This window comes from Phacochoerus africanus, chromosome 3 (assembly GCF_016906955.1).
Source record: "Phacochoerus africanus isolate WHEZ1 chromosome 3, ROS_Pafr_v1, whole genome shotgun sequence".
NCBI lineage: Eukaryota > Metazoa > Chordata > Mammalia > Artiodactyla > Suidae > Phacochoerus > Phacochoerus africanus.
In genome coordinates this window covers 193550883-193622971 of record NC_062546.1, presented here as the reverse complement: position 1 = coordinate 193622971, position 72089 = coordinate 193550883, and positions in this window count along the sequence as shown.

Below are 72089 nucleotides of genomic sequence, written 5' to 3'. Positions count from 1 at the left end.
GTAAATTGTGAGTATGTAGCCGGTGATGAATGTTGGTGGAGTTATCTGAGCTACGTATCAGAAAATCACCAGAGTGGTATTGAAGTGGTATTGTTTATACCTTGGTTGGAAAAGCCAGTATTTATTTCTTTTCTTCGTCTCTGTCTGTCCTGAAACAGTGGCAGAGAACTTCCCACTCACATGCAGCTCTTTCAGAGGTAAAGACGGAAATGGCCTGAATGCACACATCAACAAAACCTGAAGCACGGGTTGGCATCCAGGTCTCATCTTTATTTCTGAAGCACCTTTGCCCTTATTTGCTATTATATCCCTGAATGGAATAGATGTTTATAGCTCTCTGCTAAAGGTCCAATTTATAGCATGTAACTAGAGACAGTATAAAGAGACACTTAGTTCCAACACTGCAGGTGAAATTCCCACAGAATATATGAGAAGCCAAGGGAATGGTCTGGGTAATAGACCATTGAGCTCTAAGTACTTTTTATCAGAATGAGATATAGACAAATCTATACACCCTTTATATAGATCATGCCAGAGTGTTTCACCTTATATCATTAACTGCTCTGCAAGGGTTTGAAGAAAAGCAAGAGGGGATTCAGTTAAAAGTAAAAGAGAAATTGAAGCATCTTTTCTAATCCAGCTCAAAACTAGGAACAGAGAGATAGAAAATAGAAAGAAACATATAAATGCCATGTTTATTTTGACTACGTAGATATTGTGAAAAATTGAAATTTTGGTAAGGAGAGGTATTGTGGAGAATTTGGGGTTCCTGTGCTCTGGAATCCAGTTTTGAATCCTGACATGAATCTCGGTTTGCCATGTACTCCTGTAGCTTCAATAAGTTTCTTCTTCTCTGGGGTTTGCTTTTCTCTTTATCAAGCTGGGGAGAATAATACTACCTACTCCACAGGCCAATTTCAAGGATTAAATGAGAAAACCCATGTGAAACATTTGAAAAGAGCAGCCAGCACACAGTAAGCCCACAGTAAATATTGATTTTTATTTGTTATCTAAAAACATGTGCTTCTCAGTCAACTTCTCAATAGAAGCGTTTCTTGAAATTTACCCATCACATCAATGCATAACATCTTGGCTTCCATCAGGGCCTCTCAAACTGTCTGTTGTGAAGGAACATTTTTTGAAGATTTTAATTTCTAATACACTTGACTGGACTGTTTATTTTGTAAAACACATTGTGCACAATGTGAAATTGCTGTCAGAATTTCTAAATGCTTCATCTTCTTTTGTCTTCTTAGCTCTTCATTGACCAGCATCATCAGTCCGTGTACCAGCACCGGACCATTGGTGACACCCTGAGTAGCCCTGGCCTAGATTTCACCCTTTGCCCTTTGCTGTCCGTTGTTCAGCATCTCTTTATCTTTGCCCCGTAAACAGCATCTCCTTTCCCTTTGGGAACTGCCCCTCCTCCATCCCATATGCTCCAGTGGGGTTCCAAAGCAGAGTGCCCTACCCCTCCCGAATACAGAGTGGATCCATCACGGTCCTGACAGGAAACAGATGGTACCCTCAAACCTGGTAATGTGAGGACAATTTAATCATGACAATGTTTACATAGTTAGGGGGCAGGATTTGGAGAAACAAACAAGAGATAATGCAGTATTTTGGAACTGGGGAAAGTAGGGAACTATTTCTACCTTTAAACCTAAAAGGAGAGGGGGAGAAAGTGGTTACCGAATTCTGGAGAGGGCAGCTGATGGAGGGGGCAGCCGGATAGAAGCTGAGGTGTTGAGAAGCGTGATGCTTCAGCGGACCAAACACTGTAAACCCACTGTGCTCCCACTCCCTAATTTCATATAAGTGTCTCCCATTGGCTGAAACCAACTGGAAGCCAGAGAGAAAGGCATCCTTGATACTTGCCATGAAGCTCAGCTCCTTGGGTAGAAATATGTAGAGAGTAGATCATAGGATCACCGACCCCTGTGGTTTGCCTGGCCCCGGGGGGTTTCCTGGGACAGGGAACTTTCAGCGCTTAAAGCCAGGCCAGTCCCAGGCAAACTGGGATGTTTGGTCACCCTAGATCTGTAGGAGCAAAGAGACTGGTTTAGGATCTCAGTCTGACCTGCCATAATATATCCATTTTCTTAGCTACAACAATGTGTCTGCTTTGTCTATTCATCACCCAAAGCAGTATGTGTACGTGTGTGTGTGTGTGTGTGTGCGCGCGCGTGTGCGCGCTGGCTTGTGTTCATGTGGGGGTGATGAGTAATCTAATCCAATTAAGTTTAATAATAAATTCAATGCCCTCAATGCTTCCGTGAATCCGCTTGGTGTTTTGGGCAGGGGGTTGGCCCATTAGGGATCTGTCATGATTGAAATTATCTTAATCCAACTGACCAGTGGTTCTCCGTGTTGGCTGTACTCTGGAATCACCTAGGGAGATTTCAAATGACTGCCTGGGCTCTTCTCCCTGATAATCCGATTTAACTCATGGCAGTGACATGGGCTAGGTGGTTCCAATGTGCGACCGAGGTTGAGAAATAGGATGCTCAGATGGGGGCCCTGGGGGACTTGCTAAGTAGAGAAGAGCTTCGGTTTTCTGCCAGGGATATTGGATACGGCTGAGAGCACATGATGGACTTCAGGACCCATTGGGTGGGATCAGTGCTTTCTGTAAATGTTCTGCCTTGATAGGAGTAAGACACTGCATGTTCCAGGCTCTCCTCGGGACCCCATGAGGAGAGAGCAAGGGGAGTCATGGTCATATTTTAGGAGTACGAGTCTGGGACTTTAGTGGAAGGCTCTGTCACACCTCTCATGTCTGAAATCTTGCCCTCTAAAGTCCTGTCGGTGTGCCCGTCCCTCGGAGCACTGGGGTAATTACGTGCCCAGAGGGATAATGATGCTGAGGTACTATTGACTGGTCTTCCAGAAAGCATTTGAGAGTCATTGACTCTGTCAAGCAAATCTGACTTGTAGTGCAGGGGCAGGACTAAGGTGAGGCAAGAGAGATGTCCAGGGCACAAAATTTAAGGAAAACAGTCACCCTGGCCCAGTGAGCAAGTCTCCTTAAAATTCACATTCTTGGTGTCTTTCTAGCGTCACCTCATTCTTGTCCTGAGCTGCGATTCACAAGTCACCTAGAATCACCCATTTAACAGACAGCTCAGGTGTGCTTCTCTGACATCGAACTGGATAAGGGGAGAGGATCTCACACTGGATCCCACTATTCGCTTTTCTCCCTCCACTCCACGCCAACACGAATGGCAAGCACGTCACTCCGTGGCCTCTCCCTCCCTGGATGGCATTTCGGCTGCTCTGAAGGATTTACCTACATCTCTTGGAAGTAACGTTTTGGTTGGGCCCCTCGTGGTGGATTTTTGCAAGAGCCATAGTGCCTGGATTTTAGGACAGACCAGCTGAAATATACACATCAAATTGGAAGATAAGCTGGACTTCATGTCCAAGCAGCTACAGGAGATGCCTGTCTCTTTGTCACTGATTTTCAATCAGTTGCAAGCATATTCTCCACGTTTGCTAAAACTCAAATCAGTTTGTTATGATGTGGTTCCAAACAGAAACTTCAGGTTACTATGTGCATGGACGTTGTGCTCAGTGACATCTTTAAAAAATGTTCTTTATTTCCACCAGCGAATTTGAGCGTTTAATTATTAGTCAGAATATATGTATATATTCTTTTAAATTGGAATTCTGTATTATTTCTTCCCAACAATGAAATCACTTTCTGCCTTGCCATCATGGAAGATTAGGAGATTCTTAGTACTCCTAAGAGTTCTAAAGTTTAGAATTCTAGGAGTTCTAAAGTGTCTTTCAAGTAGAGTGCTTTAGAGGAGGGCTCTGGCTTTCATTGGTGTTATGGGGTGCCTAGCACTTTGCAATACTTTACACAAGTAAGACTATAACAGCCACTTTGTACTCATCCTGCAATAAAGGCATTTCTTATCATTGAATCCACCATACAGTTAATGTTCAGTAATTCTAGTTTCAGTATCTCATGGCCAACGGCCAAATGTATCCTGACATGACCCTTTTGGTTTATATAGAGGGACATCAATGTGGAGCCCTCACAAAAGAGAGCTCTGTGGGTGGATGGCTCTTGGCTATTGTCCGTTACCCTGAGACAAAGAACCTAGACAGAGAGTCTAAAACTTTGGAATCTGAGATGGTGACTGAGGCCTAAATGGAGATTGTGGCTCGGATGCCTCCGGCACTGGATGGGCCCCATCTGCTTGGGTCCATATGACTCTGGATATTCCTGCCACTGGATGGTCTTCATCCCTTTTCTAGGAAAACAAGGACACAGGGACGAGCTTGAGGTCACAGGGTGAATCAGCAGCTACTTGGAGATTCTGATTCCTAAGCCTTTGCTCAGGCCTGGGAGGGTGGGAGATGAATAACCATTAACACTGAGCTTTAATTTTTTTTAACATTAAGAAAGAAAGCTTTGGGAGTGACTTTCCCTTCACTACCTTATTGATTTTCCACTATTGATATATTTGAAAAAAAAAAAAAAGACCATTTGTATGTAAATCAAGCAGACCATTTGCATTTATATTAGCAGAGGGCTTACTGTCATTAATTATTTATCATTGTTTTTCAGTTATCCTGAAAGGTGTGGTCTCTGGTTTCCAGGTCTCAGCAAAAGAAAGTTTCTGATGGCTGGGTTGCCAATTTCAAATTAGGTGGGCTATTAATTCGTCTAAGATGAGAACAGAACCTTTCATACATGGGGCACTCCTATGCTTATAGAACAAATTTTTACATAGTTTTCTTTTGTGAAAATACCAGCGTTATGAGATTTTATTCACTGTTGTTATGAAAATCTAGTGGTTCACTTGCTGGTGTTGTTGTAAACCTTTACTATGGCAACTTTCAGGCATTTGCAAAAGCAGAGAGACCAGTGTAACAAACTCCCAGGTACGCGCATCAAGCTCCATGATGACCAGTGTATTGCCTGTTTTGTCCCATCTACCCTTGCTTTATTGTTGACTTTCATTTGCTGGAATATTTTAAAGGAAATTCTAGATACCATAGACTTTTCACCCCTAAAAACTTCAGAGAACAGATAAGGACTTTGAAAAACCCAGGCTCCTAATACCACTATCACAACAAGTAAAATTTACACAGTTATTTAACGCCCTCTGAGCCCAATCATGATTTAAAAAATGTCTAATTTTCTCTCATTTCTTGAATCAGGATACAATATTTGTTGATGTTTGATATCAATCTCTTCAATTTGATAAGCATTCCTGAGTACCAATTATGGGCCAGGAGCAGGGGCAACAAAGACCAATATAATTTAGTCTTTTACTTAGATGTGGTCACAGTTTTGCAGAGAAGACAGGCACAGAAGTAATCACTGTAATAAATATACAGCCTGGGAAAGGCTAAAGCTGAGCTACGTGTGCAGTGGGCACGTAGGGAAGACGACTTGGGCACTGCAGGGGAGACAGCGGAACGTTCCAGATTCCAACTTATGAAGAATTTACTATGTGCTAGGGATTGACTCTATCTATAGAACAGAAACAGACTTAGAGACATGAAGAATAGACTTGTGGTTGCCAAGAAGGAGTGGGAGAGAGTGGGGTGGTCTGGGAGTTTGGGGTTTAGTAGATGCAAACTATTACAATTAGAATGGATAAGCATACAGAGGTCCTACTGTATGGCACAGGGAACTATATCCAATCTCTTGGGATGGACCCTGATGGAAGATAATGTGAGAAAAAGAATGTATATATGTATGACTGGGTCATTTGGCTGTACAGCAGAAATTGACACAGCGTTGTAAATCAGCTATACCTTTAGTAAAAAAAGGAAATCAACAACAGCATAGATAAGCAAATGTGTACTAACCTATTTAGTTCCCTCAATAGTCCATATTATTATTATACCTATTTGACACATCCTATATACCATGGGATGGTTAAACAACGTAAGCGCTGAAAGATGAGTAGGAGTATCCCAGGTAGCAAATTGGGTATTTGGGCAGAAGGCATCCAGTGAGCAAGAAGCCTTCGTGTAAAACTTCACACAGAGGCATCCAGGATGGCCGATGCGTCTGATGTGTGTCTGGGCCAGGAGGGGAGAACTGGTGGGGGCAGCTGTGAACCTTGACTGGCTGGAGGTTGGGAATATTGTATAAATTAGGCAAAGGAGTCTGGATTCTTTTAGGAAATGGGATAGCTCTGAAAGTTTTAAAGAAGGCAATGATAAAATCAGATTTGTATTTTGGAAAGAAAAATTTGTTGGCATGACGCAGGAAATGGTGGAATAGGGATTGCCTGAGGCATCTCTGGGAAAGAGCCTAGCAGGGGGACAAGCCAGGAAAGAAAGAAAATCTATACCATGCTGATGTTATCTAAAGATACTCAGGGTGTTCTTTTCTTTTATAAAAAGTAATACACTCTCACTGTGGAAAATTTGGAAAAGACATAAGAAGAAAAACTCCTATATTCTTAAAAGATTTAACTTCTCAGATTTTGGTATATATCCTACCAATTTTACATACACACACACAGACACACAGACACAGACACAGACACACACACACACACACACACGCACTCGCACTTTTTTTTCCTAAAAATTGCGGGTTTTTTTTTTTTTTGGTCTTTTTAGGGCCACACCCATGGCATATGGAAGTTCCCAGGCTAGGGGTCCAATCGGAGCTGCAGCTGCCAACCTACATACACCACAACTCATGTCAACACTGGATTTTTAACCTACTGAGTGGGGCCAGGGATCAAACCTGAATCCTCGTGGATACTAGTGGGTTCATTACTGTTGAACCACAATGAAAACTCCCTTTTTCTAAATTTTGATCATATATATTGTTTTAAATCCTGTCTCTTTCACTTAATATTATGCCTTAATATTTTTAATGTCACCAGGGATTAAAAAACATGATTTTGAATGAACGTGTTATTTCATCAGACAGTCACATCATCATTTACTAATTATTCTCCTCTTTTCGGGCATTTAGGTTATTTGCAGGTTTCTTTTTTGTTTGCACTTTGGGCAGTAACTTTTGTTTGCCTTTGTCTATACCCAAGTCAGACTCCTCCATTGCTTTGAGTAATTATTCAAGTTTTCCGCTGAAATCAACCTCTCCTACCCAAATGTAACCAGCCAGTAGCCACACAAGAAGAGGAGCTGAACCTCAAGGAGCTGGTATGTAGTCCAGACTGGCAGCTCCAAACTCCACCCCCCAAGTTTATTGTGGATAACAGTTCATCAGGTTGAGTGAGCTTTGAGCTAGCTTTGTGTTTTTTCTTTTCTTTTACACCAGCACCTGTGCATATGGAAGTTCCTGGCTAGGGGTCACATTGATTGGAGCTGCAGCTGCTGGACTACACCACAGACACGGCAACGATGGATCTAAGCCACGTCTGTGACCTATGCCACAGTTTGTGGAAACAGCGGATCCTTAACCCTCTGAGGAAGGCCAGGGATGGAACCGGTATCCTCACAAACTCTATGTTGGGTTCTTAACCTGTTGAGCCACGATGGGAGTTCCTGAGCTGGCTTTGTGAGTCAGGTTAATGCTCCTGGTGCTACCCTGCCCACAGGAACATTTATTTTCTGGATGCTCTTCACTTAATGCAATAGCTACTCTTTTAGCCTATTTATAGCTACTTCTATAATAGAAGGAAGTGAGAATGAAAAATCTCTGATTCTGAAAGTCTAAAAGGAAGGTGAAGATCACCCAACTACTGAAAGTAGATGTTATTTTGTGAAAAACATTCAAAACACTCAAATGTTCCCTTGTGCATCATCAAGGACTTCATTGTAAGAAGTTCGTCTATCCTTTCCTAAATCATTTTTTACTGTAACCCTAGATTGATCATTTGAGTTCTTTCAAAAAATTCTAGGGTTAGATTCCTTGGGAATCTGGGTATAAAATGCAATCTGTCCAGTGTTTATGTGTAATTTTATCAGAGCATATCTAATTGAATGGTAGGAATTAGAGGTCATGGATCTAGTCAATTATTTACCCTTCTCTGAAGTAATATGATAAACCTGCAGAACAGTGTGAAAATGCAGGGAATTTAATTGGTGGTGCCCTGGAATAAAAAGAGAGAAGAGAAATAAAAAAGAAAATGAAGAAAACAATAGAAGGCAGTCATGTTTCCAAGGAAATATTTCTTTCGCCGTCTATTTGGATGTGCCAAAGATTTGTTGTTTTCATTCCATGCATTTTAACCACTGTTAAGGTCAGTGATCTATTAATTCGATTGTTGACTTGGAGGGACAACCAGGATGTACCCGTTGGAGGCTAGTCACACCTGAGTCAGGTGTGTGTACCACAAAAATCCAAGGTCCTGAGCATCCAGGCAGGTCCCTGGGAGGTAGAAGTCAGGCAGCTTTCCTCAACAGAGAGCACCTTGATTGTTGAAAATTCCTTTCAGTAAAGGCAGCCCATGTCTCTGTTAAGAGATGTTTGGGTAAAGCCATATTTCCTCACCTCCCTCAAAAGAGTGAGGGGAACTTGGAGAGTCCGACAGGATGTAGTTGGGGTTATGGATCTGAATCTGAGGCTCCCTGTTCCTTTTTCGATTTTAAGAGGCGTCATTCTGAAACACGTACTTTGGAGTTACTCAAAAACATCTCTGCAGTGATGCTTTTGTGACCACTGAGCAGGCACTTGTTAATTGTATGTTGTACACTGAAGAGTAGAGATGTACCATGCTAAGGAATTGTGTATATGAGAGGTGAGAAATGGAATGTGAGAAGAACAAAACAGTTCATTGAAAGGCCACCGTCCTGCAGGATATTGATGTGAATTCATCTAGTGAGGGGTAGCTATTGTTATTTTGATTGTACCTTTTCCTTTTCTTTTTGTTAAGTTTCTCAGGAAAGGACTTAAAAAGGAACAAGGGCAGGGTTGATGGGCTGTGGGTTGGATTGGGGTAAGGGACAGAGAAAGGAAGCAACGGGTTTAGGAAATGCCTTTGCATTTTATTTCTTGTGTTCGTAGGATAGGTTTCTTTATTTTTATGTATATAGAAGTCAAGTAAAGAGTTCCCATTGTGGTGCAGTGGAAATGGATCCTACTAGGAAGCATGAGGTTGTGGGTTCAATCCCTGGCCTCGCTCAGTGTGTTAAGGATCCAGTGTTGCCATGACCTGTAGTGTAGGTTGCAGACGTGGCTCGGATCTGGCACGACTGTGGCTGAGGCATAGTCGACCCCTAGCCTGAGAACCTCCATATGCCACAGGTGTAGCCTTAAAAAAAAGCAAAAAAAAAAAAAGGAAGTCAGGTCTGTTCTGAGCTCCAAGCTGAAGATTTGATCAGACCATTTCAACCTTAATTCCAGTATTGAGGAATGATATAGGAATTACGATTTGTTGAGTTTTAAAAATCATTCTGCTTTATTTATTTATGCAAATTATGAACTTGAAACAGAGAAAGAGTTTTAAAAAAAGGATTCTCATAATTCTGTTGTTCAAAGAAAATCTTTGTTAGCACTTGTGTCTGTTCCTCCAGTCTTTGTAGCTTTCCATACATACGTAGAAATTAGTGTCAAGACCCTAATATCTTTGGAATCAACTGGATCTCAACTCAAGCACCTGGTCTCCTGCCCACTGTGTGACCTTGGATAAGTATATTAGCCTTGCTGAGCTGTTTTCTTTTACATGAAAGGAGGATAAGAATTTATATGGTGTTTGTAAGAATCAAATGAACATTTGTGTGAAAGTTACATTATTATATTTTAGCTAATGTTACTATAGTAACTGATGTTAACACTATTAGAGGTGTGATAATACAGAATATAAACCAGTTCCTGCTTTTTCCACTCAACATTATAACTTCTTTTCTAGATTATTACAAACTCAACATAATCATATTTAACTAAATTGTTATCATATTTTTCACTTTTAATTTCCTTTAAATTTCTACTATTTTAAGAATTCTTTATTCTAGAAGCTATTATCAAGAAGTAGAGAATAGCAGTCACGATAATAGGAAAATTCCATAAAAGAGGGAAAAGAAGAAAAGCAAAAGAATTCAATCTACTACCACACAAGGTCTAGAACACACCAAAGCTTTTTGAATTTAGCAAACTGTTTTCACACCTTGCATTTTCATTTATGGAAAAGTATTGCAAATTGACAGAATGGCAAGTTGGTTGGAAAGACCTCATGGTGGTTGGTGAGAATTCTTATTAGCAATCCATGAAAAAGCAAAAGCTTACTTTCAAAGTATTTTAGTTGGAAGCAGACAAAACAAAGGCATCAAACCCCCAGAAAATAATTAAGTGGAAAACCACATTACAAAAGTTTTAGAAAATAGATTATTTACAGTTGGAGTGATTAGAGCTTCTGTGGACATAGGATCTAAGCTGAACTTTTTAAAGATAGAGAGAATCTGGATACCTTGAGAGGAGCAGGGGAGCTTTCCTGGTACAGACAAGGATGGCAGTGGGTGCAGAGGATATGAGAAAAGGATGGTGGAGTGTAAAATTGTGTGTGTGTGTGTGTGTTTGTGTGTGTGTATGTGTGTGTGTGTGTTACAACCAGGAGTTTGGCCTATAAAAGTGGGAAACACCCATTGTGGAGCAGAGGGAGGAAAATACATGAGGCTTGACTAAAGAGACTTGAAAGCTAGGAAGGGAAATTTGTTACAGTACCACTGCCAGTTTTTAAGTGGGCATGTGGAGGCGAAGAGAAGACATTGGGGATAACTCTGTTCACATAACCTTACGTTTTTCCTGCGGTGAGGGTTTCTATCTAACATCGAAGTCATGGGCAGCCCGCTGTGGAGACTTCTTCAGCATAAATCCCATGGCCATTTGACTATCTACAAACTTGGGGTGGAAGCTCTTCCTCTATTATGGTCCAGAGAACCATGGGCTTCTGCCACAGGTCTGTCCTCCAGGGCCCTGCCCCAGGTTGCTCACTTCTGTATCCCATGTCGCACACGTGCCTTTCATTTGGAGAATCTAAGACACAAGGAAGAGCCTAGGTCCCCACTTATGAAGGAGTCTAGGATCGCAAATTCTTTGGACAAGTTGTGTAAAAGAATTACCAGAATGTGGGGAGATGGTGTAGAGGTATTTTACACCTGTTAAGTTAATGAAAGTCTCCTACTACATGTTTTTCAGAATGAGGGTTAGATATAAACATCTTTTTGCTTTCTGACATGACAGAATCCAATAATTCACTTTTTTTTTCTTTTCTAGATTTTTTTTTTTTTTGGGCTGTGCCTTAGCAATGCCACATCCTTAATCCACTGTGGCAACCTGGGGATCAAACCTGTGTTCCAGCACTCCCAAGACGCTGCCGATCCCTTTGCACCATAGTGAGAGCTCCCAATAATGTCACTTCTTGAGTTTACAGTGGAGGAGAACAGTCCTTTATCATCTTTTTGTCTTTACGAAATGTCCTAACTCTGGACTATGTGACAACCAGGGTGATGGAGTTTTGTATGCATTGAAGGACCTCAACAGAAGAGCTTGTTCCACTTAAAGCGGATATGCTAGATATTTAGTTATACCTACTTTTGTGCCAGGACCCCTGTGAGGGAGCGAGAGTCATTCAACCTTCCCGAACTTCACATGCTTTTCACTCCCTGTCGCCAGCCAGTTTTCCATCCTACGGGAACAACCCCCAAATCTTATGGCTTAAACCACCATCCTGGTTTCTTATTCACCCTCATGGGACCCAGGCTGCAGTGTGGCCGCTGTCGGGACAGTACTGGTTTGAAGCCAAAAGAAAAGAGTTACGGTTGAACCATGCAATGGCTGCCAAGCTTCTACTCAGAACTGGTCCATATTTCTTGCTCATGTTTCATTGGTCAGCACAGGCATGTGTGCTGACACCGACGTCAACACCGTGGGGACATACCATTCTCTCCCATGGTGTGGTGGTCAAAAATGGAGAAGAAAAACACAATTATTTGCCACACTCCATCTCAGCTTGCCCACCTTCCTCCAGAAGATATAGGCAGCACTTTTTTCAAAGCTGATTCTCAGAATTAAATGTGAATATTCCTTGTGTGGTCTGGCCAATATGATTTACAAAGTTCTTATAGAGCCCCTACCCCAGTCCAAATATTAAACTTTTATAATGAAGCCTAACATAGGGTTAGGCATTATTTGCTTTTTTTTTTTTTTTTTGTAGCCTCATCACACTGTTACTATGCATCTAGCTGGCTGTTGTCTTGAATCTTGGGTCTTTCTTATCCGCCCATATTCAGGCTCCATCACATGTTGTGGCTCCTCTTCTGTCCTTTGGTGTTAACTCTGATCAGGGCCACATATCAAGAGTAAACTAGTGGCTTTACACTTCAAGTAACTTTCGGAAGAGGAAATATTTCCCTGCTTGTATGATTTCCTCAAAGATTTTTCTGATTCCTTCTACCCACCTGTTATGGACAGAATTGTATCCCCCCATCCATTTATAGACTGAGGCCCTAATTCCAAATGTGACTGACTTTGGAGATGGGGTCTTAAAGAGGTAATTTAGGTCAGGTTCGAGGCGGTCATGAGTGTGGGACGCTAGCCCAGGAGGACCAGTGTCTTCCTAAGAAGAGGAGGAGACACTTGGGATGCCCAGACTCAGAGGACAGGCCATATAAGGACGCAGCAAGACGGTGGCATCTGCAAGCCAGGGAGAGAGGCCTCAGAGTCACTAACCTTGCCAATACCTTGATCTTGAGCTTCTAGGTTCTAGGACTGTGAGAAATGAATATCTGTTGTTTAAGCCCCTCTTCTGTGGCATCTTGCTATGGCAGCCCCTCCAGTCTAATACCTCCTCTTATGCACACAATGTATACTCATACACACTGTGGTGAGAGAGAGAGAAAGGGAACCCAAACAATCTGTCTTGTATCTTTGCCAATATTGCGGCTCTATAGGGTGTTCCCAGTGATGTGTACCAATTGAAGAAATACACATATGGCAAAAATGGTCCTTAATGACTAAGGAGTGGGTGGACATAAACATTTAAAAACCACTGTGAGTAATAGCTACAGCTAAAAGGCAGGGGGAAGAAGCTTCAGAAGACGGGAAGGGCAGAAGTTAACTTGAGGTAACTTGAAAGAAAAGTCGTTCTCCCATTAGCCAATAGAAGGCGAAGGTGGGTCCACCTTGAACCTGACTTATCAAAAGGGATGACTTCCTTTCTTGAGGGCTTGTTCAGTGATCTTCTTCCTCTCTCTTGCTCAGTGTTCCCCAGGCTCCCTCTCAGCCAGGTTGGTTCATGTTCCCTATGAAGAACTCTCCCGGCACTCAAGGGACGCCGAGGGTCCATGCTGTATAGCCGTGTGGACCTTATAAATATCCTGACATGTTCTTCAAGTTTCCTGAGGGATTTCAAAGCACATTTATTCCACAACTCTGTGCCAAACCTTGTTACTCTACACATGTGAATCTATGCATCCTATACTTTATGACCTGAAATTGTACGTTTTTAGTGCTGTCTGCCCCTATCAGCACTTCTGGATATTAAAGCATACAGCATTCCAGGTCCAAGAAGTCTGCTATTTCTGATGTGGCCATTAGCTCTCAGATCTAAAAAAAATTTTTTTGCAAGCCTACTATGGCCTTACCAAATAATAAATGGAAAGCTTTAAGTCATTTCAGCTCCTTAAGACACATTGTGTATCAAATCAAATCAAACAATTAAATCAATAAGCCCCACCACTTGTAAGCCACTCAGTTGGGTTTAGGATGCAACAAAATTTAAATTATGGTGCCTGACTTCAAGGAATTGAAGATCTGGCCTCAGACTAAAGGCTTTTAGTTTAAATTTTTCTAAACTGAAGAAAATGAGATATCACAATAAGACATTTCAGAAAAAAAGGAAAATGGTGATCACTACTCATGGAGGTTGGTGGTGGTGAAGGGTGTATTGGCAAGGTCACAACAAGCTAGAGTGAATGAGGCCTTAGAGTCAGTGTTTTGTTTGGTTTTTGTTTTTTCCTTTTGTGGCTGCACCCACAACATATGGAAGTTCCCAGACATAACCCACCGCACCGGACCAGGGATTGAATTCACACCTCCACAGTGACCCGAGCCGCTGCAGTTGGATTCTTAAACCCACTGTGCTACAGCTGGAACCCCTGGAGTCAGTGTTTGAATCAGGTCTTGTTTTCCACTCACACAGGGTCTCAGGCTCTCAGCCTCAGTTGCCCTGATGCAGTATGGAAATAATGCTGCGAGCTCATCTACTAACCAGTGAGTAGTGGAGGATGATAAATAAGGTAATGCTTATAAAGTATGTCACAAGTGCTTGTTAGGTGGTAACCTCTTCCTGAATTCTAGGGTGTTCTCTTGCTTTTTACTTTTGAATTGAAAGTGCATTTTACCCATAGGTGTAATTTTCAGAATAAATCACACTTTATCTTTATATGAATTATATTTTTGAGCAGGGACCTCAAGTGTATCAGCAGGAAGAAAAGAGTGTTTCATTTCTAGTGCAGATCTTTCCTCTCCTCCCCATTCACTGTTTTTTTTTTTGTTTGTTTGTTTGTTTTTAAACATCAGGAATGAATAGAGGGAAGTAAGTCTCTCCTCCACCCCCAACACCCCCTCCCCTGCCAGAGTCTGGGACCAAAATGTACACATAATTCTGCTCCTGACTGCCACACATTTTTGTCTCTTTAAGTTCTAAACCTCACAACTCTTTTTTTTTTTCCAATTTTATTTTATTTATTTTTTTTTCTTTTTTCTTTATTTTGGCTGCACCCTGGAGTTCCCTGGCCAGGGATCTGATCTGAGCCACAGTGTCAACCTACACTGCATCTGCAGCAAAGATGGATCCTTAACCCACTGTGCTGGGCAGGTGATCGAACCTGCATCCCAGGGCTCCCAAGTGGCCACAGATCTCATTGCAACACAGTGGGAAATCCTAACTCTTTAAAATGTCTAAATACCTTCAGTGTCTCTCTCCATGGGGGCAGTGGCCGCTTGCCCCCGTTGTGTGCTCCAAGGTGGGGATGGGGGAGTGGGGTTGGCCATAGATTGAAAACAAGGCTGCCCATGAGAATCTGGTGTTTATAAAGTTAGATATTTCTGAGCTATCTCTCTCTCTGTATGAATGGTTAAGTTCAAACTTATGTCAAATTTCTACATAGAGCTCACTGTGGTTGAATTGTCAATTTATTTGTGAACATGTGGGAGAATTTTTCTAATGTGTGGGCACAATCATTCTAGACCAATTCAAAGTATCAGTCATTTTTCTCTCCGTATTTTAAGAACAATATCATAGAATCATACTCACATTTATTCCAAGTGTGGTGTTTTTTTTGTGTGTGTAATTTTTTTCTTTTTATAACCTAGAAAATTTTCTTGCCTTTCATCACTTTTTATAGCCACGAAGTAATTCCTTTCAATTGATTAAATTGCAAGGCTGAAAGTCATAATGCTATTACCACAGATATCATTAAAAATACGTATAACTGAAGAACAACAACGAAACCCTTTTTTACTTCATTTTTCTTTGTTCTTTATTCACAGAGGAAATAAACTCCAAGTATCTAATTTTGAAAGGTGAGGCTGGCTAGCCTTAGGGTTAAAACTCATGATAGATATTACATTTTCTAGAAAGCCAAGCAATTGACTCTGAACTTAAGTGGCAAATTAACGTGCTCTTTATATAAAGATAGATTAGTGCAATCTTGCCTTTAGTATCATCTCCGTACTGTGTTTGTGTATATGTGTGTGCTGTCTTAGATTCTAATGGAACCATAAAAAAGGCCAAAAGTTCACAAATTTCATAAAAGGAAAATGTACAGAGAATCATAGCCATTGTGGTAGTGACTCTCGTCCCTAAACATTGCTTCTTAGGTAGATTCATTAACATGAAAGCAATAGTTGCATCACAGAGACATTTATTTTACGATCATGTTTTGTGGCTGCAGCACACCAGGACTCTTCAGAAGAAAAAAAAAAAAGGCAGCTAAATTCCCCAAAAGAATAATTTTTTCAGTTTAAATTTATTTGAATTCCTTCGGGATCTAGTGATTTTTTTGGGGGTCTACTTCATGTTCAATTCTGACAGACAAGGAATCCTATCATTTTGAATTCAACAGTATTCTTCTACAAGAGGATTTTTTTTTTTTTTTTCCAGAGAGAGTTTTTCACCCCTGTTTGTCCTGGTTTTTCAACCCTGTTTGTCCTGAGGGCTTATGCCCTTTGGTGTTTGTAATGGCTAAGCTATAATTGAGGGTGTTTCTCATGGCCAAACACGGTTGAGAAAGAGGGTTGGAGAAATGTGAGCTTTGAATGCATAAATGAAGTGGTGTTCCAGGAAAGGGGACGGGGGCTTCTCCTTGTCAGAGGGAAGAACTGCTACTGGTAAGTGGGAGGAGGGCACGGTAGTGATTTGGATGCATATCAGATCACTCGCCTTGTGAGTCATCATTAGTCACACCCACATCCCTTGCTGACTCCTCTCTGTCCCATTTTTTCCACGGTTGCATCAGGGATCAGCATTGCAAACAGCCAGGCACTGAGTCAGCTTCTCTATTGGTAAAAGGGAAGCAACTTGAATTGTTAGCCTTTGGCAGGAAAAAACAAAATTAAAAATCCTTACTTATTCTAAGGCTGTGTGTGAAGAGAAGGAACGTCTTTGTTTAGCTTATAGGTTTTACTTATTATGTAGAGTCACTGATGTATAATATTTGCTGTGGTCTGAATTGTATCCCCTCCCCACCACCCCCAAATTCATATGTAGAGTCCCTAATTCCTAATATGACTGAGTTTGGAGATGGGGCCTTTGAAGAAAGAATTTGGGTTCGAGGCAGTCATGAGGGTGGGGTCCAAGTCCGGGGACCAGTGCACTCCTAAGAAGAGGAAGAGACACTAGGGCTTCCCAGGCTTAGAGGACAGGCCACGTGAGGACACATCGAGAAGGTGGCATCTCCAGGCCAAGGGGAGAGGCCTTGGGAGACACCAGCCTTGCTGACAACTTGATCTTGGATTTCCTGCCTCCAGAACTGTGAGAAATAAATGTTGGTGTCCCCCAGTCTGCGATGCTTTGTTAATGGCAGCTCTGGCAGATTAATACACTGTTGATGGATGATCCCCATGCAATCCCTTATTCAAAAATGACTCTGTTGTACATACTTCTACCATTTGTACATATGGTTAAATACTGTTCTTATTTATTGGAAACACATCCCAAGCCTTAATGGCTTTATTGCCTTGTTACTAAGGAGACTGCAGAGATCTAGAATTATTATTATTATTTTTTTCCTGAGAATATGGCGACACAGCTACCAATGAGAGAACTAAGGAATTAAAAATAGTCAATCAAATTTTCAAATGTACTTATGAATACAAGGTCATCAGCACATGGGCTCCCAGAGAGGCTGAAAAGACCTGCGTGTATTGCATTCATCTGTAGTTCAGGAAGACTCACCAGCCTTAAACACGCAAGTCTGAAATGTGAGGAAAACATGATAGCTGCCCACATACCCCTTGCTTGAGCTAACATATCCTTAAGGTAGGCGCTTTTGCCAGCTGATTATGTGGTAGGAAGATAGTTAGGAATATATAACCTAACAAATAAATATCAAGAGATGCCTCGTGGGAGTTGTTACAGTGGAACAAAAGAACTAAATTCTTGTCTAATTTTTTTAAGCCTTAAAACTGGAGCACACACACAATGCAGATGACATAAGACACAGCAACTTCTCTCTCTACTCACCCTTTCTAGATAAACAGTCCATGGACTTGGCATGTGATGAGAGTCAAAGGTGAAGAATAAAGTTGAGACATAGGCTTCTGAGAAACAACCAGGAGCTAGCATCAGCAAGGAGCAGGGAAGAGACAATTGAAACGTCTGTTGGGTTAGTCCACCTGAGAGTTGAGGAGACCAGTTCTTTGCTTCCTGAGCACAGCTCTTAGATGTTTCAATTTTTCTAGTTTATAAGACATTCCCCATGGCATGGCTTAGAAGGCTTGAGGAGAAGTGTTTGGACACATGGACCAGAAATAGCCTCATTGAGTTTCCTTACTCCTAGTCATGGATTTCCTGGGTATGCATGAGGGGCTCCGATGTGGCCCCAGGGAGGTCTTACGCTGAAAGGAAGTGTTTCTGTCACTCAACTGCTGAAGAGCTGAGACTCTCAGAAGTGTGGGCAGCTGCTGCTCCTGTACTTCTAGGTTTTGATCTACTCATGTTTGTCAGGCCACAGGGCCATCTCTGGGGATGACCTTGCATTTTGTGAGATTATGCTTCTCTCTTCCTTATCCTCACCTAGTGAAAGAGCCCTCCAAATAAAAAATGGAGTTTATTGTAAAAAAGGAAACATTTCATTATTTGTATATCTGGGTTTGGTCTTAAAAGGCCACGGATGCCCCAACTTAATCTTAACTGGTTGGTGGGGGCAACCAGTTCCCACCTAGTAGAGTGGGCGCATTTTGTATTTGGGAGGCAGATGTAGAAAGGTGAGAGGTAGGCCAGCAGGATAGTCTCTTGGGCCTTGAATGCCCATTTCCATAACTGGTTATCTTTAAAAGAATGGGAACTTCTGCTCTAAAGACTGAGTGCTCTATTAGGGCTTTGTGGGTAACATGTGCTTCTTGTCCTTTGTTTCTGGTCTTATTTTAAATCTCCTAAAGAGACTCCTCTTAGCCTAATCCTCAACACGATGGTGTGCATAGATTATATGAAGGTTTTGGGGAGGGGGCCGGTTTTAAGAAACTCAAGGCAAGCTAGATTCTTACCACCAACTGGAGTAGATGCAATTGCAGACAGCCTCTGGAGCCATGCTGGCCATTCATTGTAGAACAGTTTAGATATGAGAGAAACTGGGTCAGGGACAAAAGCCCAGGACAGAGGACATCAGAGCCAGGACAGTGCAGGGCCTGCCCTTCCTCAGTGTGTGCTCATCTTCTGTTTCAATTACAACCAAACTTGTCTTCAGGTGATTAGATCTTTCTCTGGAGGACCTTTCTTAAAATCTCCTGAACAAATATCATTTACCTAAAGCATTCCATGCCACCATGTTCTTAATGACTTGAGAGGGAACCTATTTCAATGTTTTGTGTGTCCTTACAATAAATAGGTCGTTATAAAAGCTACTCCCCCTACCCTATGATTTGCAAAGAGCTCTTTTTACTTGGCAGATCCCTGAAAGTCTACAAATTTTTCCTCCTAGGAATGGAAACTGAAATCTCTCCTTTGGACACTTTAAAAGCACAAACCATCCAATGTGTAATAATCAGGTTTTCTTACTCCTTGGCCACCCATTGATCCTCTTAAAATGACCTGCTTCTTCACTGCCTTTTGTCACAGAGTTGCTGTTGGGAGGCAGATAGAGAACAGGCCCTACAATTTGCCATGTGCTGCCTGCATGAATGGGGTGTGTCTTGTCAAAAAGAACAATGGAATTAATTACTTGAACAGAAATTATCCAGCTGGTAGTTGGAGAGGGATAGGGTGTGGAGTATGGAGAAAGGCCTGAAGTGGGACTAACAGACCTGAAGCTTCCTCCTAGAAATTGCCAGTGGAAAAATATGCATTTCCCAATAAGTAGTATTGGTAAGGCAAGGAAATAAAGAGAAAGCAAGGGAAGAATGCAAATCAGAAGGTATACATTTGATTCCATAGACATCGAACTTATTTTTCTTCCCAGAGGGATGCTGGTCTGTGCTTGAACAGAACTCATCAGTTGAGACGATGGCATGCCCCCAACCCCAACCCCAACAGGATGGCATTTCAAGCCGCGAAGTGCCACAAACTCGTTGAGATTGACAAATTGCAAATACAAGAATGCAGTAGTGAGCCCAAATAACACATTTTTCAAGGGAGAACCACACCTTCGGGCCTTCAAACATGTTAATTTCCTTCAACGAGAAGAAAGAGCTCTGATCATTTCCAGAGCAAGTACAAATTAGCAAGGGCCATAGGACAGTGGGGTTTTTTTGTTTTTTGTTTTTTGTTTTTGCTTTTTAGGACCGCCCCTGCAGCATACAGAGGTTCCCAGGCTAGGGGTCGAATCAGACCTACAGCGGCCAGTCACAGCCAGAGCAACACAGGATCCAAGCCGTGTCTGTGACCCACACTACAGCTCATGGCAACGCCGGATCCTTAACCCACTGAGCAAGGCCAGGGATCACACCTGCAACCTCATGGTTACTAGTGGGATTCATTTCTGCTACACCACAAAGGGAATGTCAGGACAGTGGTTTTTAATCAGGGGCGATCTCCCCTACCCAAGGAGCATCTGGCAAAGTGGAGAGATTTTTGATGGTCACAACCAGGTGGGGGATTCTACCGCACATAGTGAACAGAGACCAAGGATGTTGCTAAAGGACCTACAATTTAAAGGACTTCTCCCCACACCCAAGAATTATTCAGCACATAATATGAACATGCTGCTGCTGAGAAATTACAGTTCAATGTTAATTCCAAGTATGTTTCAAAATTAAGCAGGTGCTCAGAGCACAATATCTCTCATCAGGTTGCTTTTTAGACATCTGCTACCGACTAGACATAAGGGCAAGTGATTTATAGTTCAAATTAGTGTAAAAAATAACTTATAGTTAAGATGACAAACCTGCTTTTCTTTTTCAGGGAACTGGTTTATAAAGAAAGGGACTGCTTAAAAAAATTTTTGTTTTGTTTCTTTATTTCCAGGAAATATTTTTGCTTTTTTGTGTGTCAATGCATGTGAAGTATTTATGGAATTTCCACACTTTTAAACCATGAATAGTGAAAAAACACTTAAAAATAACTTATTGGGCTGTAGATTGATTACATGACTCAGCTGCATGCATGGTTTTTTTTTTTTATTACAGATCTTGTGAAGAACAAAAATGCTTATTGTTTATTTGAATGCCCCACAGAATATGCATCTATTTCAGCTTTGAGGAGAAAATTGAACATTCATTACAAGAAAGATTACAGCTTGCTCCTGGAATATCTAAAACTTGGAGTCATCAAAGTTCATACATTTCGCAAAGGCTTTATACTTTAATAGGTTTAAAACTGTCATGGGCTGGAATGTCCTTGAGAATGAGAGACAATTCAATTTTTACTGTGACCTTTTGGGTCTAGGTGGTGGTTCACCTTTCCATGAGACCCTGCCACCTTGCATGTTGGGAGATGATCATGATATTATAAAACTCTTAAGTCAACAAGGAGCATGATGTCTTTCTATAATGTTTCATCAAGTGGTTGGATTGATAATGAGAAACATTTTCAAAGGCAGAACCTTAATATAGACTTTTCAAACTCTTATGAATTCACATCAGTAGAACTAATAAGCTTACTGTCGCTAGGCTAGTGTGTGAATCTATTAAGTGAAACTAATTTCACTTAATCTTAATTAATTTTCAATTTCTACTTTGTCTCTTCATTTTCTGCTTTATTCTCTTAATTACAGCTTATGCTTAGCTTTGCTGATAATAGAAATCAAAATTAAACCAGGAGAGAAAGCCAAGTCCAAATCTGCTTAGGTGGCCGGGTCTATATGACCAAACTGTTAGTTGAATATGAAGATGGAAGCTCCTGTGTGTGTGTGTGTGTGTGTGTGTGTGTGTGTGTGTGTGTGTGTGGATGTTTACCTCAAGTTTAAGTTTCCACAGAAGTTAACTCCTTCTCCCAAATGTGTCAGCTTCTATCTGAAAAGGGATTGGGACTTCTTCTATCCAGAAACATCTTACTGAAATATCCGGAATCATGCTATTATTAGTACTAGAATTTGCATAAAATTACTCAGAAAGAAGCTGTAAATTACAACCATTCTCTATAGCTGCTGAACTACTTTAATATATATACAAAACTGAAGAATCCTACAGTCTTTTCTGAAGGGAATTTTGGACTGTCATAGTCGGTCACATGATCAAACGCCACCATTGGTTGATACTTATTATTTAATCAAATTTCTAAGTACTTGGTCTTGTTTCCTAAATGAATTCTTTCTTTTATAATAAAATATTTTTAATCTTAATTTCTGATTTTTTTAAACTTTCTTGACGTTGAGAAAACCTACTTTCCTCATGAATTTTCTGCTGAAACGTCATTGTATCACCCTGGGCCAGTGCAGAAAGCTGTTCCCAGGCTCCCTCTGACACTTTGAACCCAGGTTGTTGTAGAAGCCACATCTCTTTCATTGTCAGCTCCATGTGCTACAAGAATAGTTTAGGTGTCTGAGCTTTTAATCGTTCCCCATGACACTGTCAGAAAAGGAACGTGGGTATCTTGCAGCTCTGCCCAATGTATTGCCATGTCCACCTTGTCACATGGCAAGAATAATCTAATGAGGGCAGAGGAAAAACTCCTTTTTTGGTATGCACTTGAGAACTTCCAGTTCAAAAAGGACATCTAGTTAGTTGTCTCCAAAACAAACTCTTCTACAGCAAAAGGTTAAAGTTTACACTGCGATCCAAAGCAAAAACAAAACCATGTACCTATTGCCAGAAACTGGACTAATCCCAACTAAGTCTTCCTGGCTGGTGGAATGAGTCTAAACAATACCAGAAGCAGTCCTGAAAATTAGCCTGAGACCCTTCCAACCATTTTCAATCATCTGCTGCCAACACAGAACTCAAGCATCAATCAGGAAACACAAGGGCTGCCTTGGTGTCACAAGGGTGCAGCAATTCTTCTACTTCTACTCCTGGACTAAAGCTCCTAGAAAGCAACTCTATATAAAAGAAAAGAGTGGTGAGGCAGGGGATGGGGGAGAAGAGGATGATGGGAGACGAAAGTAGAAATAGGAAGAATACGGTTTGAATTGTACTATCTTATATCATCCATGTGTTCAAAGCCAGAGAGCCAAACAATGGAGTTGAGAAGATCCCATCTCATGCAAGAGGGTTTTGCATGTTATGGAAGGGGAATTAGGGTAGGAGCTGCAGGCACATCCACCTGCCATCCACAAGGAGGTCTGAAAAAGAAATTTGACCAGGAACCAACTGGACAAAAAAAGAAAGCCAAAATTAATACATAATCCTGTCTTTTGAACTCTGGATCTGGGTAGATCTCTTACTTAAATAGGGAAGAAAATCATACATAAAAATAAGAGAAGAAAAATAGAATACCATCCAGAAGTCACAGAGAAAGAGGCTATCTCCGAAAAAGATTTACTATAGGAATGAGAAGAAAAATGTAGCAAATGGCATTGCCATGGGATAAAACAAGAAGACAGGGTCACTATAAAATAGGAACAGGAATCTGTATTAGATGAAATTGTAGTTAGGTAAATTAGATGCATTAACAAAGTTAAAGCAGTAAAGAGTTGAAGGGACATTATAAACAATCAAATACATATTATGAAACATAACAATAAGAACTAGAGAAGTTCTACCAGGATATAGAGAGAAAGAACAAATGTTAAAAACGATGAGAACAAAGGGTATGCATGGAGGCCAGAGGATGGGGAGCCAACCCCAGAATTATAGGTGTTCCAGGAGGAAAATAAATAACAAGTAGAACAGAAGCAATTATTCAAAGATGTAATTAAATAAAGGTTCCCTGAGTTGAAAGAAAGGAATGAACAAGCGGATCAAAAGGGCTCACTGTGTTCAAAGCGAATTAAATGAAAAGAGAACTTTGTAGCTTTTGAATTACAGGGATGGAAAAAAAGAGAGTAAGCATTCATGCAGGAAAATAGGTGAAAAACAAAAGAACAAAGCTTAGCTGGCCTTACACTGACTTTTCCCCTGGACACAATGGAGCCATGTCTACAGAATTTTGAAGGAAAAAATTGTTACATGAGCATTTGATAGTTGGCCAAGCTTTAAAAATATCTAATATGAAATAAGACATTTACCAATCCCCTCAAAATATGCCAACCATCTAATTTTTCTGAAAACAATTTACCCTGCAGAGACATATTTTAATACATGAAATTTAAGACGAGTTAAACCAAGGTACAACACGACTGCTCCATTACCCAGGGGTACCAGGGATGGGCAGGAACACAGTTAACTTCCCAAGTCCCAAGACCAACTGTCATTCCAGCAAATGTGTTTAAACTGGCCACATTAACAAAGCCACAAGAATTTGAAGGAATTGCTGCCTCTTTCTACACCGTCATCTGGATGAAGCCTCAAAGCCTAAAAGAGTTTCGTTACAAATTGTGGCTCATTGTTAAGGGGACATCTTTTGAATTCGTCACGAGTTCATCTAATGAATCTTTGAGATGAAATCCACCACTAATTTCAGAAATACATATATTGATGATAAGCTCTATTAAACAACTCTTTTCTTATCAAAAAGGGTCAGCATGGCAGAGTGATGAAGAATGTGAGTTCTCTGGGAAGATGCTTGCATTTTACCCCTTTCTCCTTCACCGACACCTCATCATCTTCTTGGGCAAAGCATTTAATCTCCAGAGACCTCCGTTTCCTCACCTGTAAAATGGAAATATTGTAGACTTTTCTGCAAGGCATTTTTTTTTTTTTTTGCAAAGTTAAATAAGTCAACACATTCAAGGTACTCAGTGCCTGGCACACTAGCTGCTAAAAACAAGACAGGAATGTATGCTATGGGTAACATGGTGAAACATGTTATGTATACATCACTTCAGACAGGAGGTACATTTGTGCTTTCTTGACACTGCGGTGATTTGTTTGTTTCTATGTATCTCTAGTTTACAAGAGTTTACTTAATGAGCTTTCCTTACCAGTTGAACAAAGTATAAGTGTGAAGAAAAATGGTCCCTTAACAATAAAAATAAATGATAGCTATTTATTATAATTCCACATTGATTATAGCACCAATAGGCTGTATGAGTGAACATATTCATTTTAATCCCCCTGATTTTCTACCACTTGGACTTGAATCTTTCATAGTATCCGGGGGGCGATGACAATACTTCCTTTTAGTGGTTTGTGGAAGGAGTGGTTACACTGATGATTCCAGCTCTTTGCTCGGCTTTCCTTTATAAAAGATTTTGTCCTAAGAAAGCGAGTTGGAAGAGACAAGAGCCAAGGAGGCTTGGGGCAGAATCGTTACTGGCCTGTCCCATTTCTGTCATGCCTGTTTCCTCTGTGGATCTGTCCCCAGCTACAGCAGTGAAGGAGTACATTTGTTCCAACTGCTTTTGTGGTGAAGCAATTCTCTGTTAAGCTCATGTGTCCACGTTGCACATGACAGTGGAATCGAACAGCCAGCTCCTGAGTTAACCCTAGTAGGCAGGTATTTACGAGATAGCTAAGGTGTAGAGGTGGGGGAAGGTTGCTGTACTGGCTTAGCTTTTCTAATTTTTAATTTTTCCTCTTTAGCCTGTCCTTTGCTCTTTTGTGCTTTATTCCCTGATATAGAATATGTGGCACAGCTTCTTTCAAAAATCCTTCTAAACGTCTGTGCTCTAATGCCACATCTCATTCTAACAAAACCTCTATGGTTTTAGTGGCCGAGTCTGAGACCATGTATTCCATGTCAATAATTGAACATTTCATTTTTGGAGAAAACCAGGCATGTCACCATGGTTTGTAAGTATCTCACAAAGCCTAATTTGAGATGCATTTTTTTTTTTACCAAGCTTTTTTGCAATTTATCTCATTTCTTCTGATACATTTTTTGTTTGTTTGTTTAATGACACCATCAGTGTACTGCTTGCTTTGAATCAATCTCTCCAGCTGTTTCAAATTTTTCTAAATTTCTTTTTGGTTGTTGTTGCTTGTGTGCATTCCTTAAGCCTCCCTACCTACAGATTTTTAAAAAATTCAGTGTCTTACTAGAGGTGCCATTGTTACTAGCCTCACTCTGCTATCAATTCTATTAAAGTCAACTTCCTAGGTATGGGGTCATTACAAAAGCTGCCCCACATAGTGACTGTCTGGAGCTCCAGTTTCCAATACTGCGGAGCTAAAATGATCTAGAACACTTACTGTGTGCCTCACAGAGCTAAGTGCTTTATTTATGTAGATTGTCTGAACAAATCTCCTAATGACAATGAGAATCGGGCACTATTTTTAAATCATCATTTAACAATCAGGACAACTGTGGCTTAAAGAGGGTAAATAGCTGCATAAGTTTATACAGAAATAACAAGAGTCGTGGGGTCCATTATTTTCAAAGCCCCTTCTCTCCACTTACACACTAAGCTGCCTCCAAATCACCAACTCCTGTGCATTTCTGCTTGATTTCAGGGGAATAATGCTGTACCCAAGAGACCCACGGGCATTTGCCTCGAACTCCATGAGGATGTTTTCTCTTTACAGTTTCTAAGAACAGTGATAAACATCAGGAAACAAACAAACAAACAAACAAACAAAAAATGTTTCCTAGAATCATCACGTATCAGGAGGTTCCAAGAAGCTGGTTTCTGACCAGCATTTGTAATCTGTTAACAGCTGGATGGAAACAGGATGAGATGCATTTTTAACTCTACAGGAATATTTTAAAAACTAGGAGGTTCATGGAACTGGAGCACCTCTGGGATTTTGCACGGGAGATTTGCAAGTCTTACCTGTGTTTTTATTTGTGCATGAGATGTAATGGAAAAAAAAAAGAGAAAACATTGCAAGGGTAACTGGCTCATGTTCAGAAATCACTCATCGTCTTGCATATCAGTGGCTGTTTGAAAAACATGTTTTGCTTTTTATGGCACATGTCATAAAGCATCAAACACAGTGAGATGCCTTAGCATGTCTTCTGAGTTAAAAAAAAAAAAAAAAAAGGCAGCCCTGCCTTGTCTGAAAAATGTTTTCATCACAGATGGTTTTGCTCTCGAGGTTCCAGGCAGGTGACTACCTGTGGGGACAGACCAAACTCATTGGAATCCTCATTTGCAACAAAGGGTGGGAGGGTGTTTTGGTGGGAGAAAAATGCTGATGGAGTTGGATCCAGAGCCCCACCAGGGCGCAGCAATCCTTTCCACACCCTGTACTTCGACAAACCTGTTCTTGCTTTGCTGCCCGAGTACAGGAAAGCAGTTTTTCTAAATAGCTATGTTTGGGTTAGAACTTGGTCTAACAGAAGTTCTAACATGTTTTACTGATTAAACGCAACTGAGATCAAAACAGACAGACAGACAGACAGAAGTACAAACACACAAACAGGCACTCTTCTCTGAAATGCCCCATTTCTGAGCATGGGAAAAAAAAAATCTCTGTGAATTTTGGAAAAGTTTGCTCGAACTCTGAAGAGAACAAAGAGTCTTTAGGAAAGAGAGGTTTGTTAGTTATTTGGTGGAGAGAAATGAAATGCAGGAATTAAAAAAAAAAAAAAATCCATGCATTTGCTTGGGAGATAAGACCATGTGCCTGAGACTAAGAGGCTGGCTCTGGGGAATGGAGCAGTGACCCTGAGTCATCTGGGGTCACAGCAATTGAGAATCAAGAAACCTTGCCTGGGGGATGTGTTGTCACACCAAATCCCTCCAGCCAGGTTGCCAGATGCTAACTCAATTGGAGGAGAGTGGATTATGCCCAAGGAATGGATAAATCTTCTCACTGATACTCAGACATGGATGTTATTTTATGGTTCTTTTTACAAAGGCAGATGATCGGATTTAAGGAAGGAAAGTGGAGAGGAGGGACAAGGGTAAGCTGTCATGGAGATCTTTCTCCTTTAATCTTTTAAAGGCATTACCTTATTTTCTATAGAAGCTGGAGTGCCTCTAAGGCAGTGTGCTGTTTTGTTTCTTGCCATTTCAATATTTTTGATAAAGGCACTATTTTTAAAGTGCTTGAAAAGGAGTTCTTAAAGAGAAAGTAAATGGCATCTTCTGATTTAAGTAGTTAATAGGAAGTTCCAGTGTTGGGTTTATTAATGCTTAGTGCCCTTGTATGCTTTAGGGCCAAAGCAAACATAACAGAGAGAGTGATACATACCAAATGATGATGTAATTACTGGCTTATCTCTATAGTTGGAACTTGATGAGTTATTACTTTATTTGGCAGAAATTGACTTTTGACGTCACCCATTCCAGGTACTTTGTATTAAAATATGAAGGCTTTCAAATTTCTCCTGAGGAGTCTCTAAGATGCTTTGTTCTGCTGTTTACTTGTTCTGATTCAGAGCAGAATACTTCTCCTTTTAAGTGGATCAAAGACACATAGTCTGGAATTTGGAATGCAGGCAGTAAGGGAAGTGTGTTTAGGATAACGTCTCAGTTTAAGAGACAAGTATTAGCATCCTAAAAAAGATCCTCTTTGGCCATATCTCTCGATTGTGTGATCACAGTAGTTGCTTAATAAATGCTTTCTTGAATCTTTTCTAACATAATCAGGGCACTAATATTTGATGCTGTGACAAGATATAACCTGGCGGCTCAAGGGAGAGGGGGCTGGGGCAGGAACGGATGCATTTTTGGCCTTTCATCACAGAAGCTAAAGCACAGCTGTTAATTGCCAGTTGTCACAGACCTCTGGACAAGCTGACCTTTGACACCGCTTGGGAAATGTCTTCCCTGCCTCCCTCTGACTGTGCTTAATTCCTTCCCCGCTCAAGGCTTGGACACAACCTCTAGCCTTCTAGCTCTTTATCCTGCCCTTCTTTATACCTCCAGTTACGTCCAGGTCCTCTGATGCTCAGCTTACTCATAGTAAATCCAATTGGTGAGGCAGTTAAGAGTTCCACCTTGTCTTCTCTCCCCTTTATTTTATTTTTTTATTTTTTATTTTTTTAGGGCTGCACATGCAGCATGTGGAAGTTCCTGGGCTAGAGGTCAAATCAGAGTTGCAGCTGCTGTCCTATGCCACAGCTACAGCCACAGCCAGAGATCCAACTGGAGTCCTTATGGATACTAACCAGGTTGGTTACTGCTGAGCCACAACAGGAGATCCTCTCCCCATCATTTTCTTTCAACGTAGGGGCTCATTCAGAACAACCCTTTCACCTGTACCTTGACCTCACCCAGCCCGTTCCCTTTTGGAGTTCTCCCTCAAAGGATAGGACACGCACCCCAACTCATGCCCATATACACACTCCTGTTTGAATGCCCCTCCTTTGGGTTTCTGACCCTCACCGCCCCCCCCCCCCCAGCCTTGTTTGGGAGAAGGGGAGATGGACTGGCTTAGCCTTGGGGTTGGACCCAGAGACTGGCCCAGAAACTCTCACCTACCTTTAAAGGGAGGTGCTGCTACTGGGAGATCCATGCAGATGAGCTGAGGCTGAAACTCCAGGAGAAGAGTTTGTAGAGGCAATAGAAGCAGAACATGAAGAGAATCAGGCAGCTGGACCCCATTGCCAACAAAGTGCTATTCAGCGAGGAGGCAAGGCTGGATATTCCCCAAGGGCTGGCTGAAGCAGAGATGTGTTAGGTTTGTTTTATGGGCTACAGAAATGAGGCATGGATGAGGTGGCCAGTGAACGTAGGTCCTGGTTAGCACACCCTTTCTCTTGTTCCTTCCATCATCAAGTTGCACGAGTGACTGGACCTTGGCTCTTACCTATGCATGCTGATGCCCACTCTCTCTTTACCAGCCTTGGGAAGGAGATCCCCTCTCAATTTGTGAAAAGAAGGGAGGATGGCTGTTATTCCCTGTATTCACGGTGCGGAGGATATAACAAGATGCCACAGACTGAGTGGCTTAAACAATAGAAATTAATTTTTCTCAAAGTTCTAGAGCTTGGAAGTCCAAGACTGAGACACTAGCAGAGTTAATTTCCCCTCTGGCCTGTCTCCTTAACTTGCAGAGGGCTGTCTCCTTGTTGGGGCCTCACATGATCCTTCCTCTATGGTTGTCTCTATCCAAATTTCCTCTTACAAGGACACCAGTCAGATTGGGTTATGGCCCACTCTGATAGCTGTAGTTAACCTCATCCCTTCTTTACAGGTCCTAGCTCCAAGTACAGTCACATTCTGAGGCCCTGGTGGGGGTGGAGGTGGGGGTGGATGAGTGGAGATGGATAGGGCTTCCATGCATGAATTTTGAGGGTGCACCTTTCAGCCCATCGTACTCCCCAATCTCCAAAATTACACAGTCCAGCCAAATCCCCAGCTACCTGGTGGATGAGATGCACTATCAGAGGTCCATCAGGCCCAGTGTCACACGCTGGTGCTCCTCTGAGAGCTTTTGGGCCACTTCCCCAGGTTGGAAATAATCTACTCTTCAGCCAGTTCTGGCTGATGACCAGGTTTGTTGGACTCCCTCTATGTTTGAAAAGTTTAACTAGTGGCCAAGATTAAAGAGCAGAACTTCACCTTTTACATTAATATCTCAATTTCCAACCTCCCTTCCGAAGCTGGGAGACCCGTGAGCACTAGGCTTGCATCTCTGCATGAAAGCACTTGGCTAGGACTCTGTGGAGGCCAGTCCCTCAGTTCACCTCTCTCTGTCTTGACCAGCCTGGCTCTTGAAGGCATTTGGATTTTTAAACTTCTCAGTTATTGATATTTGACTCCTCTCCTCTTCAAAATGGTCCTAGTAGTAGAGGACAGTGCTTCATAACAGTTATCTGACTCCAAATGTCCATAGCATTAAGGTTTTGAATTCTGATACATATTGAGTTGCATATTGATACATATTGGGTTGCACCTGTGGCATATGGAAGTTCCCGGGCCAGGGGTAGAACTGGAGCTGCAGCTGCAGCTGCAGGCCTATGCCACAGCCACAGAATGCTGGAGATCTGAGCCACATTTGTGACCTACACTGCAGCTTGTGGCAACTGTGGATCCTTAACCCACTGAGCAAGGCCAGAGATGGACCCATATCTTCACGGACACTGGGACACTGTGTCGAGTTCTTAACCTGCTGAGCCACAATGGGAACTCCACTATTCTAACTTTAAATCAAACACATCCTTGCATGGTACCACTAGTCCGTTCAAATGTGTGACTTAAATGTTGCTAAGATCTTCTCTGTAATTGCTTAGGCTCAGGAGTTGGGCTTCTCATGGACTTCCATCTGCAATGTGTCCCTGAGCTCTGTCTTGCTCACTTGCTTACAAGGTTTTGCTTCTTTATTATTTCAGTCTTGTTCAGACCCTATACACCACGTTATTCTTGGCTTGTTGCACAAGCTCCTTAGCTCATCGCATCTCTTCCAGATTCCACACACATCTCTAAACTCTCATTGAAACTTTCTTTTTTTTTGTTTTGATTTAATTTGATTTTTTTTTAACTCAATGATGAAACTTTATTTTCAATGTGTTAGCTCCCTGTTTGCTCTTTTGCCTAAAAGTCTAGCTTTTATGTCTCTGTTTGCCACTTTATGTTTCCCTCCTTCCCTTCTAGACAGTGATGGGTATATTAATAGGTGTCCAATCACCTTTGTTTGGATGGTAGTTGGTCTCTTAGAGACCCTGAGGGTCACTGTGCTTGCCTTGCCTTGTTCTCATTTCATCTGTGTCTTCTCATCCAGGCTAGAGACATTCTTCCCATGTTTCCAGATCCAGATCAAATCATCCATGTGCAATCCTGCTCTGGCTAGACCCTTTGTCCTCTGAAATCCTCAAGCCCTTAGCATTTGTGTAGAACACTTATTAATTATTTGTTCATGCTTTTAACTTTCTTTGCATATCATTAACTTAGATGGCAATTTCTTTGAAGGTGGAGACTATGTCACCACTTGATGATAAGTCAGTTACTCAGAATTCTGTTGTGTCATTTAATAGTGCCTCTCACACAACACGGGACATAGATTTTTGGCAATATTCATGATAGATGGCCACATTTTGGGGGTTTATGTTTATTTGTTTTAAGAATACAAATGTAGATGTGTTAATTTTCTCTTTTAAAAAAATGAAGTAGAGTTGATTTACAATGTTGTGTTAGTTTTAGGTATACAGCAAAGTGATTCAAAGAACTCTTCTTCAGGTTCTTTTCTATTATTACAAGATATTGTCTATAGTTCCCTGTGCTATATTTTCTTTTTATTTTTTATATATTCCCATGGATCTCTTAATCCCAAACTCCTAATTTATCATCCTCTCCTTTCCCCCTTTGGTAACTATACGTTTATTTTCCCTGTCTGTGAATCTATTTCTTTTTTGTAAATAAATTCATTTGTATCTTTTTTAAAAAGTCCACATATAAGTAATATCATATGATAATTGTCTTTGACTTACTTCACTTAATATAAGAAGCTCTAGGTCCATCTATGTTTCATTCTTTTTTATGGCTGAGTAATGTTTCTTTATATGTGGAATATATACTATTCCATTATATATTGAATTGTTATATATTGGGTTCCATGTCTTGGCTATTGTAAATAGTGCTGCTATGAACATACAGGGGCAGATATCTTTTTGAGTTACCGTTTTGTCCAGATATGTGCCCAGAAGTGGGATTGCTGGATGATATGGTAGTTCAATTTTAGTTTTTTAGTAGCCTCCATAGTGTTCTCCATAGTGGCTGTACCAATTTACATTCCAGCCAACAATGTAGGAGGGTTCCCTTTTCTCTACACCTTCTCCAGCATTTGCTATTTGTAGATTTTTGATAATGGCCATTCGGACCAATCTGCGGTGATACCTCATAGTAGTTCTGATTTGTGTTTCTCTAATGATTACAGATACTCTGCTCATGGCAATGAGACAGTATGGATGTTGGAGCCAAAGGGACTTGTTTCTACTACTTGATAGTTATGAGATCCATGGCAAGTGACTTAATTTCTATACACTTTAGTGTCTACTCATCCATAAAAATGGACTTTTTAATAGCGAATTTTATTAAAAAATGTAATTTTCTCTTAGATTGTTCTGTATATGAACTGAATTAAAAAACCACCTGGGATAGTGCTGACATAACTGGGATGCAATGAACATATGCATTCCTTTTTTTCTTGTGGTTGGCAGAATAATGTCCCCCTCCTTCAAAAAATGTCCATGTCTTAATTCCCAGAAACTTTGAATCTGTTAAACTATAAGGCAAGAGAGAATTAAGGTGCAGATAAAATTAAGATTGTTAATTGGCTGTCCTTGCAATAGGAGAGATTATCCTGGATTATTTGAATGTGTCCAATATCCTAAAAATGTAGAGAAGCAGAAGGGGACTCAAAGTCAGAGAAGGAGTTAATGTAATAGATTAAAAGAGAAGGAGGTGATGATAGAAGCAGAGGTCAGAGTGATTTGATATGAGAGGGACACTGTCTTCCATCAATGGCTATGATAATGGATAGGGGCCAGAAGACAAGAAAAGCAGCCTCTAGAAGCTGGAAAAGGGCGATAAAATGGATTCTCCTCTAGAACTTTCAAAAGGAACACAGCCTGGCCAATGTCTGGATTTTAGTTAAGTGAAAAGCACTTCAGGCTTCTGAACTCCAGACCTGTGAGAATAAACTTATGTGGTTTTAAGCCGTTGTGTCTGTGGTTATTTGTTGTAGCAGCAGTAAGAAACTAATGCATTTTTCCCCCTTCCTTAGGATTTTGTGCTTGAACTACTCTTCTCAAGAAGATAGGGTGGTTTTAATTACTTAGTAGTTTTCTTGCCAGTTACTTAGTAGTTCTTTCATAGCTGTTTGTTGAATAAAGGAATAAATGAATAGGAAGTCACCTACTGTGAGGTGGCTTGTTCCATTGTTCTGATTGATAAAAACTCCAAACTTTCATTGAATCAAAATCATCTTATGATTCTTGACTGAATGTCTGAAAGAGTAAACTCCATAGTGTCTTCACTAAACTTAAAAGCTGTGTGTTTATTTCATTAATATATTCTAGGATTGCAGTAGAAGAAAACCACAAGGTTTGCTGAGATCCAGTTATCTCACAGTAATTTTTTTGTCTTCTTTTTTTTTTTCTTTTTATGGCCACACCTATGGCATATGGAAATTCCTGGGCTAGGTGTCGAATTGGAGCTGCAGCTACCAGCCTGTGTCACAGCCACAGGAATGTGGGGTCCAAGAAACATCTTGATCTACACCTCAGCTTGTGGCAATGCTGGATCCTTAACTCACTGAGTGAGGCCAGGGATTGAACCCTCATCTTTGTAGATACTAGTTGGGTTCTTAACTCACTGCACAATTGGAACACCTTCATAATAGTTGAACTAGGTTGAAAATCAGAGAACATAGAAACTTCTGTTAGATATGCTAGTGATTTTAAATGAAATCTTCAGGAATCAGTGGAATGTTTACTATAAGCAAAACCCTGGATCACACACAAAAGGAAAGGCAAAGGCGTATTTAAGGCACGCTCTTCGATTACATTGAAACAACCAAGATGTAAAGATAATGGAAGACCTAGAGGCAAATGAAAAAATGTAGTAGATACTTGAGAACCATAAGTAGAGGTTTAGGCAGACAATTCATTGGCCAATGATTGATGGAGGAAACAGTCAACTTTGAGAAGAGGGTGCTGCATTTCAGGAGACTCCATCTTTGTCTTGATCCATCACTGTCAATAGAATTTCTACTCAGGAGGAGATTAAGATCCCTCCTTCCAGCTCTTTGGAGACTTTGATGTCCTCCATGCTGATCCTCAAGCCTGTACATAGCTTGGCCTGTTTGTGGAAGCACTTAATGAAGAGCTCTTCATAGAAGTGGTGGAATGGTATGGAAGCTTGAGACATAAATGGTAAGCAGCTTATTCTTAGCTAAGGAATTCTATTTAGGACAATGCTAGATGAGAATGCATCATGTCTAAGATGAAAGTCTCTAATCAGCACAAGAAAAATAATGGCTCACTCAGAATTCTCCTTGGTACCAGGACCCCCTCTGTTTGTGTCTTTTATGCTTTCTTAAAACTATTAACTAGCTTCTGTGACCTAGGGTGCTACTGACCTGCAATATACTTTTCTTCAGGGATGATCCCTCTCATTAAACCTTGGATTTTACTAGTACTATACCCATCACTCTTGTTACTCTCCCACCAACTCTTCCCATCCTAATAGGCCTAGAAAACAATTGTTCCAAGCTGAATCTTGCATGTCTTTCATCAGTCAAAGCTCAAAAATCGAGCTCACCAAAAACTACCAAGAATAACTTGCCAATGTATTAATGTAACATCTGTTTTACAAAATGCAAAAGAGATGTTTTACATAAATACTCAAAGTCTATTTTTATAAATGTCCTCATTAGATATTGTCCTCTGAGAAATAGTTCAATAGCACTCTTACTGTTTCTTCCAATTAGTAATCATTAGTGTTCTGTAAGCTTTCCTTGAGAAAGAATATTTAAGGGCTAGAACAATGTCATTGGGGCATAAATTCTAAGTTGTGAAACTATGTGAAAACCAGTGATTCTGGGATTAAGAATTTAGATGGTTTCATGACTGGGTACCATAGTTCCTAATCTTTAGGACAAAGAATGGCAATATAGATGATCTCCAAGAATCATTTATTTCTTTTGTTTTTGCTATAGTACAGTTCAAGAAGCTCAGGCTTCAATACAAAATTTAATTTGTACTTATACAATTATAGATTTTCTATGAGTTAGCAAAAGCTAAACAGACATTGAAGAAAACATTCAACTAAAAGGTAATTATTTGAAGGTCAGTGATGAAATCCTTGACCTAAAATCCAAAAGGCAGAGTTCCCATTGTGGCTCAGTGGTTAGTGAACCCAACTAGCATCCATGAGGATGTGGGTTTGATCCCTGGCCTTGCTCAGTGAGTTAAGGATCCGGCATTCCTGTGAGCTGTGGTGTAGGTTGCAGACACTGCTCACATCGTGTGTTGATGTGGCTGTGGTGTAGGCTGGCAGCTACAGCTTTGATTGGACCCCTAGCCTGGGAATCTTCATATGCCGCAGGTGAAGCCCTAAAAAGACAAAAAAAGACCAAAAGGCTTTTTTCAGCTTTTATTAGCAATAACAATAATAATAATAATCTGATAATAATGATAAATAATCTTCCACATAAAGCATTCTGTGAGTTCACTTTTTATTCATTTTTTGGTAATTCTTCACTTCTCTGTGTGTTCCTGTTTAATGACACTTATCTTCTTGTATGTGATTGTCTGTTCTTTGGATTCCTTGATGTCAGAAACTATCTTATCCCATCACCTATCAAAATTCAGCGGTGATTTGCTGCTATCGAATGAGTAAAGTGATGAATCCCACATTCCTTACTGTGGCTCATTTCTCTCTTCTTGAAATTTTCTTCCTCCTTGGGTTCCATCATGAGATGTTCCCACAGCTCTCTTGCCATTTTTTTTGAACATGCTTCCTTCATTGTCCTCACTAGTTTTCATTCCTCTCCTCTGACTCTCAAACTCTGCGCTCATCCCTGTTCTCTTGTTACACTCTCTTCCATGAGTGTTCCATTCACCAGCAATTCTCTGTGTGTCAACTCTGGATCTGTAACTTCCATGGTATTTCCAACCTTGACTGCTCACCTGAGTTCTATTTGGGACTTCTAAGGTGTTCTTCTGACACCAAGAACATAATATGTCAAAAACAAACAAGAATATAATCTGTTAGAAGCATAGCCCACAGTTTCATCTTTCATCTTTCAAGCCATTCAAAAAATTCCTGATTTCTTTTCTGTCATTAGTGGTCTACAAGTCATCCAGTCTCCAAACTGTCCATTTTTTATTCATTTTTCTCCTTCCTAACTTCATCATGCAAGCTAGTTGTAAGTCCTTGCAGCTCTGCAGTTTCAGTGTTTTTCACATTGCAATGGAACACTTTGAGTCTTCCATGTTGAACCTGTCATTTAGATCTTACTCTTTTTGCCTAATCTGTAAGAGATCAAGTGCATTGGGACTGTGGGCATTATGTTTGAGGAGAAGAGTATTTGCGGGCATTTTTGAAATACGATTTCTAAGGCTTTGAAAGATTTTTGACAATTTGGCAGTGCCCATGATTTTTTTCTCACAAATTTCTAATTTATTATCAGAGACATAATACAAACCATTGATCTTTTTCTTTTCTTTGTTTTTAAGGCCACACCCTTGGCATATGGAGGTTCCCAGGCTACGTGTCGAATTGGAGTTACAGCTGCAAGCCTACACCACAGCCACAGCAACTCAGGATCCGAGCCCCATCTTCAACCTACAGCACAGCTCATGGCAATGCCTGATCCTTAAATCCCTGAACCAGACCAGCGATCAAACCCTCAACCTCATGGTTCGTAGATGGATTCATTTTTGCTGTGCCACAAAGGGAACTCCTGATCTATTCTTAAAAGTCATCATGAATATTCTCAGTAGCGTAATTAATGGAAAATAAAATTAACCATAGCTAAAAAAGGGCAAATGGCAAACTTTGATATTTCTAACAAATTGATAGAGAAATCCAATCTTCTCAATACAAATTTTTGGTCCTTAAAAATATGACCCGAGGGAGTGTCTGTCGTGGTACAGCAGAAATGAATCTGACTAGGAACCATGAGGTTGCAGGTTTGATCCCTGGCCTCACTTGGTGGGTTAAGGATCCGGCATTGCTGTGAGCTGTGGTGTAGGTCACAGATGCAGCTTGGATCTGGTGTTGCTGTGGCATGGTGTAGGTCATCAGCAACAGCTCTGATTGGACCCCTAGCCTGGGAACCTCCATATGCCTCTGGTGCGGCCCTAAAAAAAGGACAAAAGACCAAAAAAAAAAAAATGACCTGAGTAGTTGAACTAGGTAGAATTGTTGGCCACAAAAGAAAACTCACATTAACAAAATCTGAAAGGGTATGATTTGTTAATGAGAACAAAACAAAAAACTAAATCCAAGCAAATATTCAAAAATAGTAATTGATAGATTAACAATTGGTTTAAATTCTCTCTGGGGAAAATAATTTCTCTTAATTGACACAATTTCAGTGAAATAAGATTAAAAGTGGAAAAATTAGGAACAGTTTATCTTCTGTATTTATAGAATTGATCAAGAATTAGGGTGGCTTAAGGAGTTACACTCTGGAGACCTTTTTCACTTTGAAAATCTCCCAGTTATATATTCTGATAATGCTTGTATTCAGAGGCTCTCAAGGTGAATGTGTTGATGTGAAAATATCTACTGTATCAAAATGGCCTGAAAAAATATTCCCACACTTTCCTCGGCACAATGACTCCACTTGGATTAAATAAAACCTCCCTTGATTTCTGAAACAAACTTTTGTTTAGTGTCCTTGCAATGGATTCCACTGCTCTCAAACTTTCCCAACACACTTTCCCTAGTGCTATGCTAGCATTTTCAAGTATGATTCTCATTCTGTGTGGATGTTCAGGGGTGTAATTATTTCTGTTGGCGACACAGGGGGCATGCAGATGTTTCTGGGCCAGGGATCGAGCCTGAGCCCCACAGTGACATTGTGGGATACTTAACCTGCTGAGCCATATGGGAACTCTAAGCACTGTAATTTTTGCACAGCTTCAGTTCTGTACCTGGCACATCACAAGCGCTCAGGGATTGTTTATCCTTTCCCGTTTCTGCATCTTTCCTAAAGCCCAAACACCTTAGCCTGTTTTTGAAGATGGATGCTCAATCTGTTTAAAATCTCTCCACCATACTAGTTTTTCTTTCTATTTTTGCATTCCTTAACCTAGAAAATCTGCTCACCACCTTAGCACACTTTCCTCTTACGCTGCTTTTCTCGAGCAGGTGGCTCCTTCCAGCTTGTCTTCCTCCTCATCTTTGTGGATGTGACACTCTTCTGTTCTGTGCACCTGACTTCAGTGCCACCTCCCCAAAGAAAACTTCTCTTATCTTCTAAACAAATGTGAGGCGTATCTTCTGATAACCAGTTAGAATTTTCTTTTCACTATGGTGGAACTTGGCACATTTTGCCTTCGCTTCTATTAGAACATCTAAGTTTTCTAGGGCTGAGGATTACTCTTAAAAACTTCGGAAATCTGAACATGCCTGGCACAGTTCTTTAAAATGTTTGGTGTTCACTAACTGTTTTGCTGCCCAACTGTATGAAAACCAGAGGTGACAAGATGTTTCTGTAGAGACCAACCTGATAAGAATTGTGGTCCTGCTGTGGGATTCAGGTCTCGTCCCAGTGGTGGGAGAGATATTATTGGCAAAAAATTAGAGATTACTAAAAAGGTAAATTTTTCTTGCAAATACTTCAAGACCCTCTATTTTTCTTCTCCCAAATACTTTCCTTATTAGCTATGCATTTGGAAAACTTTAAATGTATTGTATTCTCATCTCTGTGTATATATTTTCCTCCTTCTTTGTGAAGTTCACATTAAGAATTTTAGAGAGATGGGCTGGTAGTGGGAGAAAAGTTTCTTCCTGCAGGAAGGTTTGACATTGACCTTGCAATATTCCTGGTTGACACGTGCTTAAAGATAGCAGTGTTTCTAACCACTGAACACGTGTCTGCTGTCCATTTGCTAAAAATACTCCTGACTTTTCTATTAGTCAGAGGCCTATTTTAAGCTTTCTGATTTTTATTGAAATGAAGTTTCTCTGTTTAGCAGATCAATGTTCAATGTTCAGCGCAATCAGTTTGTTGTATTTTTGTCCAAAGTTGGTGCAAGTTAGTCTCTGTATCATGAGGCTTTTAAAAATTTCTTGGCTTCTCATTGATTACACATTTTATAAGATTAAACAGCATTTTTTATATTAAAAAAAAAAGAGGCAAGCATAGCCAGACTTTTGGAAAGCTCTGGGACAATTTACTTGACCTTGTTACACCCTTAATAGTGATATGCTGCCATTAAGATGTTACAATATGCTTTAACTATTTCCATTATGACCTAATACATTACTAATTATTTATCCTTAATCCAGGACATGATTTTGTTATCTATCAGTTTAAATGAGTAGAGAGTAAGAATGTCAAAATTATCTCACCAGATCAAATAATTATTAAAAGACCATCAGAGGGTAAGAATGAAGTTACTTATATGTGCCTGAGTTTGTGATAAGCAGGGAATAGGGTTGAGAAAGGGGGTAACAACAACAAAAAAAGCTTTGTTATTTGGCTTTAATCATTTCTAGCCATATGAACTTTTCAGGTACCTACAGAGAAATTTACATGCACTTGCTCTTTTTTCCTGGCAAAGTAGGTATTTCTAGTCTGATGAGAAGAATGACATATGAGAACTTTGCAGATTTGAACAAATTTTCGAGATTTCTAATCCACTTTTACAGGTAGTAATTTTTTCAAGCTTCAGACTCTTGGAAATTTTTCTCCCCCAAAGAATGTAACCATACTAATAAAATGGCCATTTTCTCCTTAAGTACAAACCAGTCTGTAGACTGTGGCACTAGAGACAGTTTGGTTATTTTTCCTCTGTTAATTAACACATAGAAATCAATTAGGTTTGCTTCTGTAATTTTCATTTAAAATAGAGCATTAAATTTAACAGATGATCAATCTCATTACTTTCACTAAGAGCTTTCTTGTAGCTAGTAGCTGGCCACCTGCTTGCAAGCATTTTTAGATGGAGTCTCATGCGTCTGTTTCCAAAAGCAGATCCCAACACCGTCGGTATCTGAATCACCTGAGATGCTCATTAAGGATGCACGTCACTGGTCCCCATGAAGGTATACTGAGTATGACCAGGGAATATTAACTTTAATGAGCACTCTTAGTGATTCTGATGTACAACAGTGTTTGAGAAATAACAGATGAGATGCTTTAAGGCAACCAAGATAGATTCACATGACAATGAACTTTGGTGATCAAATCATCAATGTCAATGTCAATAAGTAGGATTAGCCAAGCACTCATGTGTATATAAGGTCAGAATATGCTTAGTCTTGACATAAGTAGAGGGAAATGGTCATTTGGTTTGTTAATATTGAAATGGACACACAACGCTTTCTAATTCAAAAGAAAGTATACATGTATATTTGTAAACCTCAGAATTGCATGGGAAATACTACTCTTCATAATTTAAAATTGTGCATCAAAGCCTAAAACAAAGTGGACTTTTAAGTCCTTTTTGCTTGATACTCTTTTTTTTTTTTTCTTTTAAAATTAGAGAGAGAAGTTAGAGAATTACAGAACAATGTATTTTCAAGGGAGGAAAAAACAAATAATTATACAATTAAAACAGATTATAGATTGAATGCAACTAAAACTTATTTGTTCTGTGATCAGAACTATCTTAGTTGCCAGGAAATAAAAGATGAAAAACCCACTAACTCAGGGTTCCCGTTGTGGCACAGAGGAAACAAATCTGACTAGGAACCACGAGGTTGCCGGCTTGATCCTTGGATTAAGTGGATTAAGGATCTGGTGTTGCCGTGAGCTGTGGTGTAGGTCACAGATGTGGCTTGGATCCCACGCTTCTGTGGCTGTGGTGTAGGTCGGCAGCTGTAGCTTCGATTCAACACCTAGCCTGGGAACCTCCATTAAAAAAAAAGCAAAAAAAAAAAAATCCACTAACTCCACGGAGGAACTGTAAGTTAATATTACTATGTGAAAGAAACCAATATTAAAAGGTTACATGTTCTATTATTCCAGGTACATGACTTCAGAAGAAACAAGCCAGTGAAAATATCAGTGATTGTGAGGCATTCGTGGGGAGGGATCAATTGGCAGAACACAGAGAATTTTTAGCAAAACTACTCTGTATGATGCTATAATGGTGGATGCATCTCATTATGCTTTCCTCAAAACCCACAGAATGTACAGCATTAAAAATGAAACAATATAAATTATGGCTTTGGGGGATAAGGATGTGTCAATGTAAGTTCATTGATTGTAATAAATATACCACTGCGTTTTGAGGATGTTGATAGTAGAGGGAAATTTGTATATGGAGGAGCAGTGAGTATATGGGCACCCTCTGTACATTCTACTCAATTTTTCTGAGAACCTAACACTTCCCTAACAAATAAAGTCTATTGTGAAAAGTTATAGACACTCCCTGGAGGACATTAAGTATCTAACAGTTAGGACTGATGCTTAAACACCCAGTTGTCATCAAGGCAACAAAATTAAATACTAAGAATTAAATATTAGTGGGAGAGCATGGAAGAGGGAACAGTTAACTATGGAGAAGGAAGAATCAGAGAAGACCTTTGAGAAGCAGGATGTCGGAACTGAACTGTGAAGATCAAGACAAACCTTTCAGATGGATGCATGACAGCATATCGGCATTCCAATGAATTGACATTGCCTGGGGAGCTGTAAGTCATCTGGTATTATTGGAACACAACTGGAAGCGGTGCAGAGACCAGTAGGAATGAAGCTGGAGAAGTAGGTAAGGGCCAGGTCAGGAAGGCTGACATGCACATATAGCTGCTCAAACAGGTGTGTGTATTCATACAGATGCACACACATATGTATATAAACACACATGCATATAGGTAAATACACACATATCTATTAACAAGACTGATGCAACTAAGGCATTGAAACCTGTTGGGGAACCACTGAAAAGACTGTAGCAGGGAAGTGATGTGGTCTAACTTACATTTTACAAAGAGCGTTGGGGCAATTATGAGGAGGTAGAAGTGGATAGAGACTGCATGGAGATAATTTGTTAACTAGACAAAATTAAGACCATATGGTCATAAAAGAAAGATTAGGTTCAGATTTAAGAGATATTTAAGGAGGTGGATCAGTTAATTTCTTGAGTGCTTCATCCTGGGAGGCGAGAGAGAGAAAGAGGTGTTGGAAATTTGTTCTCAAGTTTTGGGCTTAAGAAAATGAGGGAACGGTATTAAACTCAATCAAGGACAGGAAGTGTAGAAATAAGACCAGTTTTAGGGTGGCCACTGACTCAAGAATAGGGATTTGATGTTCGACATAGCTGAGCCTGAGATGTTTCTGGGACATCAATCCATTCAATTAAGCCTCTTTTAGATGCCTGCCCTGGGCTAGGTACTGGGATTCAGCAGTGAATATGACAGGTTTAGTTCCCACCTTATGGACCTTTCTGTTAGTGGGGAAGGAAAACCTCAAACAACAACTACAGATATAATTTCTTTATGAAAGAGGACGTATACCTAGATAGACAGGAGAGGTCTGGGTTGGAGAGGTCTAGGATGGAGACAGTTTTGAAAGTCACTAGTATATAGGTTAGAGTGGACAGCTTAAAGACAAATGAGGTGGCTAAGAGAGAAGGGGACAAATCAGAAGAAGAAAGGGTTGCAGAAAGAAAGCTGGACATCCAGCTCTTAAAGGGACTGCAAAGGAGCCTATGAGAGAAGGATCAGCGATGCGTAGAGGGAGAACCAGGAGGCAGGGGTGTGTGGAGTCAAAGGAGGAATTTTAAGAAGGATGAAGTGGTCAGGACATGCTATGGAAAGTCTCAGAAATATCTTTGGGTCTTGTGATGCAGTAGGCTTTCATGATGCTCCTAAGAGCTTCTCGAGTGAATTGGTAGTGGCTGAGGTATGTTGAGGGTGAAGGAGAAATTTTAAGACGACTGAAGATAACATCTTCTAGATACTTGGTCCTAGAGGGAATGCGAGAGAGTGGACAGTAAAGGATGCAGGATAAACAACAGGTGCTTGAAACTGGGAAGCATTTGGAGTTCCCGTAGTGGCTCAGCAGTTAACAAACCATGAGGAAGCAGAACAATCCCTGGCCTTGCTCAGTGGGTTAAGGATCTGGCATTGGCATGACTGGCAGTGTAGGTTGCAGATGCGGCTCGGATCCCACATTGCTGTGGCTGTGGTATAGGTAGGCCTAGCCTGGAAACCTCCATATGCCATGGGTGTGGCCCTAAAAAGACAAAAAAAAAAAAAAAAAGACACTGGAAAGCATTTCAACACATCTAGTGATAAAGGAAAAGAAACTAGTAGAGAGGAGAGGTTGAAAATTAAAGCAGGGCTACCTTATAGCGCAAGGACCTTGACAAGGTCCTGGGAAAGTGTGGGGTCCATTGACAGGTCTCAAGTTAGCTTTAAACAAGCAGAAGGTAATTTTTCCTTCAATACTGAGTGGAAAGAGTTAAGAGTGGTACCTCCTTGCATGTAGGCAAGGAAAGGGAGGCTGAGAGGCACCTGGGGAAAGATGGTACTAAAACAGAAATTCAAAGGTAAGCAAATTTTTGATGTCATCAGAATTGGCTGTCCTGATCAGTTTAATATTTATATCCCCATAATACATTTTCTCACACTTAAAAATTTAGCCTGATTTTAAAAAAAAAAAAAAACAGAAAAATTTGTGGTTCGAATGTGAAGTGAAAGTCAAACATAATAAATGGATTTGATTTTTAAAGGTCCTCCCTAGGGCTTTATATTTAAATGACAGAAGGGCCTGTGAACTCTATAGATCGCAACAGGAACATGATTCCAGGAAATTCCAAGGTCATGTCATTCTTGGAGGTTTTTCTAACAAACAGAAGCTTTGCTGCAGAGTTCTATAAATATTTATCAGCCATGACTTTTACCCACAGGAGGTTAAAGATCTCTGAGTTCTGGATGAGAATGCACAGTGTCTGATTTGACCTGAATATGCAGGCAAAAAGAAATCTATTACTCAGTGCAACAAAATAATGACATCTTTCGCAAGATAATAGGAGTTGGCCCAGTCATTTGCAAAACACTGTAAGCACTGTAATAACGTCTATCATTATAATCATATTTAGTAAATGATATTTGCTTTCAGATTGCCTTTGATTGCCTCAGAAGAACACGAAATGCAACATATTCTTAAAATATACGGGAAAGTGGAGATGGTGCAGTTAAAAAGGGAACCCTCGTACATTGTTGGTGGGAATATAAATTGGTATAGCCACTACGGAAAACACGAAGTTTCCTCTAAAAACTAAAACTAGAACTGCCATATGATCCAGCAATCCTACTTCTGGCCATATATCTGGAGAAAGCAATAATTCCATATGATGTCACTTATATGGGGAATCTAAAATTCAGAACAAATGAACCTATCTACAAAACAGAAACAGACTCACAGGCATAGAGAACAGACTTCTTGTTGCCAAGGGAGTGGGGGAGGAGGGAGAGTTTGGGGTTTGTAGGTGAGAACGATTACATTTAGAAAAATAAGCAATGAGGTCCTACTGTACAGCACAGGGAACTATATCCAATCTCTCGGGATAGAACATATTGGAAGAACATATGAGAAAAAAATGTATATATATATATGACTGGGTCACTTTGCTGTCCAGCAGAAATTGGCACAGCATTGTAAGTCAACTATACTTTAATAAAAAAATTAAAAATTAAATGAACAACCCCCCCAAAGATACATGTACCCCAGTGTTCATTGCAGCACTATTTACAATAGCCAGGACATAGAAAAAACCTAAATGTCCATCAACAGATGAGTGGATAAAGTAGATGTGGTACATACATATTATGAAATACCACTCAGCCACAAGAAGAGATGAAATCATGCCATTTGCAGCAACAGGGATGGGCCTAAAGTTTATCATCCTAAGTGAAGTAAGTCAAAGACAAATACTATGTGCTATCACTTATATGTGAGACCTAAAATTGACACAAATGAACTTTTTACAAAATAGAAACAGAGTCACAGACAAAGAAGACAAATTTATGGTTACCAAAAGGGAAGGGGGTGGGGAGGGATTGATTGGGATCTTAGGGCTGGCATAGACACACTGCAGTGTATGGGACCTGCTACAGAGCATCGGGAAGTCTGCTCAATATTCTGTGACAATCTCTATGGGAATGGATAAGTGCATATGCATAACTGAATCACTTCACTGTGCAGCAGAAATTAACATTGTAAATCAACTATAATCCAATAAAATTTTAAAAACGAAAACCAAATATATTCATGAATTCATTTAAAATAGTAATAAACTCATCATATGTAACATAAAAAATATACATATGAGAAATTAACCGGGTTCACTTTAATGTTAGAAATTTTTCCTCCATGCTTTTCAACTCTTCCTGGTTCAACCTTGGCATAGTACATGCCACTTTATTCAAAGTTTTAGCATGTGGTCACGTTAAAATGCATTATGATTTTTAATTTAAAAGGGTAAAATATTATCAGCTTCTGGGTAGCTAAGTTCTTGATTTTATAACAGAAGTAGAGCATTTTATTGATTTAAAAATAGACGTGGGGCAATGACCTCAATAGGTCATTCAAGAGAAAGATTAAAGAAAGGAAAGCAGACGCCACTCTGAATCCCTTTAGAAACATCCTTGTTTGGAGTTCCCACTGTGGCGCAGCAGAAGCGAATCCAACTAGGAACCATGGGGTTGTGGGTTTGATCCTTGTCCTCCCTCGGTGGGTTAAGGATCTGGTGTTGCGGTGAGCTGTGCTGTAGTTCGCAGACACGGCTCGGATCTCCCGTGGCTGTGGTGTAGGTCAGCAGCTGTAGCTCCCATTCGACCCCTAGTATGGGAACTTCCATATGCCGCGGGTGTAGCCCTAAAAAGCAAAAAAAAAAAAAAAAAGAAATATCCTTGTTTCTGATTAGTTTTCCTACCTGCGAAGTGTTTCATAATACTTGGAAGCATATTAACAGGAACGACACATGCTTTTTTTCTTTTTTCTTTTTTTTTGTCTTTTGTCTTTTTTGTTGTTGTTGTTGTTGTTGCTATTTCTTGGGCCGCTCCCGCGGCATATGGAGGTTCCCAGGCTAGGGGTTGAATCGGAGCTGTAGCCACCGGCCTACGCCAGAGCCACAGCAACGTGGGATCCAAGCCGCGTCTGCAACCTACACCACAGCAAGCCGCTTCTGCAACCTACACCACAGCTCACGGCAACGCCGAATCGTTAACCCACTGAGCAAGGGCAGGGACCGAACCGGCAACCTCATGGTTCCTAGTCGGATTCGTTAACCACTGCGCCACGACGGGAACTCCACGTGCTTTTTTTCTTAAAAATCTCACGGTGTTTATTAAAGTAAACAGAAATGTTTTGGCGGGGGGCAAAGCGGAATGAAGACTCATTGTTGTGTTTTATTGACCCCTCCTCCCTCCTGTTGGCCCTCCAGATCAACCGTGTATTGAAAACATTTGGGAAAATGTTCCAGAAAGTTTCATAAAGCAAAACGTGAATTTTCCATACGGTAGGCAACTATTACACAGCATTTACATTGTTATAGGCACTATAAGTACTTTAGAGATGATTTAAAGTATATGGAAAGATGTATGAGGGTTACTTGCAAATACTACACCATTTTATATCAAGAGACCTGAGCATTTGCAGATTTTGGCCTTTGGGGGAGAGCTGTTTCTGGAACTAACCCTCCACAAACATCGAGGGATGATTGTGTACTTGACAGTGAGGGGATTTAGTTATTAGTGTGGCAAGCAGCAAGCCTGTCTTTTCACATAGGAAAGAAGCTTGAGCGAGGTTTTGCCAAATGTGATAACTCAGATGTTTACATATTACAAAAAACAATTTACAAACCTGAAAATAAGTTTTATAAACTGTCAATAATAACAAATAGATTCATTCTACCATGCTAGAACACACATTTTTTTTTCTCCTTTCTGTGGAAAGTAATATTATAACATAGTTTTCATATAAAGAGGAAATTGAAGGATATGCAGTCAAAAATGTAGGGAGAGAGTCTTATAAAGATGTTTAATTAGTAAAAGATTTAATAAAAACGTACTACCATTTTTCCAGATGTTGTCAACTTTGAAAATCTTGTGATTTCCTGTGGTTTATTTTCTCATTATAAATAAATATTTACTTTTATACCTAATTTTGTATTTTTCATTCTTTTTTTCAAAAGACTCTACCAAATCCAAACCTGCCCTGGGGCAACTTTTATAATTTTCATTGAAAATAGCTTTTTCTAGAATATTTAAAAAATGCTTCGGTATGTGATATTTTCCTGGAGAAGTCTCATTTATTTCTGTCCAAAGGTTCAAAATATTTTTCTTACAAGTACATTTTTATTGCTACAAACTCTTATATTGATGATCAAGCTTTCCTTTTAATAATCAGTTTTTTTTTTCAAACTGGTTGTTCCCATCCCTCAAAGAACAAAACCAAGGTGTTCATATTCCCAGTAGAATCATAAAATGGCATTTATACAGCAATTGGTATGATTTGAAGAGTGTACATGAAAGTGAAAGTAACTGCCAAAGTATCACTTAGAGCATTTCTCCCCCTTGTGATAGACTTTCTAGAATTAAGGGCATTTCTAAAAATCAGTGCACACAAAATCCTGAGGATAAAAGAACATTTTGGGAACTTCTCATTGAAGGGGTACTGATTTTTGAGCCCTGTTTTATTAGCAAGAGATTTATTGCCTTGCAATAATATTCGTTTTAGATGCCCTTTGCACTAGTCTACCTACATTTCAGGAATGATTCAAGAGTCGCTACCGCTGTCTTTATTTCCTAGAATCCCGTATCTGGGGAATGAGATGTCTTTCTATCTATTTGTCTGCCTCTATCTATCTATCTATCTATCTATCTATCTATCTATCTATCTATCTATCTATCTAATCTTTTAATTTATCTTGATAGAACTCATTTGGTAATCATATAAGAATTGATTACTACAGTGACAATGTTTTTTTGTTTTTTACTTTCCTGCTGACTTGTCATGGCTGTCTCAACCTTCTTGCACAAAGTACCAAGTATCTGAATGGGAAATTGCGGTTCTTCTAAGTCTAAGAAGATATCAGGGTGACTTTGGTCTTCTGCGTATATTACTTTTTTTTCTTTAATGGACCTGGTGGAAGGCAGGACAAATGTGGTGATGCTGTGTTTTGAATTGCCTATGTGAAAAGGCAGTGTCCTGAAGGTGGCATGTTGCCCTATTTCTTCAGAATCTGATAACCTATTATGTTGTCTTCACTTGATTTTCACAAGGTCAAGATGGTAGATTGACCGTGAGGACAGAGCCATGGCCACCACATGCACTCTGTTCTCAGCCAACTGTCTAAATTGCGGCTGATTTTCCCAAGTTTGAGGAGGAGGGGAAATTAGGCAGAGAGCAGGGCAAGGGTGTTCCTGCTGGTGACAGAGCAATTCATCATCTATCTGCTTTGTCCTGGAAAATGGCAAAACCGAAGCGCCGACTCCATAAGGGAAGGAGATTGTGTTATTTGTAGACACACATTAGTGGAAAAGGAAGAATTGCTAGTTTTGGAAGCAGTGTGTCCTTTTGAAAATCAAGCTTAGAAAATAGGGGTTGCATCAAAATGAATTCTAAAATACTGCATGAATGTCATACCCTGGCATACTTGGCAATATTTCCATTTGTGTGAAATGGTACACAGTTCTGTGCTTGTTTTATTGAACTTCAACCTATGTATTTCTATTGACAATTGGCTAAAAGTTAAAGGCTCCATGGACTAAATCCAAAATTCCGTACATACGAAACAAATAAAAGACATTTACTCTGAGCCATATTTTCTCATGTGTGGCACCTGTGGATTCCAGTTAGACACAGCGTATATTTTCCCCTGGTCTTGAGGTGCTTTGTTCTTAACACAGCAACAGATCACAGGATTTATTTTCCCCTGTAGCATCTACTGCCAGTGAGAACCACCTTGTCTTCCTGAATTCCACTTACAGCGGTACTTTGTCTTAGGAAATGGAGTTAGAATTGAGTGTGGTTGTAAGAAAAATAAATAGTATGTCTTGATAAACTATAGTGCTTGGCAAAAGTGGTTTCCACCCAGGGCTGATACAAACCAAGATGGGGATATGATCCTTTATACCTAATTGGTAAAAGATTTCTCAGCACACCCTATGAATTCTCGACTCCCATAAATGAAAATAGGCACTCATGTGGCTTTGCCAAGCAGTAAAACCCTCTGGACTAGTAAGAGTAATTATAGAGCAACTTCATCCACAGGGCAATAAACTCACAAACAATTTAGGAACCAAACAGTTTGTCACATATTTTCTTTGCCCTTGTAAAAGTCCGTTACTTAGTACAGTAAATGTTACTATATGGCTAATACTGCCTTATCCTGTAGGTGTGTTTTGGGGGTGTGCTTAAAGACAAGCTCTTTCAGTGGCATACAGCCCACCAGAGCCCGTATGATACAAATACTGATTTTGGTTTTCCCAGATTTTTAAAATTTATGCCAAATTAGATACTATTCTGAGTTCTTGAATTTTTAATTAATTTTTATTATTAGTCCATGGTTGGAATCTTGCAAGTGTTTTTAAGGCATTGATATTTTTCGGTTTTTGCAGTTTTCAAGCAGATTACCAAGAAGCAAATATCTGTGTGGATCCCCTGTCCCTCTCCCGATGGCATCCCCAAAACAAAACCAAAACCAAAAAACCTGGAAGTTGAACTATATTTTTAACTAAATGAAATTCACTAATTCATAGTAGATGTCTTATCCATGACAACAAATGCTTTAAAATTATTATATGTTTAGTGAACATATTTGTTAAAAAAAAAAACCCTGAAAGATCAGCCTTCTTGGCTGTTCTTTATCACTTCCTATGACAACCTAGATTTTGGTCATAAACAGAATTATCAGGTTCACTGTGTTTGACTTCTTAACTAAGTATGATAAAACTTATTGGTTTTTGCCTGTTGGTGACTAGGGAGTAAAATCAAGGTAAGGTGGGTGTGGGGCAAGTTTGGAGAAGACCGGCTATGACAGCGGAGATCATTCATTCTCTCCTAGTTGAACCCAGAAGTCCAACTAAATTCAAAGCAACAGGGGCTTTAATCGAAGGGCACTGCTCCTTGTTTGAGCCAACAATCAGGAAGGTGAAGGTCAAAGTCAAGATGAAGGGAAGGAGACTAGAATCCAAGGTCACCTCTGGGGGAACAGAAGTTGGAATGACCTCACTTAAAAAAAGAAAATGAAGAATGAAATGGAAAAATTGTGATTTTTTTTTTTTCATATGGGTTATCCAAGTCTTATCCTTGACTTGGATAAGAAGTCAAGGGTGACTTCTTATCCAGTGGGAGGCTGCAGTGAGCAGCAGGCACCATCTGTAGTTTAGACAGATAGGGGGGTGTTGTGTCCCAACTATGTTTTCTTAAGCCCCGTATTGGTCTATTTGACATCCATTCATCACAGGGTCAGTTGTATTAACTGTGTTTTCTTATTTTCTGTATCCCTGATGCTTTGGTATTTGTGGCCTTGCTGGCTAGGGTAAGAATGCCTCTCCTAAGGCTATCAGCTTTTAGAAATAGCAAAATGCTCACCTGGGAAGATGACTTTCACAGGTAAACTAACCCATCCAGAGCCCACACTCCAATCATTTCTTTTCCCATACTTTTACACACTAAGCCAGTATTCCCTTATCCTAAATTAACCCCAGGCCTGGTGCCAGATGACTAGGGACAGCCCTTATTCCCCAAACTTGCTGGAATATTCAAACTAGCCAGTCCTAAGCAGTGTACCTTGTCCTGCCTTATCTTTCCCACAAAAGTCACAAGTGAGTCTCTGATCTAGAATTTCCTCTCTCTCCTTCTACTTCCTGACCCAAGCTGGTGCATCCCCATGTGGCCCTGCAAGTGTGGCATTGCCCCTCTTCTAGGGAAATGTAAATAATAAAATTCTTCTTTCAATGGCACTGGTTCCTCCATGTCATGACTCAGTCACTTCCATAAATTAAAATCCTGTGGGAATGTTTTTGAGACATGCAGCCTTGTTGTGTTGTGAATGGGCAGGGGCAAGAACACTTCTCTTAGACTCTATTTTCCACTATTTAGTGTTATTTCAAAGGATCTCTCTTAGCTCAGCAAAGAATGGACCAAGCTTGCATGTCATCACCTTGGGAAGTTAGGGATATTTGGACTAGGCAGAGACAAAGAACTGGCTAAAGAATATCATTGTTCAGCAATAGTCTCAGTTCAGCCAATGCAGACAAAGAAACAGAGAGAATTTATATCAGGAGACCTATTTTAAGAATGCCTTACCCTTTTTCAAAGTCCAAGTTTTCTGCATTGGCTGGACTCTTAATTCCAAGGCTTGGTCTATCAACATATACATGCCAAGCACCCTGCTAAGTGCTGTGGAAGCTGAAAGCAGATCAAAACATTATTTTTACTCTTAAAAGCCACACAGTCTAACTAATAGTAACATCATTTGTGTAATTTTGGGTTTCCTAGAAGTGGAGGCCAAGATGAGATTTGATATGCAAGAAATTTAGTGAATGACATGGGTCTCTCACATTTCTGCATATCTTGTGAGGAAAGACAGCGAGGGCCCTTGGTTCAGACTATCTTGCAAGGATGTTAGTGTGGTGAACATCTTTGGGAATGAGAGAGAGCGTTTCCTTTCAGGGTCTAGGACAGACTGCTTCCTGTCCACCATTATAAAGATAACGTTTCCCTTCAAGGTGAAGCTCGGGTGTGAGAGATTCCAATTTTCTCAGCTTGGGAAACCTCTTCCATTAAAAACCTTCAAAAATCAAAAGCAAAAATTAAAACAAGTCCCTTCCCCCTATCATGTTTAGGGCTGTCACCTGACTCTCCTAATGTCATCCTAAGGGTTTGGATCTTGGGGAACTAGGGCAAGTGCTAATCCTCTGGCTACTGCTCTTGCTGTGAGCAAGACATTATCCTTTGTCTCTTTTCCTCTGCCGGCATCCATGAAGTGCTGGCAGGTGAACTTGCTAGTTTGCAAGTGGGGATAAACACTCCAGAACCTTCAGAATTTTTGACAGAAGGCCTGCGAAGGAAAATAGGGAGGAAAATGGGATAGCCTAGCCCGGGATGCAGGTCTGACCCTGGTATCAGAGAGAGGGAAGAAAAGAAGTTTAAGTGGACGCATCTTGGACAGTGTGCAGTTATAAGAAAGTTTCGTTAAGCCTGATAGGGCATCCTCCAGCCAAAGTCACTTTTCAGAGCTGTTTCACATCTTGCACAAATGGAATGGCCTGCCCTAGGATCTCTGCTGTACTCTGTCATTGGCTGGGAGCAGCCCTTGGGCAGCGTGGTCATGAATCAGAAGTGCTGGTGGATTCAGGACACAGTGGCTGGGGGCATCGCTCAGGTATCTTCCTCATAAATGGGAGGTCTGAGGGGCACGGTCTCATGGCTGTCCCTCAATGAATCATCCTGTGATTTCCACACTCCCTTATTTTGTTTTGTTTTGTTTTATTTTATTTCATTTTATTATCTCTTTAGGGTCACACCTGCAGCATATGAAGGCTTCCAGGCTAGGGGTCGAACAGGAGCTGTAGCTTCCAGCCTACATCACAGCCACAGCAATACGGAATCTGCGTCTGCAACCTACACCACAGCTTATGGCAAGGCCAGATCCTTAACCCACTGAGCAAGGCCAGGGATCGAACTGCGTCCTCGTGGATACGAGTCAGATTCATTACCGCTGAGCCACGACAGGAACTCCATCCACACTCCCTTATTTTAAAAATGAGATTGACCACACTGTAATTTAAACCTTTAAGTGCAGGGAGTGTTTATAGGTTTGGGTGAAGAGTGTGCTGGACAGGACTCCTGATTATAAGCATCTGAAACCCAACTCGTAGTAACAAGCCAAACAAACAAACAAACATAAAAACCAAAAAGGAGTTTATGGCTTCGTGTAATTGAAGAGTCCTAGGTGGCAGTGAAGTCTTTTGGGGACAACTGGGCTGGACGATGCTCTTCAGCTCTGCTTTCCTCGGTGTTTTCTTTTCCTCAGGCAGGCTTTCCATGGCGGTGTTTTATTGTTTTCGTAGTTTTTAATATTGAAGAAAAGGGAGATTATCTTCTCTGATTATCTTCTCTGCCAGCGAAAGCCCTTGAGTTGACACTCATTGGCTGAGTTTGGATCAAACGTCTTGTCCCATGCAATTGCTTTACTTGGGTGACAGTGTTCTCTGATGGGTCAGCCTTGGCCAGGTGCTCAGCCTCATGTCAGGAGAAATACAACCAATGAAATCATTAACAGTCCAGCCAAGTGGAAGAACAACTGTTGTTTAAAAGGAAGGATACTGAGTAAATAAATGTGTTCACCAGGACATTTTTCTACTCAATGCTTCATTTACGATGATGACAATGGAGGCGGGGTGATTGGAGGAAGAAGTTGAGAGGTTTGGTGTCAGCTGAGAATACAAGGGTTAAGAAAAAGGTTGACAGAGAAAGCAGATGAAATCAGCAGTGCAGTGTTGGGATTTGGGACCCTCTCAGGCAGAACAGAGCCCGCAGGCTGCATATTGATGCCTCTGACATCGTTGCTACTCTTTGTAATGTGATTTGGACACCAAAAGAGATCTCCAGATGACATGGCCTCTAAGAATAAAAGTTATACTGGGACATGGAAGCAGAACTATGCAATACGACTTTTAGAAATTCAGAGCGAAAAGAGATATTGTCAAGTTAGCTTTTTTTGGTGGGGGGAGAAAATGTTTAAAAATCTCTCTCCTAAAATATTTGAGTAAGTGGTTAGTGAACTTGACTCTGAAGGCTGTCTTCAAATATGTGGGACTGAATAACAGTTTTTGGACCCCTTGTCATATTTCTTAACCTTCTTTGAAGTTCAAAGTAATGGTAGACTAATCTGACGAATGCAATTCTTGGGTGTGCATTTTATCTAGTATCTTTTCGGATACAATGGTCTCAATATTTCTTTTCGAACTCATTTGCAATGGCAACCACGGTTCTGAATAAGGCTACGAGTTAGAATACCTGGGTTCTGGATACCTGCTCTTTGTTCTTAGAAAAACCCTTTAGCTTCTTGAGAAAAAGGATAAGAATGATAATACACTTCTTAAGCAATTGTTCAGCCAGTCAACTGAGATAAGACTTTCGAAGCTGTACCCACATATAGAAGACCGGCTCTGTTATCACAGCACTCTCAGGGGTGGAGCATTCAGGGCAAAGGTAAGGATTTAATGGAATCATCTACTTTGTATCATTTAGATCACAGCATGTAGAACGGAATCTTTTTTTTTTTGCCTGCACATAGGATGATTTCTGCCATTCAGTTTTAAAACAAGAGTTGAGTTTTCACTGGAGTTCCCTGGTGGCTCAGCAGGTTGAGGATTAGGTGGTGTCACTGTTGTGGCTCAGGTTGCTGCTGTGTTGCAGGTTCCATCTCTGGCCCTGGAACTTCTGCATGCCATAGGCCCGGCCGAAAAAACAAAACAAAAAGAATTGGGTTTTCATAATTCAGAACTCAAGCAAACCTGCAAATTCCCATGAGTGGTGTGATGAAGGAACTCACTTGTATTCTCCTCTCTAATTTATTTCCTTTGAGAAAGAGCTATCTCACCATCAACTCATTAGTGACTTAACACAGGGTAAGTGGATCATGGGCAAGCTGAGCAGGGAAGGTTTGTGCTGCAGAGTGATCACACTAATAAAAATACCTTTTGAGAATCTTCCTCCTGGATCTATCATTTTGACCAGTCTTTTTATATTGTATGTGTTTGGGCATCTTCAGTGCTTCTGACCACTCTTCTCTTGGGATCCAGAGTATACTGTGGTCTTCCCAGAAAATAAAGCCACATGATGCTACCTGTTTAAGGGGAAAGGAAGTGAACTTGTTTATCCATTACCTCTTGGTTCTCAGTTTGTTACTTGATCAAGATTTCCCAAGATGCAGTCCAAAAGAAAATATGAGAGAGTGTTTCTAAAGGGTGCAGAGATGAGTTGGAGAACTTAACTAAAGCGAAAGCAAAGAAGATGCACACTGAGACCCCAGGGAGAAATGATTGAATTTGAAACCCATCCGAACCTTTTCCTTTTAGCCTGTCTCCAAGAGGCTAAAACATCTGGTGACTCACGTCAAAGGTTCAATTGCTCTCATGATGCCAGACATCTGGATTGACTGAGCTTCTCTTCTCTTTAATGAAGTCAACTGGTTGTTTTGGCTTCCTGCAAACCAGCTTTCGTCTAAATAATGCACATCGTCCTATTTGTACTCTCACTTGGGATCCTTTTTGTTTTTGCTTTAATTTCTATTAATTTAATGATAGATTTAAAATAGTTTTGAATATTGTATTATACATTTGAGCATTAATATGCATATTAATAAATAAATCAGAGAAACAAAAATTGACTGGACTGTTTTCCTTTTTTCTAAAAGGAACTGCTGATATTGCCTACAGTGAAGGGTCAGTGAGAAAGTTAAAGAACAATGTCAAGTAATTATACAGTTAGTTCTCAGCAGAGGTCAAAATAGCTGCTTTGATGTAAAGACAGCTGGTACTGACAGTAAATTTAACTGTGTGTAAAAAGAGCACACAATTTATATAATTTATGCATTCCTAGGCTTTTCAGTCCTCAGGAATTTGGTCTGGTTTTATATTATTTTCAGATACCCTTTGCATTCTTATCTGGAATGGCTTATGGGCAAGCTGAGGACTGGAGGAGATTTAAAAAGAGATGAAAAGAAACCATGAACACACACTGGTTTAATGAAATATTATATTTTCTAGGAGAGAAATCAAACATCCAAACAGACAAAACAAAGTTTATCACTCTAAATATGTGACAGAAAACAACCCAAGAATTTCAGAATAACATTTCATACCTCACTCCTTTATATTTTCGTGGGGCCTGCCTAGAATTCAAGACAAAAAATGGATGTTGATTTCTTACTAAGGCAATTCTGTTCTTTGATTTTAAAGAAATAAACCAGCAACAGAGAATAAAATGCTATCGACACAATTGTAGTTAATTTGGAAAGATGGATTACGATTTTAGGATTCTAAACACTGAGTTAAATTGGCTATTTTATATTTAAGTTGTGAGAGTTATAAGAGATATATCTGCATAAAACCTAAAAGTTTCCACCAAAATAAAACACCACATCATTCCTGCAGAAAAGTCCTCCAGTATCTTAAGAGAGGTAAGTCACTCGTTAAAATAAAATTAAAGTCCACTTCGATGCTTCCTTGCCAGACGTGGCTATATCTTTATACTTTTTCTGGGGTTGATTTTGCAGTTATTTCTAGTGTATTAAGCAGAAAAAATTATTCAAAAAGCCATTTCTTTCGCATATGACCTAATTTTTTGTGTATAAACGTCTAAGTACATATGTATATATACACACACACACAATTTTTAAACACTTACGTCCACATTTAAAACTTAGATTCAGAGAACATTAATTTTAATTTTCCTTTTTGTAAATATAATTGGCAACTTTTTCCATAGCATATACATTTCTCTATAGTAGGGGTCAAAAAACTCTTTCTGTAAAGGGCCAGATGGTAAGTATTTTATGATTTGTGGGCAAAAATATCTTTGTCCCAACTATTTAACTCTGAGAAATCAGCCACACACAGCATACAAATGAATGGGTGAGGTCGTGCTCTGGTAAAACTTTATTGACAAAAAACAGGCAGTGGGTCAGCTTTAGCCTGTGGATCATAGCTTGCGGATCCTTGTGCTGCAGACTCCTTTTAAAAAATGATATTAATAGTCGTTTATCACACTGCTCTATTACTATTTACTTTTAAGCCTTTATTTGCATCTGTTTAGTAACAAGACTACCATGAAAATTTGTAGAACTAAAACTGGGTATGAATGTACTAGATTTTCCTCAAGATAATTCTCTAGAAGAATTTCTTAGTACAATAGGAAGTCTTTTAATAAAGTGCTTGATATGTATTGCTAGATTATTGCCCACAAAGTTGTAATTTCCATTCTTAACTGTGCCATAAAGGAGGATCTCTTTATTCATATGCCCTTGCTGACAAAGCGGACTATAGTTTTTACAAAAATCTTTGCCAATTTGAGAGAAAAAGAAACAATAGCCACATTGTTAAGGTTTCTTTTGGATTGATTATTATTGAGATTAATTACATTTTATTTACATGCTTACTATTTGATCATAAATCAGCGATTTTCTTCCAGTCAACCTAATTTTATAAATGAGGGAAACATGCAAATTTAGTTTAAGCACAGTAAATGACTTCTATCCTAGATGAACACAGAACATAGCACATTAACACATAGATGCTATTGAAACAGACCCTGCAAGTCTCCATTCATCTACTCTAATGATAAAATCTACTGCCTCTTTTCTAATCTTGATTCTTTTGACTTTTGTCCATAAAATAAGAATGTGTCTTTCTTGAAAGTCTCTGCCCTTCTTTTCCCCCTCACTAGACCCTCTCAGTGGAAGGCATATTTTATTTGACTTAGTGGAAGGCTCAGTTCTGACATCCTTTTATCCTGGCTTCTCTGTGGGTGGGATAAATGTGCCAAAGGGACGGGCATTGGTGTGGGTTGAATTGTGGGCCCCCCCCCCAAAGATACATGGAACTCCTAACCCCTACTACCTAAGAAGGGTGAACTTATTTGGAAATAGGGTTTTCGCAGATGTAATCAAGTTAAGATGAGGTCATTAGTTTGGGCCCTAACCCAATGTGACTAGTGTTCTCATAAGAAGTGGAGGAATTCTGGTCATGGCTCAGTGGTGATGAACCCAAGTAGTATCCATGAGGACGTAGGTTTGACCCCTGGCCTCGCTCACTGGGTTAAGGATCCAGCATTGCTGTGAGCTGTGGTGTAGTTTGCAGATGCTGCTCAGATCTGGCATTGCTGTGGCTGTAGTGTAGGCTGGAAGCTGTAGCTCCGATTTGAACCTTAGCCTGGGAACTTCAATATGCCACAGGTATGGCATTAAAAAGACAAAAAAAAAAAAAAAAGGAAAACGGCCAAGTGAAAAGTTGAGGCTGGAGTTATGTAGACACAAGCCAAGGAACACCAGGGCTGCTAGAGGCCAGAAGAGACAAGGAAGAATCCTCCCTAAGAGGATTAATTAGCAGGGAGCACAGCCCTGATAACACTCTCATTTCAGACTTCTAGCTTCCAGAACTCTGAGAGAATGGATTTTCATTGTGTTAAGCCACCGTGTTTGTTACAATAGCCCTAGAAAACTAACACAGGCATGAACGGCCACCAGTTCTTTTGCAGCAGGACTGTCCAGGGGTTCTCTCTCCTCTTTTCTCCTTCAAGTGGAGCTCTTAGCAGCCCAGCCCTCTTTCCCTGATGGCTGATCTGCCTCTGGCCAGTGGGTTATTCATTTCACGGAAAAGGGTCCCTGGGTCCAGACCTTCATCTCAAACCTAGCCATGTTATCCTCACAGCTGATTATTTTGATCTCCCATAAACGTTTCTCCAGAAATCTCCACAGGTTGTATACGCTGTGGGTCTAAAGAAAGACATGAAGGGAACGACATTTTGGTGACCAAAATAAAACCCGAAGATGTCCAGTCCCTTGCGTTGGGTGTGGTGGCGTATAGAATATTTAGCTTGGGTTTCAGAAATCTTGACTATAGAATCCTCTAGCTGATGTTGATCCAAGAAGGCATATTGTGATCACATCTGGTATCACAGGGTACTTGATTGTTGGAAAGGGTAATTTTTAATTCCAGTTAAGTCTTACCTTAATGCACATAACACACGGTGCAGGCTTTTTAGCCACTGCTGGAGGAAATGATTTGTTTCCATTTGTCTGTATCTTTTTTCAGACAAAACTAAATTGTAAAAGCAGGTAAGTTTTCCATGAGCCTCAGAAAATGTGCATGAGGTTTGAACTTTTATTTAGTGCTATCACGAGTAGGTAGCCCAAGGTAGGCTGCCCTAAATTGATTCCTTCTTGTCCTACTGTGAACTACTTCGAGGAATGAGGAAGGAGATAGGGAAGGGTGAACCTCGGGATTTCGTGGAAACAAGAAGAATGGACATCCTTATCACATATCAGATATATAATCTTCTTGAGCCAAGAAAAAACTCACCAATTATTCTTAGAAACTCAGAGGTTGGAAAGAAATTAAAAAGGCTCGTCCCTCGAACACCAATTTTAGAAAAACTGACCCAGAAAAGCTGGGGGAAGGGGAGAGCAATTAGTGTATGTAACACACTTTCACCCTAATGTCAAAACATGAGCAGTAGAAGAGAGAAAGTAAAGGGAGAGACACTAATTTCAGGGCGACAGGTGGAGGATTTTCTTATTAGAAACATTAAAATCTTGGTGCTAGGTGAAAATGAAGTAAGTGAAGACCTAACTGTTTATAAAAGTGGGACCAGTGCATTCTTGGTGATGAAGGCAAAGAGCCAAGGGTGGGAGAGGACATGGGAGAGACTTGGGGCAGGGCGGGGGGTCTTCAACGTGACAGAGAGTTGAAGTGAGGTCAGATCAGCTGGCGTACACACCCAGCCTGTGACCAAGCTGGGAGAGTTCAAGCCTCCAGCTCTGCTGTCACAGGCTCCAGCCACAGGGCAGGCCCAAGGATGTGGCCAAGAACAGAGCAGCAGGGTTAGGGTGGGGGCTGCTGGGGTCAGCCATTCTGCTGCAAGACCCAGGGGGTCACAGAGGGCACCACGTGGATTCAAGGACTCCATCCTTTGCTCCTTCATAAAGTTCCGTGCCTCTGCCCCATGTAGCCAATAGCCATCACGGAGAAGAGCATTTGGGAAACCAAGCTTTTATCTCAAGGGACTCTTTAGGCTATGGCTTCCAACCACGTTAATCAACTGGACTGAATTGTAATTTTTTTTTCCCTGCTACCCATCAGATAGGACATCATAAATGATGAGAGTATATTTCTCAGTTATGGAGAAATAAAGGATGTTCTCTTCTTATTGGTGCTTATTTGAGCACAGTGTGAGAAAATCAGGTCTTCTAAGGCACAGAGATTTCTTTTTTATGGCTTTTAAATTTAATTTAATTTAATTTAAAACATTTTTTATTGTCATTTCCCCAATACAATTTTTTTTTTTCTGTACAGCATGGTGACCCAGTTACACTTACATGTACAGATTCTATTTTCACACAGTATCATGCTCCATCATAAGTGACTAGACATCGTTCTCAGTGTTACACAGCAGGATCTCTGTGCTAATCTGTTCCAAAAGCAATAGTTTGCATTTATTAACCCCAAGCTCCCAATCCATCCCACTCCCTCTCCCTGCCCCTCCCCCTTGGCAACCACAAGTCTGTTCTCCAAGTGCATGATTTTATTTTCTGTGGAAAGGTTCATTTGTGCCTTATATTAGATTCCACATATAAGTCATAGCATATGGTATTTGTCTTTCTCTTTTTGACTTACTTCACTCAGGATGAGAGTTTCTAGTTCCATCCATGTTGCTGCAAATGGCATTATTTTGTTCTTTTTTATGGCTGAGTAGTATTCCATTGTATATACATACCACATCTTCCTAATCCAATCATCTGTCATGGACATTTGGGTTGTTTCTATGTCTTGGCTATTGTGAATAGCACTGCAATGAACATGCGGGTGCATGTGTATTTTTTAAGGCAAGTTTTGTCCGGATATATGCCCAAGAGTGGGGTTGCTGGGTCTTATGGTAGTTCTATGTATAGTTTTCTAAGGTACCTCCACACTGTTCTCTGTAGTGGTTGTATCAGCTTACATTCCCACCAACAGTGCTGGAGAGTTCCTTTTTCTCCACACCCTCTCCAGCATTTGTTATTTGTGGACTTAATAACGATGGCCATTCTGACTGGTGTGAGGTGGTGTCTCGTGGTAGTTTTGATTTGCATTTCTCTAATAATCAGGGATGTTGAGCATTTTTTCATGTGTAAAGCACAGAGGTTTTATTACGCAAAAGCTGGTTCACATGCATATGCTATTTTTATTTTTCATTTTTTAAAGTTTTATTAAAATATAGTTGATTTACAAGGTTGTGACAATTTCTGCCGTACAAAAAAGTGATTCAGTTATGCATGGACACACACCTATTCTCTTTCAGAATCTTTCCCCACATAGATTATCACAGAATATTGGGTAGAGTTCCCAGGGTTATACAGCAGGTCCCTGTAGGCCAATAATTCCATATAACTCAGTGTGCATATGCTATTTTTAGCAGTCTCCAGTAAGGAAGTGAGCTTTCTTCTTGCTTAATGGTTCCCATACTTTATCCTAATACCACAACCTCTACATGCCCTCCCTTACACCTGGACTCTTCCAAAATGTTCCTTCCTTGTTTGGAATACTCCAGAAATAAGCAGGGAGAACAAGGCATGAGGGAGAGCTACCATCTTCTCCAAGCTGTCCCTTTGTTCAACTTTGGAAAGTTTGCTAACGAGGCCTCAGGGATGTGACTCCCTCGGTTATCTGATGTGGGCTCACGGACCTAACCCATGACCTGCCAGCCGTGAGTCTGGGGCTGCTGACCCCTCGTCCCTTTATTTCTTCACTCAGTAAACACGTCCTGATGGGGCCAAGTAGTGACCCTACAACTGGGAAAGAGAAATCGTGATACTTTTTTTCCCTCATGGAACTTACAGTCTGGGAGGTAAACAAGCAGCAAAAAAGGTAAAGATGCAAACTAAATTGATGCTTTCCCACACCAAAGCTGCTTTAGAAGTTGAACCTGGAGTTCCCATTGTGACTCAGTGAGTTAAGAACCCAACATAGTGTCCATGAGGATGTGAGTTCAATCCCTGGCCTAGCTCGGTGGGTTAAAAATCTGGCGTGGCTGCACGCTGCAGCGTAGGTGGAAGATACAGCTTGGAGCTAGTGTTGCTGTGGCTGTGCTGCAGGCCAGCAGCTGCAGCTCTGATTTGACCCCCTAGCCTGGGAATTTCCATAAGCCACAGGTGTAGGCTTAAAAAGAAAAAAAAAAAAAATTGAACCTGGGAAAATAGAGATGCGCAAAGCGTGGAAAGGAAATGGTATATTTGAGTTGAGTCAATAGGAAACTGGGACTTTCTGAATGGCTTTAGCAACCAGGTATTATGAGGGTCAGAGAAAGAACTCTGATCTACCATGACCTTATCCATCTCTGCATCTGACTTAATACAAGAGTTTCTTACTGAACGAACTACTTTATGCAGTAACAGTGAACGGAGGAAAGAGTGGCATGGTATCACAGAAACTTTTTGCTTAATTTGAAGAAAAAGAGGATTTTTCCTATTCGTTTGTAATGTTCTCTTCGAATACCAAGGAAAAATTATATTTATACACACCAGGGAAATGAAGCCCAAGAATATTCAATATTTATGCAGGAAATGAGCACAGCATGTGGAACTCAAACTTGTCTTTGTCTTATTTTCCAGGCCTTCACTATTTGGCCATACTTGGCCACCCAGTTTCATTGACTTTGAGGCCCACCCAGGGGCTCTTGGTGTCAGCAAGGAAGGATGCAATTGCAGTTAGGCGTAAACACGGAAATTTGTGTTAAATCACAGCTAATGAGATTCCAGGCATTTCTCTGGAATGTGCAATGGAATTTGTAACAATGTGCTTGTATAAGACTATGCTCCTGGAACTCCTGGGCTTTCCTTATAAATAAAAAATAAAATTAAATATGAAGATACTTCATATGAAGAAATGTGGTGATAATACAAATTATACTTTCCAGAAGAAATGAGGGAGCTTTGATCTTTGGTCGTCTGAATTCTGTTCTCCCACTTTGTCTACGGAGCTAGAAACACATATCTCTCAATCTTTTTTATTAGTGGTTAGACTTTTGGGGCTAGCTTAAGAATGGTTACAATGGTACCTTTAATTAGTAGGTTGTCTTGTGACATTGAAATCTATGATTATCTAGAATTTATTTTGGCTTAAACTGTTCTGGGTAGAAGAATACAACTTTCCACATTTTGTGGCACTTTGTGGTATTCGTTATATGAAAAAAGTGCCTCGATCTTCATGACTTAGTATCTACACCCGGTGAAATTAACTCTGTGAATGGAGCCATTGTTTCTTGAACTTTAGCTTATATGACCAAAGAAAAGGGAACTATGAGCTGAGAATGAGGGGGCCCAAAGCCCACTAGAAACAGAGAGTTGACCTGAGATGGGGAAAAACTGATGCTAGCATGCATCTGTTTTCTGAAGTGAGAATGTTGAGTGTTGGAGAAAGTAGATTAGTTAAGCCCAGGCTGTGCTCTTCTTCCACATAAACTGTGCTCTTTCTGTTCTTGGTGGTCTGGGACCTGGAGTCAAGGTAGGCTAGGGCTTAATGCTAATTTTTTTTTTGTCTTTTTAGAGCTGTCCATCCAGGTTAGGGGTCAAATTGGCACTATAGCTGCCGGCCTACACCGCAGCCACTGCAACGCCAGATCTAAGACATGTCTGCAACCTACAACACAGCTCACAGCAATACCGGATCCTTAACCCAGTGAGCAAGGCCAGGGATCAAACCTGTGCCTTCATGGATACTAGTGGGGTTTGTTAACACTGAGCCACGATGGGAACTCCAATGCTAAAATTTTGTAATGGACTTATTGTCCATAAAAAGGTCACCTATATGGTTTCCTTCCTTTTCACTTGAAGAAAATCTAATTAAAGTACTTAAAAAAGTGAAGTATAGTTGACTGATAATAGTTATATTAGTGTCAGAAGCATAGGATAATTATTCAGTATTTTTATAGATTATGCTCCATTTAAAGTTATTATAAACTGTTAGCTCTGTTGCCTGTGCTGTATGACAAATCAAGGTAGCTTATTTATTTTATACACTGTGATTTGTACCTTTTAATCTGCTACCTCTATCCTGGCCCTCCTCCATTAATTAAGGTACTTTTATGACATATTTTATTAACTGGAAAGTGCGTATTCATTGCTCCTGGCTTTCTAAAGTATTCTGTCTATACACCTGTACGTATGCTTTCAGGTGAATTTTGAATGACATTAAGTTCCCACTTTCACCCCCATCCCCATAACCTAAAATTCCTAACTTTTATTTGGAGTATCTTATATTTATAGCTTAACTGGAAGAGAACGAACATTCTTAGAATGTTAGAACTTCCCTTAAAGGAAGACCCATTCGTGATAAAAGTCCGTCATGTATGGAAGTATTTTGAGTGCATGAGCAAGCTTCTAAAGTTACTTTTTAAAATCTGGGCCTTTAGCATTTATGCTTAAGTTTATTTAAAAGTATTCTAAGTATTTTTATGTAGAAAAAGATCTTTTATCTATTACATTTTAAAAATGGTAGTTACTGATATATTAGGTAGTGTTAATTCTGCTTTATTTATTTTGTGCTGATTCTATTGCAAAGAAGGATAGTTTTGTTTCTTTGAAATGTTACCCACTTTACTTCATTACAAGGCTAAATGTATTAGCCAGTCTTTCCATAAATTGTTTTCTAATGGTACAAATATGTCCAGTGTTTTAATATTAGATAGGCCCTTATACCCAACTCTCATAACCAAGGCATACCCTTCCTCTGAATTTCAGAAGTTATTCTGTTATAGTAGTTTCATGTTTTTCTTTTCCCTTTGCCTTTATTTCATACTTTTACAATGAAAGTCCATTTGCCATAGCAAGAGTGGTTATTTGTCCTTGTTACTGCCCTCTACCTTGCTGTGTAATGACCTATTATCTTTCTCAGATTTTCAGATGGGGGGGGCAGGCTGTTTTGAGCAGGATCTCATTTCTAGAAGGCTTTCATTTAGAGTTTTCCTGTACCTTTACTCTACTGTGGTAGTATCTTCTCTGTGCACCTATTTTTTGATAATAATATTAAATATAAAACAGCAAAAAGTACTCTACCCCATCCTGCTCCAAAGTCTTGGTCATCCCTGCCTCATCCCAGTGTGCTGTGCCTGCTGTCAGCACTGACTGTGCCTCGAAGTAAATGTTGGCCTCTTAGAACAATTCCCAGGGGTCCTAGTGCCATCTGCCTCTTCTCTGCTAAGTAGGGGCTCTGCAAATCTGAATCTGGCCAGCAGTGATGCGAGAGGTGCAGAGCCTCTTTGTCAAGCAGTCATTCTTCATTTACCAAGCCATGTGTTTAAGCCTCAATATATATGTCTCAATCCAGATCCAACTCCTCTATAATTTATGCCAATTCCTCCTAGATTCTGTTTTTAAGTTGGCTATCCATCATAGGTTTTTTTTTTTTTTTTTGTTAGTTGTCATTTGTATTTAAGGAGAAGTTGGAGGAGAATGGCTTGCCATTCATCATTGTGAACTTGTCTAATGTATGTTTACTCCTAAAGATACCTGTTTATATTTAACCTACCCTGGTTGAATTTCATAGGTTAAGTTTGGTCAAAACATGTTGGTTGTGTTTCAAAACCTTGTACTCTGATCTCTTTGAAAAGTTTGCAGAGTCATGCTGAGTCATTTACAAGAGGTATTCTGGAGCTGGTTAATTACAAATAGTTTAAATGAAATCTTTCATAGGAATAAAAGATAGGTACAGAGGATAAGGCAACAGTGATTAAAGAAGAAAAAGAAAAAGATAATTCAAAATTTAGCAGTTACCAAGATCTTTTTCTCCTTTGCAGTGCTTATCTTATCACCATTGTGATTAAAGTATTAAGCAATTGGATGTTAAATGTCTTCCTACTCCTTTTAGTGAAAATTTGATGAGGACTGCTGCTTTCACAGATGTATCAACAGCCTCTAGCATAGGACTTTTCATATCGTAAGTGCTCAAAAATACATACCAACTAAATGAACGAGGTTACCACTGTCCTGATCCACTCCCATGCCACACCCAAGAAGGCATTCCTGCCTCAGAAGAAGCAGGAGTGTTGAGTAGAAACTAGTCCTTTTGACAAATCTCAGATGAGTCATGGCTGACAATTCTGTAATACTGCAAAGAAATGCATTTTGGGGCTTCACCTCTGGGATGAAAAAATGCTAAGACAGAGGGGACCAAGGGGAATGATCACAATTAACTTTATATTTCTCCAAAAAAGTAAGACAGGAAACCAAAAAAATCCCTACCCCAACAGTCAAAACAAAAAACAAAAAACAAAAAAAAACCCCAAAACAGTCTAGCCTCAAAAATGTAAAGTTAGTTTAAAAAATTAAAAATAACTTAAAACAATAGTCTTAACCTCCCATATGTGTTTGTACGTTTTTGGATCCGCAGATTTTTGGACAGTGGTTGTTAGAAACATAAAGTGATTGCATCGTCTTTCCAAACATTCTCAAATTATGGTCTAATGTCTTAAATCCTAAGAAGTACCTCTAGGCACTAAAGTAAGCGTCTCCATTTGGCTTGATGTATGTTTAGTCTATTTCTTCTTGGCAAAAATATTTTAGCGTAAGTGTCCGAGTGTAAAGCTGACAAAATGTTTTCTTTCACACCCATTTGTGTGGCCTTGTATAAGAAAAATTATATAAGAAAACAAAGTAGGATTTGTTCAGAGGAGAAAAAAAATATATCTATATAAGCAGTTGACTTGGTATTAAGAATAATCCATGAAAGATAAGTGAGTTCTAAGTGAGAAAAAACAAGGGAACATTTCTTGACCTCATCCTCTGTTTCAGCTATTTAATTACAAGTTTGCTTCATTTCATTAGAGAAAGTGAAAATCACTCAGTGAAAAGGAACTCATTTTAATTTTTGTGAATAATTTAATTTATAATACCTTTCCATTTTTGCTCTCACCCTTTAATAATACATTGGCATGGGTTTGTTTCTACTTTTGTCTTTTTTGAAACTTTGGGCAGGAAATCCTGCGTTCCTATAATTTTATTCTTACAATATTAGCTTGTAGGTACCTGGGATGAAAAATAATATTAATTCAGACGGCGTATATTGAAATTTTCTTGTGTTTATAATATGTTCCTGAAGCATTCGGAAGGCTTTACAGTATAAAAGACAAGACAAGACATCCTCACACGCGATAACTGTATGTCGCACAAAGAAGCATATGACAAGGTACTGCAGTGGACTGTTGAAATCACTATAGACATTAGTACAGAAGAGAAGCATCCTAGTGGGTTAGAAGAGCTTGAGGATGCCTAATTTTTTAAGCCTAATATGCATCCTGAGGAAAGAATGTTTAAGTAAAATAAATGAATGGGGGAAGGTCACCTCCTCTCGGGAGAATGGTGTGAAGAAAGATCATGAGCTGAGAGTGGGCTTAGGGCAGGAAGCTTGAGTGTGGTGAGGTTGGTCAGGAAGGGTGGGACTAATTTCAGGAGGATCCTGAGGACCAGACTCATGGGTTTGATTCTTTTTTAGTCCATTAAGAGGACATTTTTGAAAAGAGGAGAGAAATGTTGACATTTATTTAAATTTGGAAACAATATACATGCTCAATAGGATTATGGAAGGAGTCTACATACGGCGTTCAAGAAGCAACGTTCTAGGATGACGATTATGGCAGTGGATGGAAGTACCCTGCTTTACTTTCTTTTTCGTCATACATCTTGCGTTCTTAGATGGCTTCAAACTTTATCATGGAGCAACTAGGAAAATGAAACCGTTAGGGAGGTTGAGGTACAAGGCTTCCTTTTTTCTGGGTGATGGAGTTAGTTTTGGTCATGTTAATTCGGGGGGTTGTGCAAATAGGAGTGGTCCTTGAGGTACCCGGAGATCCCAGGCTAAAATTATCCAAGAGACAGAATGGAGACATGGATCAGAAGAAGTGATGAAAATAATGAGAAACTATAATGATATCTGATGCTTTAGACAAAGGGTTAAAGACAGCTTTGGAGAATTTCTTGTTAGCGGCTGCGGGAGGAGGGAAAAGCTGAACAGTAGGAAGCAAGAAAAAAAAATCTTAGTCAAGGATAGTCTTCAAAAGAAATGGGTGTCCACTGCCCCATTGTGTTTAAAGGTCACGTCTGAAAACTGAGAAAAAAAATCTTGGCTTTAGTCAGAAGAGAGTAATTTAGCTTTTCTTGACCGGGGTGGGGGGGTGGGGAAAGGGAGGGCCACACGGAGGTGGAAGAGCGTGAACATAAAGATTGAAATTCAGAGCGCAGGGGAGTGAATTGGGATTGCAGAAACGAGTCCATGGTTGGTGGAAGCATGGCTTTAATTAGAGAAAACTGAAGAGTCAAGAAAGACATTTTCCAAATGCTTTAATGTGTGAGATACACACCATGTAGAGTTTTCATCAGGGGAAATGGAGGTTTAGAAGATGACTGGAGAGTGAAAGAGTGAATATTGTGAGCTGTGCAAAGATAGGAATTAAGGTGATAAGCGGAGAGATCTTTAGACAGGGATGTCTTTTCAAAATTTTTTTTTTACACACATTGGGAATAGGGTAGATGACAGAGCTAAGGGCCGATGGCCTTTTTTTTTTGTTTTGTTTTGTTTTTGCAGGAAAATAAGGGCAGGAATTTGCTGGCAAGAATAGAATGCAGGAGTGAGAGAAATAGAAATATTTATACATAGAGTCTCATATATCAGTCCTACATTTAATTTATGTGACTACTCCCAAATATGCTTTGGGAATGAAAAGGCAAGGTAACAAGTGCCTTCAGTTTCATATGGATAAAATGATTGAATCTGTTTTTCATGTAAAGAATGATTTATTTTTAAGTTTTTCTTTGGCCATGAAATGAAAATACACTTATTTTTGAGTTTTTCTTTGGCCAGTGTATGATGGACACTGTGCTATACACCCAAATCTTCCATCTGGATTCAAAGATCTATTTCCCCACCTGCTGGGAATGCCAACAGACAATGCTCTTTAGCTGTCATTCCACTTTGGAAACCGCCTTGCCTGAAGATACATGCCTCATCGAACAAAAGTCATATCCCCTTCTAGGTGGCTCACATTTAGTGACCGATCAATATCCGATATACAAATCTGAACTCTTCCTCCACCTCTCCTGGTTATCAATCTGGGTCCATGGCTTTCCTTAACCAATAGAAACAGATAAATGGCCAGACAAGAAATTCAGGCAAGGCATTATTGGGGTCCTTGCTGCAGCAGGGGGGCACAAAAACTAGCAGCAGTTTTCCTTCCTTGCTCGCTTAATCCTTGAAGGGGGTGGCTGGTTCTTTGTACGGGGTGAAGGTAGAGGGAGGTCCAGGGGTGGGCCAGAGGGGTGGTTAGGTAGTTTGCTGGCCCCTTTGGTGGTGCTGTGTGCAGGGGGCATGTGCAGTACCGTGTTTTTGCTCCTGACACCCTGTTTTTTTCTCTCTGCTCTGTAGAAGTGGCATTTGGTTTCTAAGGTTTTTATGTATGTGTGTCTTATTGTGCATTATTTGCCCCAGCTGCCCAGGTACACGGCTATTTTTAGTCCCTTAGAGGTTCTTTGTATTGTGTTGCTAGAGGATATGTTTGTCTAGGTGAAAGCACTGCAACAAAAGGTCCCAGGTCCCAGGTTCCAGCCTGTCTCATCCCCAGTAGAGAACTAGTCTGAAGGTCTAGCCTGTTCTCTTCTCTCCTCTTTTCCCTTCTCTTCCCTTCCCTCCCCTTCCCACCTTTCCTTTTCGTTTTAGGAGAGCATAAGTCTATTTTGTTAAGTGCATTTCCCATCCCCCCTTATAGCTAGGTATGGCCATGTGACTCAATTCTGGGGCTTTTCAATGTGGATGGAAGTGACACATGTGACTTCGAGGGCAGGAGAACTGCGTGCGGATGGATGTGAACACAATGGCAGGAACTAGAAGAGTGATCCTGGACCATCTTGAGGATGGCAGAAGAACAAGACAGATGAAGTCTGGCTTTCAACACAGGCCACCACATCAGCCAAGACTTTTACATGAGAAAGAAAGAAACATGTCATTATTTAAGCCATTATTATTTCGAGTCTTTCCATTACAGTAACCAAATCAATTCTTTAATCTTCTAGAAATATGCGTCTCTTAGGATACTTCCTAATGTTATATTCATGCAATCAGTTAGTAGTTGTTTGCCAATAGTTTGGAAAATACATGGATTCTTCTAAAACTATGCTTATTAACCTGGATTATTTGTGCCCTCATGGGTAAGTGGTGGTATGCCAAAGTTCAACGACCCTTAGGATCAATATAATTTATCTTCAAATAATGACGTTACTCAAAGCTAAATAATAAAATAAATTTCAAATATGTCCTAAAGAAGAGATCCTGCTGTGGTGCAGAGAGTTAAGGATCCAGCTTTGCCACAGCTGTAGCGTATGTTGTAGCTTTGTCTTGGATTCAATCCCTGGCCCACAAACTTCCATATGCCCAGGGTATAGCCCCCCGAAAAAATTCCCAAAGATAATTAAATAAAATCATTTTAATAGTCAAATAGATATACATTAACGAATAATGCAAAACTACCATGATGTTTTAGGACAAACACAAAACCTAAAAGACATTTAATGCTTAAGATGAGCTGTTTTCAGTGTGTACCCCAGCCTACCACTGGGATTATGTTCCCAACCCTTTGCTTTTATGGTGTTTCCGGGGAAATTTTTGAAAAGCACTTTCCACAGGGATATTCTGTCTCAATGTCAGAAGTTCCCGGGCTTTTCTTTATTTACATCAAATTTTGTTCCATATGGGTCATGATATCATGCATTAAATTGTTGCTTTGATATTTTAGAAATATATTTTAGAAATTGTAGAACTAATTTTTGTGATTTTTTTGACTTTATTCTTTGAGTTTTTTTAGATATCCTTATTACCATTTTCAACAGAGGTCTTATTTATTCCAGCTCAGTAGTTGTACATGGCTGAGTCTGGCTCAGACCACGGAGGCCAATTTATTGTTTTTGGCTGTCCTTTTCCAACTTTGTTATTCATACCCTTGGGTGGCTGCAGGCTCGTTTTAGAGCGTCTGATAGAGTTTGAGAGATTCCAAGCTCATAAAACAGAATGTTGGAATGTTACTAGAGTTCTATTTGGTGACATAAGTTTTGGTATACAGTTCAGAACTGCAAATATAGATGGGTTTTCTTCCTGATTGCAATCAGACTTTATCCACATTTCATCCTTCAGAATATTCAACCTTAAAGCCAACAGTGGGGACAATGTTCAGATGGAAAGTTGAATGTGCCTAATAGAGTTTTGAAGAGGGACCTTTTAGGGCAGCTTTGGAATGTTGAGAGGAGCTAATAGAGATACACGGCACCTGGCATTTCTGAAGTCCAGGTAGAATACCTTTTGCTCTGTGTCCTTCTAAAATGGGTATATTCATGAAGGGGATGCAGAAAAGTTTGGAGAATACTTTTGCTTCATATGAATTATCAGCAAGGGGTCCCTTCTCCTTAGCCCAGTGGCTACTGAAGCTGAAATGTTGGCTAACAGGAGGCAATCATCCTGTATTTGTGGTTGCAGATCAACCTCAGAGTATGAACCTTATGCTGAATAGCATGAGGAGTGTAAAGAATAAAGGACAAAACAAACAAATGGGAGAGATGGTACATGGAACTAAGGACAATGCAAAGCCATCAGTGATCAACTGCCAAAATGCTGTGGCCATGGCATTTGGAGTATGCTGGCCAATAGATCATGGCACTTGGCAAAGTCAGCTTGCCACCAAAGAAGAGACTGAAGAGAATGGAAGAATTGTAAAGGGACCCTTTACACAATCACAGTTATATTTCAGTGACTCAGTGACAAAAACTGTCACTTGGCAAGGAGCATGAAGTGAAGACGTGAGCATGAGAGGGGTCCTGATAGGTAGAGAAGCTCGAACAAGTTTCCAGTCTGCTCTGGGTCTTGTTCTTGTCACTCTAAGATGTTTCTTGATGATTCAGCTAAGCGCACTTGGTCTGCAACCACAGGAACCCATTTTGCCTGCGTAAGCAGAAAAGCGATTTACTGGAAAGATGTGTGCTTGTTTACAGAATCTAGAAGCAGGCTGAAGAAACCGAATTCACTTTGGAAGTCCTAGAAGTAAAACAGCAAGAATGTGACCCCTGGGATGAATCCAGTTTGTGTGTCCTTTGCTCTGAGGTCAACTTTCAGACAGACAGAAGCCAATCCAGTTTGAGTCTTGAGGAGGAGACTGATGGACAGAGTACTTTGCTTAACAGACT